The 60,948-nt window shown below is 40.4% G+C and overlaps 2 protein-coding genes and 7 non-coding genes across 10 annotated transcripts in view; all 9 read left to right on the top strand.

The window, feature by feature from the left end:
- Positions 1 to 7,452: 7,452 nt before the first annotated feature.
- On the top strand, positions 7,453 to 7,524 carry trnam-cau. Its single transcript has one exon. It is a non-coding gene; the product is annotated as a tRNA-Met (tRNA).
- A 2,684-nt stretch (positions 7,525 to 10,208) lies between these two features.
- Positions 10,209 to 10,280, top strand: trnam-cau. Its single transcript has one exon. It is a non-coding gene; the product is annotated as a tRNA-Met (tRNA).
- A 2,686-nt stretch (positions 10,281 to 12,966) lies between these two features.
- trnam-cau lies at positions 12,967 to 13,038 on the top strand. The gene has a single exon. It is a non-coding gene; the product is annotated as a tRNA-Met (tRNA).
- A 2,030-nt stretch (positions 13,039 to 15,068) lies between these two features.
- On the top strand, positions 15,069 to 15,140 carry trnam-cau. The gene has a single exon. It is a non-coding gene; the product is annotated as a tRNA-Met (tRNA).
- Positions 15,141 to 20,872: 5,732 nt separating this feature from the next.
- trnam-cau lies at positions 20,873 to 20,944 on the top strand. The gene has a single exon. It is a non-coding gene; the product is annotated as a tRNA-Met (tRNA).
- A 5,731-nt stretch (positions 20,945 to 26,675) lies between these two features.
- trnam-cau lies at positions 26,676 to 26,747 on the top strand. Its single transcript has one exon. It is a non-coding gene; the product is annotated as a tRNA-Met (tRNA).
- Positions 26,748 to 28,777: 2,030 nt separating this feature from the next.
- trnam-cau lies at positions 28,778 to 28,849 on the top strand. Its single transcript has one exon. It is a non-coding gene; the product is annotated as a tRNA-Met (tRNA).
- A 7,939-nt stretch (positions 28,850 to 36,788) lies between these two features.
- Positions 36,789 to 39,889, top strand: LOC120043341 (zinc finger protein 84-like). The gene is made up of 2 exons (XM_038987968.1): positions 36,789 to 37,039; positions 38,562 to 39,889. The coding sequence occupies exons 1-2, from the start codon at positions 36,874 to 36,876 to the stop codon at positions 39,461 to 39,463; spliced, it is 1,068 nt and encodes a 355-aa protein (XP_038843896.1). The 5' UTR covers positions 36,789 to 36,873; the 3' UTR covers positions 39,464 to 39,889.
- A 12,252-nt stretch (positions 39,890 to 52,141) lies between these two features.
- LOC120043339 (zinc finger protein 184-like) overlaps positions 52,142 to 60,948 on the top strand; it is a 49,472-nt gene continuing 40,665 nt past the window's right edge. For both annotated transcript variants that reach the window (XM_038987963.1, XM_038987965.1), the window contains exon 1: positions 52,142 to 52,412. In XM_038987963.1, the coding sequence (XP_038843891.1) occupies positions 52,241 to 52,412 (172 nt within the window). In that variant the 5' untranslated portion in view covers positions 52,142 to 52,240. The remainder of the gene's footprint in view (positions 52,413 to 60,948) is intronic.

Genomic DNA, 60,948 nt, shown 5'->3' with positions numbered 1-60,948 from the left:
ACACAGGAGAGAAACGGTTTAGCTGTGGTGACTGTGGGAAAAGCTTTAGTCAGAAGGGGAACCTAATTGAACATAAAAGGACTCACACAGGAGAGAAACCATTTAGTTGTGGAGACTGTGGGAAAAGATTCAGACACAAGAAGACCCTAAACAATCATATACTGACTCACACAGGAGAGAAACCATTTAGTTGTGGAGACTGTGGGAAAAGATTCAGACACAAGAAGACCCTAAACAATCATATACTGACTCACACAGGAGAGAAACCATTTAGTTGTGGTGACTGTGGGAAAAGATTCCGTGTGAAGAGTAATCTGTTTATGCATGTTAAAAACATCCACAAAGAAAGAAAGCTATTGGGGCATTGACGTGCACATCAGAAGTGGAAAAGTTCCCAATAAGGAAGTTGCAATTCAAATGCTTTATTATCTAAATGTTGAAAGTGTGTGTGGGCGACGGAGAGAAACAAAATGGTGCAGTTTGAGGCCATGTGGCGGAGAGTGATGCGGGCGCTGGAGATGGGAGTGTGGGCAGGTGGGTCTGGGCAGGGGTGATGCGGGTGCTGGAGATGGGAGTGTGGGCAGGTGGGTCTGGGCAGGGTGATGCGGGTGCTGGAGATGGAAGTGTGGGCAGGTGGGTCTGGGCAGGGGTGATGTTGTGGATGTTTGTGTGATGTTGTCGTTGGAATGTTTTGTATTGTGTTTGTAAATTATTATTTTTTTAAACAAGGAAGGAAGGAAGTCGCAAGTCTGACATGATTGTGTTCAAGGGCTTTTTGAAGTCGGAACAATTCTTCAACCATTAAGATTTTAGCAAGTTAGATAAGCAAGCTAATGTTGCTAACAATACATTTAGCTAGCTTGCTTGAAGGTGCAGTTTGGGATCTTAAAAGGATACTTCGGGATTTAGGCCTTTAGGCATTTAGGATTTAGGCCTTTTAGGATTTAGGCCTTTAGGATTTTATTTTACAAATTGTATGTCTCTGTATCCAGTATGAAGGAAGTTAGAGGTAATTTTGCGAGCCAATGCTAAATAGTGTTAGCACAATAACTGGAAGTCTATGGTATTTACATTTACATTTAAGTCATTTAGCAGACGCTCTTATCCAGAGCGACTTACAAATTGGTGCATTCACCTCATGATATCCAGTGGAACAGCCACTTTACAATAGTGCATCTAAATCTTTTAAGGGGGGGGGGGGGGGGGGGGGGGGGGTTAGAAGGATTACTTTATCCTATCCTAGGTATTCCTTAAAGAGGTGGGGTTTCAGGTGTCTCCGGAAGGTGGTGATTGACTCCGCTGTCCTGGCGTCGTGAGGGAGTTTGTTCCACCATTGGGGTGCCAGAGCAGCGAACAGTTTTGACTGGGCTGAGCGGGAACTGTACTTCCTCAGAGGTAGGGAGGCGAGCAGGCCAGAGGTGGATGAACGCAGTGCCCTTGTTTGGGTGTAGGGCCTGATCAGAGCCTGAAGGTACGGAGGTGCCGTTCCCCTCACAGCTCCGTAAGCAAGCACCATGGTCTTGTAGCGGATGCGAGCTTCAACTGGTATCTACTAGCATGCTAGCAGTTGCCATAGACTTCCAGTCATTGCGGTAACACTAGTTAGCAACTTCCTTCAAACTACATGCCGAGACATAAAAATGGCATCCATGAGTTCATCTGATTCAGGGGAAGTAGATAAAGGCCTTCATTGTCTAAATCCTTTAAGTATCCCTTTAAGCATTTCCAATGTTTTTAAATCATATTGTACAAATTCTTTGTAACATCCTAGAAATTGCAAACAATTTGTTTCATATCATACGAAATGGATGACGTAGTACACAATTGTGCACAATTTTCGTGGGACCCCTTTTTGGCTTGTGAGCACTACTTTCAAAACTACTGGCTGATACAATATAAAAGCTCTGGAGCATCACTTTGACATTGCGAATATGGTCAAGTTAGCTACATTATGTAGATACATTATCCACTTTGACAAGGGTTAAGACATCAAAGAGATTCTGCATCACAGAGGAACAGTTACCAAAGGCTAGGAAGTGGAATGGACAAAAGAACAGCAGCACGAGGATCTAAAGATAACCAAGTTGTCAAGAAACAGATTTGTCGTCATCTTTTGATTTGAAAAGTTGAGAAGTCAGTGGTGAAGCGTCACAAACTCGGCAACGGGTAACAACGTCTTCTCAGTTTCCCACGTGTAATTACGACTTGGAGGGTGGGTCGTTCAACTGAATCTTCCCAGTCCGGAACTCCCAACTCCAATAAAGCCAACAGCACATGAAGGCACAATTTTGATCTCGGAATGGATAAGAATTGGGCTGCCCATGTAAATAAACACTGCCAAAGTCTGTTGATGTGTTCAGGTTATTATATGTAACTCAGTTGGTAGAACATGGTGCTTGCAACGCCAGGGTTGTGGGTTCGAAGCCGACAGGGGACCAGTAGGAGACACTCTGCATAAGAGAGTCTGCTAAATGACTCAAATGTAAACAGGACTTTCTGGTTGTTTGTTTTGTAAAGTCTCTCAGGTGATGAGGATGGTCAGACAGGTGTCATTGATACATTAAAACATGTTTATACTTAACAGAAAATATATCCTTCAATTTGTCCATGAGTATATATCAACCATTTTTACCTAATGCTGCTCATTAACCTATATGGGATCGGTGTCCAGCTAATGATCCATCATTTATGACATTCCTGGGAGTGTGTAAACTTACATTTTTTATTATCATATAATTTTTGTATTATGTACTTGAAAATGTATCAAATTGACCAATTCGGCATATTTGGGCAGACTTTTGAATAGTAATGCAATGGTTCGTTGGATCAGTCTAAAACGTTGCACATACACTGCTGTCATCTAGTGGGCAAAATCTAAACTGTTCCTAGACTCCTAAGTGAGATAATGGCCTTTCTTTTGCATTTCAAAGATGATGGAGAAAGAAATTAAATAGAAAACGCATGTTTTTTACTTTGTATTATCTTTTACTAGATCTAATGTGTTATATTCTCCTACATTCATTTCACATTTCCTCAAACTTAAAAGTGTTTCCTTTCAAATGGTATCACGAATCAGCATATCCTTGCTTCAGGTCCTGAGCTACAGGCAGTTCTTTTCATTTTTGGATGAAAATGGGGGGAATAAGTGTCCAATCCTTGATGTTGATTTTATCTTCAATAGAGTAATGATATTCACTGAGTAAACAAAATATTAAGAACACCTGTTCTTTCCATGACATAGGATCCCTTTTTTTTAACATTAATTTAACTTGGCAAGTCAGTTAAGAACAAATTCTTATTTTCAATGACGGCCAAGGAACAGTGGGTGAATTGCCAGGGCTGGGGGATTCGATCTAACAAACTTTCTGTTACTGGCCCAACTCTCTAACCACTAGGCTACCTGCTGCCCCTTATTGATGTAACTTGGTAAATTAACTTTAATCAGCGTAGATGGAAGGGGAGGAGACAGGTTAAAGAAGGATTTTTAAGCCTTGAGACAATTGAGACATGGATTGCATTCAGAGGATGAATGGGCAAGACAAAATATGTAAGTGCCTTTGAATGGGTTATGGTAGTAGGTCAATCAATCCAATGTATTTATAAAGCCCTTTTTACATCAGCCGATGTCAAAAAGTGCTGTACAGAAACCCAGCCTAAACACCACACAGAAAGAACGTTAACGAAGAGCCAATTTATGCTCGATCTGGAAATGTGGTCTGAGGCGCCGCATTGCGTAATTGATCTCTGTACTGCATCGCTGTGCGCCTGGAGCGCTCCATAGAGCTCCGTGTTGACGTGATTGGTTGATGGTAGATGAGGGCGGGAGATCCTGTATAAAAACAAACAAATGCAAAAAATGACGCAAAAAATGATATATATATATATATTTTATTTTTATAGGTTTTTATCCAACCATAGGAGCCCACTCTCAATGTTCAAAATATACCAGAGAGCATCATTTAGCCACAGAGGATCAATAGTTTATAAAAAAAAAAAGCTGTGGATTAAGTTTTATCACAAGTACATACAGGTATTAGTACCAGTCAAAAGTTTGGACATACCTACTCATTCAAGGGTTTGTCTTTATATTTACTATTTTCTACATTGTAGAATAATAATGAAGACATCAAAACTATGAAATAACACATATGGAATCAAATGGTGGTCACAGAATGGGTTTCTGATCCACGCCCCTACCCGTTGGGGCTCCTGAGTGGCGCGGTGGTGTAACACTGCATCTCAGTGCAAGTACCAGGCTGCATCCAATAGGGCGGCGCACAATTGGCCCAACGTCATCCGGGTTTGGTTGGGGTAGGCCGTCATTGTAAATAAGAATTTGTTCTTAACTGACTTGCCTAGTTAAATAAAGGTTACATTTTATATTTATATTTGTTTTCTTTTTAAGATAGCAGTGATCAACAGATGCATATCTGTATTCCCAGTCATGTGAAATCCATAGATTAGGGCCTAATGAATGTATTTCAAATGACTGATTTCCTTATATGAACTGTATCTCAGTATAATCTTAGAAATTGTTGCATGTTGCGTTGATAATTTTGTTCTGTGCAGTGCTAATGACAGCCTGCAGTACCCCGGTCGGCCTTCAACTGGAGTTACTCAATGAAAAGGGGCAGCACTGAGCTAGCCTGCAACGACATTTTCTGGAGTAGTTCAACCGGCACATGTCGTGTTTGTCTGACTAGCAGAGTGGCGCAGCGGAAGCGTGCTAGGCCCATAACCCAGAGGTCGATGGATCGAAACCATCCTCTGCTATTTGTTTATCTTTAGAACAGCTTTACACAGACCTGGCAGAGGGTGCCTTTGTCAGATCAAGAGCAAAATGGATTGAAGAGGGGAAAGGAAACACTAGTTACATTTTTTGCACTTGAAAAGAGAAACTACAAAAGAAAATATATAACTGCACTTAAAATGAATGATGTGTTACACAAGGATCCCATTACAATATCAACATTTGTCAATTCCTTTTATGAAAACCTTTACAACTCACAATTTCAGGAAGATGGTTGTGACATTTGCCACATTCAGAATGATGTCCCTGTAATTGAGGATGATTTCCACTCAGTTTGCGATTCACCTCTGTCAATTGAAGAAATGAGAGCGGCTCTGAATTCAATGAAGAATGGGAAATCTCCTGCCACTGATGGCCTGTCAGTTGAATTCTATAGACAGTTTTGGAGGTTACTAGAACACACTATTTTTAATGTTTCAAGATTGCATTGAAAAAGGTGAAATGGTCTCCACTATGAAACAGGGCCTTATTTCACTGAAGCCCGATAAAGACCCTTCTCTTATTGACAATTGGAGACCAATTACTTGATTAAATATTGATTACAAATAGATTGCTCTGGTTTATGCCAAAAGATTAATGAAAGGAATAGATACCATTATAAATGAGACTCAAACAGGATTTATGAAGGGCCGTCACATAAGCTCTACCATTCGTTTAGTCTTGGACCTTCTAGATTATTCAGATGCAATTGACTCAGATGCGGTTGTCTTATTTTTGGACTTCTGTAAATCCTTTGACACAATGGAACATGAATTTCTCTTTAGGTCACTTAAACTTTTTGTTTTCGTTTGACATTTTATCAGTCATTCGCATGTTTTACAAAGATATAAATAGTTCTGTGTTACTAAAACTTAATACATCCAAAAGATTCAGTATCAACAGAAGTGTACGACAGGGATGCCACATTTGGCCATTGTTATTCATTTTGGTTGTGGAACTTCTACCTCTAGATATTCTGAATAATGCACATTTGTATGGCTTAACCATTTTTAACAAAGAAATCTAAATTTCCCAATTGGCTGATGATACTACTCTTTTGTTAAGAGACAAAGACCAGGTCGCCCATGCCCTTAATGCTATAACTGCATTTTCTATTGCATCAGGATTAAAACTGAACGTTTCTAAATGTGAAATATTATGTTTATATGACTCTGATGATAAAGAAATTAAAATCATTCCTCTAAAGTACTGTGTTAAATATTTAGGAATACATCTGTCAAAAAAACACTTAGTCAGACAACATATGAATTTCTCTCCTAAAATTAAGAAAACCAAAAATCTATTTAATAATTGGCTACAAAGAGACCTTTCTATACTTCTGTCCAAGGCAGAGAGACTGTCTCGCTTTGTGTACCCCTCATATTTGTAAATCCCTCTAATTGTAAAGAGATCAACAAGACCTTTCTTGACTTGATCTGGAAAAATAAGTCTCACAAACTAAAGAAGTCAGTCCCGTGTAATAAAAGACCTGAAGGAGGTCTGGAAGTGTTGGGTTTTGTTGACATAAATGACACTTTCCAGATCAACTGGTTGACAAGATGTTTGATCAGTACTGATTCAATATGGTTTTTCATTCCAAATAATGTGTTTAATAAGTTGGGAGGTCTTCAATTTTTACTGAAATGTAATTATATTCCTGAAAGATTACCTGCTAAATTGGCTAGGTTTCACCAGCAAGCTTTAATGGCCTGGAAAATATGTTTCCTGCACAATTTATCCCCACATAAAGCTCTTTTGTGGAATAATTCAGACATAACTGTAAAGAATAAGTCATTGTTCTACCCCAGCTGGCATGAGAGGAATATTGACTTTGTTGTTGATGTTTTTGACAACAAGGGTAATATTCTCACATATGAACAATTTATAATATTGAAAGAGTTTCCAATACCTTTCAGAGAGTTTATTTCTGTGATCAAAGTTGATAAAAAAAGACCTGTGGATTAAGTTTTATCACAAGTACATACAGGTATCACTACCAGTCAAAAGTTTGGACATACCTACTCATTCAAGAGTTTTTCATTATTTTACTATTTTCTACATTGTAGAATAATAGTGAAGACATCAAAACTATGAAATAACACATATGGAATCAAATGGTGGTCACACCAGGTAGTGAATGGGTTTCTGATCCACGCCCCTACCCTTTTGGGCTCCTGAGTGGGGCGTGGTGTAACACTGCATCTCAGTGCAAGTACCAGGCTGCATCCAATAGGGCGGCGCACAATTGGCCCAACGTCATCCGGGTTTGGTTGGGGTAGGCCGTCATTGTAAATAAGAATTTGTTCTTAACTGACTTGCCTAGTTAAATAAAGGTTACATTCTATATATATTTTTTTCCTTTTTAAGATAGCAGTGATCAACAGATGCATATCTGTATTCCCAGTCATGTGAAATCCATAGATTAGGGCCTAATGAATGTATTTCAATTGACTGATTTCCTTATATGAACTGTATCTCAGTATAATCTTAGAAATTGTTGCATGTTGCGTTGATATATTTGTTCTGTGTCGTGCTAATGACAGCCTGCAGTACCCCGGTCGGCCTTCAACTGGAGTTACTCAATGAAAAGGGGCAGCACTGAGCTAGCCTGCAACGACATTTCCTGGAGTAGTTCAAACTACACATTTCGTGTTTGTCTGACTAGCAGAGTGGCGCAGCGGAAGCGTGCTGGGCCCATAACCCAGAGGTCGATGGATCGAAACCATCCTCTGCTATTTGTTTATCTTTAGAACAGCTTTACACAGACCTGGCAGAGGGTGCCTTTGTCAGATCAAGAGCAAAATGGATTGAAGAGGGGGAAGGAAACAATAGTTACATTTTTTGCACTTGAAAAGAGAAACTACAAAAGAAAATCTATAACTGCACTTAAAATGTATGATGTGTTATGCAAAGATCCCATTACAATATCAACATTTGTCAATTCCTTTTATGAAAACCTTTACAACTCACAATTTCAGGAAGATGGTTGTGACATTTGCCACATTCAGAATGATGTCCCTGTAATTGAGGATGATTTCCACTCAGTTTGCGATTCACCTCTGTCAATTGAAGAAATTAGAGAGGCTCTGAATTCAATGAAGAATGGGAAATCTCCTGCCACTGATGGCCTGTCAGTTGAATTCTATAGACAGTTTTGGAGGTTACTAGAACACACTATTTTTAATGTTTCAAGATTGCATTGAAAAAGGTGAAATGGTCTCCACTATGAAACAGGGCCTTATTTCACTGAAGCCCGATAAAGACCCTTCTCTTATTGACAATTGGAGACCAATTACTTGATTAAATATTGATTACAAATTGATTGCTCTGGTTTATGCCAAAAGATTAATGAAAGGAATAGATACCATTATAAATGAGACTCAAACAGGTTTTATGAAGGGCCGTCACATAAGCTCTACCATTCGTTTAGTCTTGGACCTTCTAGATTATTCAGATGCAATTGACTCAGATGCGGTTGTCTTATTTTTGGACTTCTGTAAATCCTTTGACACAATGGAACATGAATTTCTCTTTAGGTCACTTAAACTTTTTGGTTTCGTTTGACCTTTTATCAGTCATTCGCATGTTTTACAAAGATATAAATAGTTCTGTGTTACTAAAACTTAATACATCCAAAAGATTCAGTATCAACAGAAGTGTACGACAGGGATGCCAAATTTGGCCATTGTTATTCATTTTGGTTGTGGAACTTCTACCTCTAGATATTCTGAATAATGCACATTTGTATGGCTTAACCATTTTTAACAAAGAAATCTCAATTTCCCAATTGGCTGATGATACTACTCTTTTGTTAAGAGACAAAGACCAGGTCGCCCATGCCCTTAATGCTATACCTGCATTTTCTATTGGATCAGGATTAAAACTGAACGTTTCTAAATGTGAAATATTATGTTTATATGACTCTGATGATAAAGAAATTAAAAACATTCCTCTAAAGTACTGTGTTAAATATTTAGGAATACATGTGTCAAAAAAACACTTAGTCAGACAACATATGAATTTTCTCTCCTAAAATTAAGAAAACCAAAAATCAATTTAATAATTGGCTACAAAGAGACCTTTCTATACTTCTGTCCAAGGCAGAGAGACTGTCTCGCTTTGTGTACCCCTCATATTTGTAAATCCCTCTAATTGTAAAGAGATCAACAAGACCTTTCTTGACTTGATCTGGAAAAATAAGTCTCACAAACTGAAGAAGTCAGTCCTGTGTAATAAAAGACCTGAAGGAGGTCTGGAAGTGTTGGGTTTTGTTGACATAAATGACACTTTCCAGATCAACTGGTTGACAAGATGTTTGATCAGTACTGATTCAATATGGTTTTTCATTCCAAATAATGTGTTTAATAAGTTGGGAGGTCTTCAATTTTTACTGAAATGTAATTATATTCCTGAAAGTTTACCTGCTAAATTGGCTAGGTTTCACCAATAAGCTTTAATGGCCTGGAAAATATGTTTCCTGCACAATTTTTCCCCACATAAAGCTCTTTTGTGGAATAATTCAGACATAACTGTAAGGAATAAGTCATTGTTCTACCCCAGCTGGCATGAGAGGAATATTGACTTTGTTCTTGATGTTTTTGACAACAAGGGTAATATTCTCACATATGAACAATTTATAATATTGAAAGAGTTTCCAATACCTTTCAGAGAGTTTATTTCTGTGATCAAAGTTTATAAAAAAAGACCTGTGGATTAAGTTTTATCACAAGTACATACAGGTATCACTACCAGTCAAAAGTTTGGACATACCTACTCATTCAAGGGTTTTTCATTATTTTTACTATTTTCTACATTGTAGAATAATAGTGAAGACATCAAAACTATGAAATAACACATATGGAATCAAATGGTGGTCACACCAGGTAGTGAATGGGTTTCTGATCCACGCCCCTACCCTTTGGGGCTCCTGAGTGGCGCGGTGGTGTAACACTGCATCTCAGTGCAAGTACCAGGCTGCATCCAATAGGGCGGCGCACAATTGGCCCAACGTCATCCGGGTTTGGTTGGGGTAGGCCGTCATTGTAAATAAGAATTTGTTCTTAACTGACTTGCCTAGTTAAATAAAGGTTACATTTTATATATATATTTTTTTCATTTTTAAGATAGCTGTGATCAACAGATGCATATCTGTATTCCCAGTCATGTGAAATCCATAGATTAGGGCCTAATGAATGTATTTCAATTGACTGATTTCCTTATATGAACTGTATCTCAGTATAATCTTAGAAATTGTTGCATGTTGCGTTAATATTTTGTTCTGTGTCGTGCTAATGGCAGCCTGCAGTACCCCGGACGGCCTTCCATTGGAGTTACTCAATGAAAGGGGGCAGCACTGAGCTAGCCTGCAACGTCATTTCCTGGAGTAGTTCAACCGGGACATGTCGTGTTTGTCTGTACTAGCAGAGTGGCGCAGCGGAAGCGTGCTGGGCCCATAACCCAGAGGTCGATGGATCGAAACCATCCTCTGCTATTTGTTTATCTTTAGAACAGCTTTACACAGACCTGGCAGAGGGTGCCTTTGTCAGATCAAGAGCAAAATGGATTGAAGAGGGGGAAGGAAACACTAGTTACATTTTTTGCACTTGAAAAGAGAAACTACAAAAGAAAATCTATAACTGCACTTAAAATGTATGATGTGTTATGCAAAGATCCCATTACAATATCAACATTTGTCAATTCCTTTTATGAAAACCTTTACAACTCACAATTTCAGGAAGATGGTTGTGACATTTGCCACATTCAGAATGATGTCCCTGTAATTGAGGATGATTTCCACTCAGTTTGCGATTCACCTCTGTCAATTGAAGAAATTAGAGAGGCTCTGAATTCAATGAAGAATGGGAAATCTCCTGCCACTGATGGCCTGTCAGTTGAATTCTATAGACAGTTTTGGAGGTTACTAGAACACACTATTTTTAATGTTTCAAGATTGCATTGAAAAAGGTGAAATGGTCTCCACTATGAAACAGGGCCTTATTTCACTGAAGCCCGATAAAGACCCTTCTCTTATTGACAATTGGAGACCAATTACTTGATTAAATATTGATTACAAATTGATTGCTCTGGTTTATGCCAAAAGATTAATGAAAGGAATAGATACCATTATAAATGAGACTCAAACAGGTTTTATGAAGGGCCGTCACATAAGCTCTACCATTCGTTTAGTCTTGGACCTTCTAGATTATTCAGATGCAATTGACTCAGATGCGGTTGTCTTATTTTTGGACTTCTGTAAATCCTTTGACACAATGGAACATGAATTTCTCTTTAGGTCACTTAAACTTTTTGGTTTCGTTTGACCTTTTATCAGTCATTCGCATGTTTTACAAAGATATAAATAGTTCTGTGTTACTAAAACTTAATACATCCAAAAGATTCAGTATCAACAGAAGTGTACGACAGGGATGCCAAATTTGGCCATTGTTATTCATTTTGGTTGTGGAACTTCTACCTCTAGATATTCTGAATAATGCACATTTGTATGGCTTAACCATTTTTAACAAAGAAATCTCAATTTCCCAATTGGCTGATGATACTACTCTTTTGTTAAGAGACAAAGACCAGGTCGCCCATGCCCTTAATGCTATACCTGCATTTTCTATTGGATCAGGATTAAAACTGAACGTTTCTAAATGTGAAATATTATGTTTATATGACTCTGATGATAAAGAAATTAAAAACATTCCTCTAAAGTACTGTGTTAAATATTTAGGAAAACATGTGTCAAAAAAACACTTAGTCAGACAACATATGATTTTCTCTCCTAAAATTAAGAAAACCAAAAATCAATTTAATAATTGGCTACAAAGAGACCTTTCTATACTTCTGTCCAAGGCAGAGAGACTGTCTCGCTTTGTGTACCCCTCATATTTGTAAATCCCTCTAATTGTAAAGAGATCAACAAGACCTTTCTTGACTTGATCTGGAAAAATAAGTCTCACAAACTGAAGAAGTCAGTCCTGTGTAATAAAAGACCTGAAGGAGGTCTGGAAGTGTTGGGTTTTGTTGACATAAATGACACTTTCCAGATCAACTGGTTGACAAGATGTTTGATCAGTACTGATTCAATATGGTTTTTCATTCCAAATAATGTGTTTAATAAGTTGGGAGGTCTTCAATTTTTACTGAAATGTAATTATATTCCTGAAAGATTACCTGCTAAATTGGCTAGGTTTCACCAGCAAGCTTTAATGGCCTGGAAAATATGTTTCCTGCACAATTTATCCCCACATAAAGCTCTTTTGTGGAATAATTCAGACATAACTGTAAGGAATAAGTCATTGTTCTACCCCAGCTGGCATGAGAGGAATATTGACTTTGTTCTTGATGTTTTTGACAACAAGGGTAATATTCTCACATATGAACAATTTATAATATTGAAAGAGTTTCCAATACCTTTCAGAGAGTTTATTTCTGTGATCAAAGTTGATAAAAAAAGACCTGTGGATTAAGTTTTATCACAAGTACATACAGGTATCACTACCAGTCAAAAGTTTGGACATACCTACTCATTCAAGGGTTTTTCATTATTTGTACTATTTTCTACATTGTAGAATAGTAGTGAAGACATCAAAACTATGAAATAACACATATGGAATCAAATGGTGGTCACACCAGGTACTGAATGGGTTTCTGATCCACGCCCCTACCCTTTGGGGCTCCTGAGTGGCGCGGTGGTGTAACACTGCATCTCAGTGCAAGTACCAGGCTGCATCCAATAGGGCGGCGCACAATTGGCCCAACGTCATCCGGGTTTGGTTGGGGTAGGCCGTCATTGTAAATAAGAATTTGTTCTTAACTGACTTGCCTAGTTAAATAAAGGTTACATTTTATATATATATATTTTTTTTCATTTTTAAGATAGCTGTGATCAACAGATGCATATCTGTATTCCCAGTCATGTGAAATCCATAGATTAGGGCCTAATGAATGTATTTCAATTGACTGATTTCCTAATATGAACTGTATCTCAGTATAATCTTAGAAATTGTTGCATGTTGCGTTAATATTTTTGTTCTGTGTCGTGCTAATGACAGCCTGCAGTACCCCGGTCGGCCTTCAACTGGAGTTACTCAATGAAAGGGGGCAGCACTGAGCTAGCCTGCAACGTCATTTCCTGGAGTAGTTCAACCGGGACATGTCGTGTTTGCCTGTCTAGCAGAGTGGCGCAGCGGAAGCGTGCTGGGCCCATAACCCAGAGGTCGATGGATCGAAACCATCCTCTGCTATTTGTTTATCTTTAGAACAGCTTTACACAGACCTGGCAGAGGGTGCCTTTGTCAGATCAAGAGCAAAATGGATTGAAGAGGGGGAAGGAAACACTAGTTACATTTTTTGCACTTGAAAAGAGAAACTACAAAAGAAAATCTATAACAGCACTTAAAATGTATGGTGTGTTATGCAAAGATCCCATTACAATATCAACATTTGTCAAATCCTTTTATGAAAACCTTTACAACTCACAATTTCAGGAAGATGGTTGTGACATTTGCCACATTCAGACTGATGCCAAATTTCGCCATTTTAATTCATTTTGGTTGTGGAACTTCTACCTCTAGATATTCTGAATAATGCACATTTGTATGGCTTAACCATTTTTAACAAAGAAATCTCAATTTCCCAATTGGCTGATGATACTACTCTTTTGTTAAGAGACAAAGACCAGGTCGCCCATGCCCTTAATGCTATAACTGCATTTTCTATTGCATCAGGATTAAAACTGAACGTTTCTAAATGTGAAATATTATGTTTATATGACTCTGATGATAAAGAAATTAAAAACATTCCTCTAAAGTACGGTGTTAAATATTTAGGAATACATCTGTCAAAAAAACACTTAGTCAGACAACATATGAATTTCTCTCCTAAAATTAAGAAAACCAAAAATCAATTTCATAATTGGCTACAAAGAGACCTTTCTATACTTCTGTCCAAGGCAGAGAGACTGTCTCGCTTTGTGTACCCCTCATATTTGTAAATCCCTCTAATTGTAAAGAGATCAACAAGACCTTTCTTGACTTGATCTGGAAAAATAAGTCTCACAAACTAAAGAAGTCAGTCCTGTGTAATAAAAGACCTGAAGGAGGTCTGGAAGTGTTGGGTTTTGTTGACATAAATGACACTTTCCAGATCAACTGGTTGACAAGATGTTTGATCAGTACTGATTCAATATGGTTTTTCATTCCAAATAATGTGTTTAATAAGTTGGGAGGTCTTCAATTTTTACTGAAATGTAATTATATTCCTGAAAGATTACCTGCTAAATTGGCTAGGTTTCACCAGCAAGCTTTAATGGCCTGGAAAATATGTTTCCTGCACAATTTATCCCCACATAAAGCTCTTTTGTGGAATAATTCAGACATTACTGTAAGGAATAAGTCATTGTTCTACCCCAGCTGGCATGAGAGGAATATTGACTTTGTTCTTGATGTTTTTGACAACAAGGGTAATATTCTCACATATGAACAATTTATAATATTGAAAGAGTTTCCAATACCTTTCAGAGAGTTTATTTCTGTGATCAAAGTTGATAAAAAAAAGACCTGTGGATTAAGTTTTATCACAAGTACATACAGGTATCACTACCAGTCAAAAGTTTGGACATACCTACTCATTCAAGGGTTTTTCATTATTTGTACTATTTTCTACATTGTAGAATAGTAGTGAAGACATCAAAACTATGAAATAACACATATGGAATCAAATGGTGGTCACACCAGGTACTGAATGGGTTTCTGATCCACGCCCCTACCCTTTGGGGGTCCTGAGTGGGGCGGTGGTGTAACACTGCATCTCAGTGCAAGTACCAGGCTGCATCCAATAGGGCGGCGCACAATTGGCCCAACGTCATCCGGGTTTGGTTGGGGTAGGCCGTCATTGTAAATAAGAATTTGTTCTTAACTGACTTGCCTAGTTAAATAAAGGTTACATTTTATATATATATATATTTTTTCATTTTTAAGATAGCTGTGATCAACAGATGCATATCTGTATTCCCAGTCATGTGAAATCCATAGATTAGGGCCTAATGAATGTATTTCAATTGACTGATTTCCTAATATGAACTGTATCTCAGTATAATCTTAGAAATTGTTGCATGTTGCGTTAATATTTTTGTTCTGTGTCGTGCTAATGACAGCCTGCAGTACCCCGGTCGGCCTTCAACTGGAGTTACTCAATGAAAGGGGGCAGCACTGAGCTAGCCTGCAACGTCATTTCCTGGAGTAGTTCAACCGGGACATGTCGTGTTTGCCTGTCTAGCAGAGTGGCGCAGCGGAAGCGTGCTGGGCCCATAACCCAGAGGTCGATGGATCGAAACCATCCTCTGCTATTTGTTTATCTTTAGAACAGCTTTACACAGACCTGGCAGAGGGTGCCTTTGTCAGATCAAGAGCAAAATGGATTGAAGAGGGGGAAGGAAACACTAGTTACATTTTTTGCACTTGAAAAGAGAAACTACAAAAGAAAATCTATAACAGCACTTAAAATGTATGGTGTGTTATGCAAAGATCCCATTACAATATCAACATTTGTCAAATCCTTTTATGAAAACCTTTACAACTCACAATTTCAGGAAGATGGTTGTGACATTTGCCACATTCAGACTGATGCCAAATTTCGCCATTTTAATTCATTTTGGTTGTGGAACTTCTACCTCTAGATATTCTGAATAATGCACATTTGTATGGCTTAACCATTTTTAACAAAGAAATCTCAATTTCCCAATTGGCTGATGATACTACTCTTTTGTTAAGAGACAAAGACCAGGTCGCCCATGCCCTTAATGCTATAACTGCATTTTCTATTGCATCAGGATTAAAACTGAACGTTTCTAAATGTGAAATATTATGTTTATATGACTCTGATGATAAAGAAATTAAAAACATTCCTCTAAAGTACGGTGTTAAATATTTAGGAATACATCTGTCAAAAAAGCACTTAGTCAGACAACATATGAATTTCTCTCCTAAAATTAAGAAAACCAAAAATCAATTTCATAATTGGCTACAAAGAGACCTTTCTATACTTCTGTCCAAGGCAGAGAGACTGTCTCGCTTTGTGTACCCCTCATATTTGTAAATCCCTCTAATTGTAAAGAGATCAACAAGACCTTTCTTGACTTGATCTGGAAAAATAAGTCTCACAAACTAAAGAAGTGGGAGTCCACGGGAGCGGACAGTACACAGCATACCATAATGTTCTGAATAATGGCCAAGTCTACCTCGCTCCTTATTCTACTGAACCGCTTAGGCGCAACAAACACAAGTCCAACATTTATCGGAAACTGTTAAACTACCTGTTCACTACCCTCCTGCTCTCCGGGGATGTGCAACTCAATCCTGGGCCCAACATCACCGAGCCAGCGATACGCACCGGAGTGGAAAGCGGTGGATGGCCTCGTCCACTGATCGTCGCCGCTGTGGAAGTGGGTGAGTGCTATGGTCCTATGGTTTCTCTCGACTCACCCGGCTCCAGGATAGATTTTGACTCTTCAAACATACCAAAGTCGCTATATGCGATCCCTGACTCTGCTTCTGGTACGCAAGCTGTTTTAATTAGTTCCCCGCATCCAGTGCAGGCGGGAGGGATTGTTAATTGCGCTACCGAACTGCCCCTAATCAAAACGAAACAAAACGGCCTAAACCCAGCCGTCAGAAAACACAGAAAATTTAACTTTTTTCAATGTGTCAATCACTCTCGAGTCATCTGGGACCCACGAGCTAAGCCCAAGGGACTACTAGGGGGGCACTTGAACATTCGTAGTGTCATTCCAAAAAGTGATCAAATTCAACATCTACTCACAGACTCCAACCTTGACTTTCTCTGCCTCTCAGAGACATGGCTCCATAAAAACTCTCCATCTGCTGCTTTGATTGTGCCTGGCTACAATGTTTTCAGGAGAGACAGGACTGAAGGAAGAGGAGGGGGTGTGATGATTTACATTAAAGAACATATCCGATGTAAACAAATTGAGTGGTCATGTGATAATGAACTAGAATGTATTGGCCTGAACATTACACTGTCTCCCCAAATGTCTTTTACCCTCATTGGAATGTATAGGCCACCTTCCACCAAAAGTGTGTTTTTTGATCAGTTTAATAACATGCTTAGGGAATGTGATTTTGGGAAAGAGGTCATCTTAATGGGAGATTTTAACATTAATTATGAAGACAAGTGTTGTAGGAAAACTCTCAAACGGATCACTAATACCTTTGACCTTACACAGCTAGTTAAAGGGCCAACCAGGGTGACTTGTTGCTCTAAAACACAGATTGATTTGGTGTTCAGTAATAAACCAGAGAGAGTGACTAAATCATTCAATATGGTTACTGGGCTATCTGATCATAATCTGACACTTATAGCCAGAAAGCTGTCTAAGAGCAGGTTTAACCTCTCTACTGTTAGAAAGCCTGATCAACTAAGAATACCTAAGAGTGAATTAAGCTATTTTGAAAACGCAATTAAGGGAATTAACTGGAATGATCTCTTGTCCTATGCAGACGTGGAAGCTGATAGTCAAGTTTTTCTATCCACAATCCAGACTACATTAAATGGTTTCCTAAAGAAAATCAAATCCAAACCTGGCCAAAAGAGCACTCTTCCTTGGCTAAATGGAGAAATCTGGAAATTGATGAAAGAACGAGATTATTATCTAAAAATAGCCCTAAGATCCAAATTAGAGCATGACAGACGTAGGTTTACCATGTTGAGAAATAAGGTGATGAAAGAAATCAGACAGGCCAAGGCAAACTTTTTTATTAACATAATTGGTGAAGCAAAGGGAAATTCTAAACTGATCTGGGAGAATCTAAAAAAGTTAACAGGGAAAGACCATAGTAACACTGCAAAAAGACTAGAAATCATGGTGAATAACAATCTAACACAGGATGCAGTCGAAATAGCAATAGCCTTCAATTCCTACTTTAGTGACTCTGTCAGGGTACTGACACAGAACCCCTCCACTGGTTTCTTGGGCTCAGTGCTAGTAAATGATGCTCAACCTGTCTTCATCATAAGGGAGGTTTCTGAGTCAAAGGTGGACAAGGTGATTAGCTCACTAAAGAACTCTAAAGCCAAAGATGTGTTTGGGATGGACTCTACCTTTCTTAAAAACTACAAAGAGTCACTCATTGGCCCCATTACTAAGGTCACCAACACATCTATTGGTCTCGGGGTGTTTCCAAGGGTATGGAAGTCGGCCATAATAACGGCCATCTTTAAATCAGGCGACCCTGCTGACGTGAGTAACTACAGGCCCATTAGTATACTACCTGTGGTGTCAAAGGTTGTTGAAAAGTGTGTAGCAGAACAACTGATTGCCCACCTCAACAACAGCCCTTTCACATTACATTCCATGCAGTTTGGCTTCAGAGCGAAACACTCCACAGAAACGGCCAACTGCTTTCTTCTGGAAAATGTGAAGTCCAAGATGGACAAAGGGGGCGTTGTTGGGGCTGTGTTTCTGGACCTAAGGAAGGCTTTTGATACTGTTAACCATGAGATTCTCATCACAAAATTGTCCAAGTTCAACTTTTCCCCCGATGCCTTGAGATGGATGAAATCATACCTTGAAGGCAGAACTCAGTGTGTCAGAGTGAGCAATGAGCTGTCGCCCACTCTTAGCTATGATGTGGGTGTGCCCCAAGGGTCAATACTGGGGCCCCTCCTGTTCAGCCTGTACATTAATGATCTGCCTTCTGTCTGTACTGGGTCTGAAGTTCAAATGTATGCAGATGATACAGTGATATATGTGCATGCAAAGAGCAAACAACAAGCTGCACAAGAACTCACTACTGTAATGGTCCAGGTTACAAAGTGGCTCAGTGACTCGTGTTTGCATCTCAATGTGAAAAAAACTGTTTGCATGTTCTTCACAAAGAGGGCAACAGATGCTACTGAGCCAGATGTCTATGTGTCAGGGGAGAAGCTCCAGGTGGTATCTGATTTTAAGTACCTTGGCATCATACTTGATTCCAACCTCTCTTTTAAAAAGCATGTGAAAAAGGTAATTCAAATAACCAAATTCAACCTAGCTAATTTCCGATTTATACGAAATTGTTTGACTACAGAGGTAGCAAAACTGTACTTCAAATCTATGATACTCCCTCACTTAACATACTGCTTGACTAGTTGGGCCCAAGCTTGCTGTACAACAGTAAGACCTATTCAGTCTGTCTACAAACAGGCTCTCAAAGTGCTTGATAGGAAGCCCAATAGCCATCATCACTGTCACATCCTCAGAAAGCATGAGCTCCTGAGTTGGGAAAATCTTGTGCAATACACCGACGCATGTCTTGTATTCAAGATCCTAAATGGCTTGGCTCCCCCTCCACTCAGTATTTTTGTTAAACAGAAAACCCAAACATATGGCAGCAGATCTACAAGGTCTGCCATGAGAGGTGACTGTATAGTTCCCCTAAGGAAAAGCACCTTTAGTAAATCCGCTTTCTCTGTGAGAGCTTCCCATGTCTGGAATACACTGCCATCAGACACACATAACTGCACCACATATCACACTTTCACAAAATGCTTGAAGACATGGCTAAAGGTCAATCAGATTTGTGAACATGGTCCCTAGCTGTGTGTTGCCGCTTTCCATGTCTGTTGTCTGTAACTTGTGAGGTGTGGAAACACTTTGTTGCTTTTATGAATTTTGTCTTGCTGCTTTTTGTTCTATGTTGCTCTGTCTGTATGCTACGTCTTGTTCCATGCTGCTATTGTCTATATTGTAATTGTTTTTAATAACCTGCCCAGGGACTGGGGTTGAAAATTAGCCGGCTGGCTAAAACCGGCACTTTTACTGAAACGTTGATTAATGTGCACTGTCCCTGTAAAAATAAAATAAACTGAAACTCAAGTCAGTCCTGTGTAATAAAAGACCTGAAGGAGGTCTGGAAGTGTTGGGTTTTGTTGACATAAATGACACTTTCCAGATCAACTGGTTGACAAGATGTTTGATCAGTACTGATTCAATATGGTTTTTCATTCCAAATAATGTGTTTAATAAGTTGGGAGGTCTTCAATTTTTACTGAAATGTAATTATATTCCTGAAAGATTACCTGCTAAATTGGCTAGGTTTCACCAGCAAGCTTTAATGGCCTGGAAAATATGTTTCCTGCACAATTTATCCCCACATAAAGCTCTTTTGTGGAATAATTCAGACATTACTGTAAGGAATAAGTCATTGTTCTACCCCAGCTGGCATGAGAGGAATATTGACTTTGTTCTTGATGTTTTTGACAACAAGGGTAATATTCTCACATATGAACAATTTATAATATTGAAAGAGTTTCCAATACCTTTCAGAGAGTTTATTTCTGTGATCAAAGTTGATAAAAAAAAGACCTGTGGATTAAGTTTTATCACAAGTACATACAGGTATCACTACCAGTCAAAAGTTTGGACATACCTACTCATTCAAGGGTTTTTCATTATTTGTACTATTTTCTACATTGTAGAATAGTAGTGAAGACATCAAAACTATGAAATAACACATATGGAATCAAATGGTGGTCACACCAGGTACTGAATGGGTTTCTGATCCACGCCCCTACCCTTTGGGGGTCCTGAGTGGGGCGGTGGTGTAACACTGCATCTCAGTGCAAGTACCAGGCTGCATCCAATAGGGCGGCGCACAATTGGCCCAACGTCATCCGGGTTTGGTTGGGGTAGGCCGTCATTGTAAATAAGAATTTGTTCTTAACTGACTTGCCTAGTTAAATAAAGGTTACATTTTATATATATATATATTTTTTCATTTTTAAGATAGCTGTGATCAACAGATGCATATCTGTATTCCCAGTCATGTGAAATCCATAGATTAGGGCCTAATGAATGTATTTCAATTGACTGATTTCCTAATATGAACTGTATCTCAGTATAATCTTAGAAATTGTTGCATGTTGCGTTAATATTTTTGTTCTGTGTCGTGCTAATGACAGCCTGCAGTACCCCGGTTGGCCTTCAACTGGAGTTACTCAATGAAAGGGGGCAGCACTGAGCTAGCCTGCAACGTCATTTCCTGGAGTAGTTCAACCGGGACATGTCGTGCTTGCCTGTCTAGCAGAGTGGCGCAGCGGAAGCGTGCTGGGCCCATAACCCAGAGGTCGATGGATCGAAACCATCCTCTGCTATTTGTTTATCTTTAGAACAGCTTTACACAGACCTGGCAGAGGGTGCCTTTGTCAGATCAAGAGCAAAATGGATTGAAGAGGGGGAAGGAAACACTAGTTACATTTTTTGCACTTGAAAAGAGAAACTACAAAAGAAAATCTATAACAGCACTTAAAATGTATGGTGTGTTATGCAAAGATCCCATTACAATATCAACATTTGTCAAATCCTTTTATGAAAACCTTTACAACTCACAATTTCAGGAAGATGGTTGTGACATTTGCCACATTCAGACTGATGCCAAATTTCGCCATTTTAATTCATTTTGGTTGTGGAACTTCTACCTCTAGATATTCTGAATAATGCACATTTGTACGGCTTAACCATTTTTAACAAAGAAATCTAAATTTCCCAATTGGCTGATGATACTACTCTTTTGTTAAGAGACAAAGACCAGGTCGCCCATGCCCTTAATGCTATAACTGCATTTTCTATTGCATCAGGATTAAAACTGAACGTTTCTAAATGTGAAATATTATGTTTATATGACTCTGATGATAAAGAAATTAAAAACATTCCTCTAAAGTACGGTGTTAAATATTTAGGAATACATCTGTCAAAAAAGCACTTAGTCAGACAACATATGAATTTCTCTCCTAAAATTAAGAAAACCAAAAATCAATTTCATAATTGGCTACAAAGAGACCTTTCTATACTTCTGTCCAAGGCAGAGAGACTGTCTCGCTTTGTGTACCCCTCATATTTGTAAATCCCTCTAATTGTAAAGAGATCAACAAGACCTTTCTTGACTTGATCTGGAAAAATAAGTCTCACAAACTAAAGAAGTGGGAGTCCACGGGAGCGGACAGTACACAGCATACCATAATGTTCTGAATAATGGCCAAGTCTACCTCGCTCCTTATTCTACTGAACCGCTTAGGCGCAACAAACACAAGTCCAACATTTATCGGAAACTGTTAAACTACCTGTTCACTACCCTCCTGCTCTCCGGGGATGTGCAACTCAATCCTGGGCCCAACATCACCGAGCCAGCGATACGCACCGGAGTGGAAAGCGGTGGATGGCCTCGTCCACTGATCGTCGCCGCTGTGGAAGTGGGTGAGTGCTATGGTCCTATGGTTTCTCTCGACTCACCCGGCTCCAGGATAGATTTTGACTCTTCAAACATACCAAAGTCGCTATATGCGATCCCTGACTCTGCTTCTGGTACGCAAGCTGTTTTAATTAGTTCCCCGCATCCAGTGCAGGCGGGAGGGATTGTTAATTGCGCTACCGAACTGCCCCTAATCAAAACGAAACAAAACGGCCTAAACCCAGCCGTCAGAAAACACAGAAAATTTAACTTTTTTCAATGTGTCAATCACTCTCGAGTCATCTGGGACCCACGAGCTAAGCCCAAGGGACTACTAGGGGGGCACTTGAACATTCGTAGTGTCATTCCAAAAAGTGATCAAATTCAACATCTACTCACAGACTCCAACCTTGACTTTCTCTGCCTCTCAGAGACATGGCTCCATAAAAACTCTCCATCTGCTGCTTTGATTGTGCCTGGCTACAATGTTTTCAGGAGAGACAGGACTGAAGGAAGAGGAGGGGGTGTGATGATTTACATTAAAGAACATATCCGATGTAAACAAATTGAGTGGTCATGTGATAATGAACTAGAATGTATTGGCCTGAACATTACACTGTCTCCCCAAATGTCTTTTACCCTCATTGGAATGTATAGGCCACCTTCCACCAAAAGTGTGTTTTTTGATCAGTTTAATAACATGCTTAGGGAATGTGATTTTGGGAAAGAGGTCATCTTAATGGGAGATTTTAACATTAATTATGAAGACAAGTGTTGTAGGAAAACTCTCAAACGGATCACTAATACCTTTGACCTTACACAGCTAGTTAAAGGGCCAACCAGGGTGACTTGTTGCTCTAAAACACAGATTGATTTGGTGTTCAGTAATAAACCAGAGAGAGTGACTAAATCATTCAATATGGTTACTGGGCTATCTGATCATAATCTGACACTTATAGCCAGAAAGCTGTCTAAGAGCAGGTTTAACCTCTCTACTGTTAGAAAGCCTGATCAACTAAGAATACCTAAGAGTGAATTAAGCTATTTTGAAAACGCAATTAAGGGAATTAACTGGAATGATCTCTTGTCCTATGCAGACGTGGAAGCTGATAGTCAAGTTTTTCTATCCACAATCCAGACTACATTAAATGGTTTCCTAAAGAAAATCAAATCCAAACCTGGCCAAAAGAGCACTCTTCCTTGGCTAAATGGAGAAATCTGGAAATTGATGAAAGAACGAGATTATTATCTAAAAATAGCCCTAAGATCCAAATTAGAGCATGACAGACGTAGGTTTACCATGTTGAGAAATAAGGTGATGAAAGAAATCAGACAGGCCAAGGCAAACTTTTTTATTAACATAATTGGTGAAGCAAAGGGAAATTCTAAACTGATCTGGGAGAATCTAAAAAAGTTAACAGGGAAAGACCATAGTAACACTGCAAAAAGACTAGAAATCATGGTGAATAACAATCTAACACAGGATGCAGTCGAAATAGCAATAGCCTTCAATTCCTACTTTAGTGACTCTGTCAGGGTACTGACACAGAACCCCTCCACTGGTTTCTTGGGCTCAGTGCTAGTAAATGATGCTCAACCTGTCTTCATCATAAGGGAGGTTTCTGAGTCAAAGGTGGACAAGGTGATTAGCTCACTAAAGAACTCTAAAGCCAAAGATGTGTTTGGGATGGACTCTACCTTTCTTAAAAACTACAAAGAGTCACTCATTGGCCCCATTACTAAGGTCACCAACACATCTATTGGTCTCGGGGTGTTTCCAAGGGTATGGAAGTCGGCCATAATAACGGCCATCTTTAAATCAGGCGACCCTGCTGACGTGAGTAACTACAGGCCCATTAGTATACTACCTGTGGTGTCAAAGGTTGTTGAAAAGTGTGTAGCAGAACAACTGATTGCCCACCTCAACAACAGCCCTTTCACATTACATTCCATGCAGTTTGGCTTCAGAGCGAAACACTCCACAGAAACGGCCAACTGCTTTCTTCTGGAAAATGTGAAGTCCAAGATGGACAAAGGGGGCGTTGTTGGGGCTGTGTTTCTGGACCTAAGGAAGGCTTTTGATACTGTTAACCATGAGATTCTCATCACAAAATTGTCCAAGTTCAACTTTTCCCCCGATGCCTTGAGATGGATGAAATCATACCTTGAAGGCAGAACTCAGTGTGTCAGAGTGAGCAATGAGCTGTCGCCCACTCTTAGCTATGATGTGGGTGTGCCCCAAGGGTCAATACTGGGGCCCCTCCTGTTCAGCCTGTACATTAATGATCTGCCTTCTGTCTGTACTGGGTCTGAAGTTCAAATGTATGCAGATGATACAGTGATATATGTGCATGCAAAGAGCAAACAACAAGCTGCACAAGAACTCACTACTGTAATGGTCCAGGTTACAAAGTGGCTCAGTGACTCGTGTTTGCATCTCAATGTGAAAAAAACTGTTTGCATGTTCTTCACAAAGAGGGCAACAGATGCTACTGAGCCAGATGTCTATGTGTCAGGGGAGAAGCTCCAGGTGGTATCTGATTTTAAGTACCTTGGCATCATACTTGATTCCAACCTCTCTTTTAAAAAGCATGTGAAAAAGGTAATTCAAATAACCAAATTCAACCTAGCTAATTTCCGATTTATACGAAATTGTTTGACTACAGAGGTAGCAAAACTGTACTTCAAATCTATGATACTCCCTCACTTAACATACTGCTTGACTAGTTGGGCCCAAGCTTGCTGTACAACAGTAAGACCTATTCAGTCTGTCTACAAACAGGCTCTCAAAGTGCTTGATAGGAAGCCCAATAGCCATCATCACTGTCACATCCTCAGAAAGCATGAGCTCCTGAGTTGGGAAAATCTTGTGCAATACACCGACGCATGTCTTGTATTCAAGATCCTAAATGGCTTGGCTCCCCCTCCACTCAGTATTTTTGTTAAACAGAAAACCCAAACATATGGCAGCAGATCTACAAGGTCTGCCATGAGAGGTGACTGTATAGTTCCCCTAAGGAAAAGCACCTTTAGTAAATCCGCTTTCTCTGTGAGAGCTTCCCATGTCTGGAATACACTGCCATCAGACACACATAACTGCACCACATATCACACTTTCACAAAATGCTTGAAGACATGGCTAAAGGTCAATCAGATTTGTGAACATGGTCCCTAGCTGTGTGTTGCCGCTTTCCATGTCTGTTGTCTGTAACTTGTGAGGTGTGGAAACACTTTGTTGCTTTTATGAATTTTGTCTTGCTGCTTTTTGTTCTATGTTGCTCTGTCTGTATGCTACGTCTTGTTCCATGCTGCTATTGTCTATATTGTAATTGTTTTTAATAACCTGCCCAGGGACTGCGGTTGAAAATTAGCCGGCTGGCTAAAACCGGCACTTTTACTGAAACGTTGATTAATGTGCACTGTCCCTGTAAAAATAAAATAAACTCAAACTCAAGTCAGTCCTGTGTAATAAAAGACCTGAAGGAGGTCTGGAAGTGTTGGGTTTTGTTGACATAAATGACACTTTCCAGATCAACTGGTTGACAAGATGTTTGATCAGTACTGATTCAATATGGTTTTTCATTCCAAATAATGTGTTTAATAAGTTGGGAGGTCTTCAATTTTTACTGAAATGTAATTATATTCCTGAAAGATTACCTGCTAAATTGGCTAGGTTTCACCAGCAAGCTTTAATGGCCTGGAAAATATGTTTCCTGCACAATTTATCCCCACATAAAGCTCTTTTGTGGAATAATTCAGACATTACTGTAAGGAATAAGTCATTGTTCTACCCCAGCTGGCATGAGAGGAATATTGACTTTGTTCTTGATGTTTTTGACAACAAGGGTAATATTCTCACATATGAACAATTTATAATATTGAAAGAGTTTCCAATACCTTTCAGAGAGTTTATTTCTGTGATCAAAGTTGATAAAAAAAGACCTGTGGATTAAGTTTTATCACAAGTACATACAGGTATCACTACCAGTCAAAAGTTTGGACATACCTACTCATTCAAGGGTTTTTCATTATTTGTACTATTTTCTACATTGTAGAATAGTAGTGAAGACATCAAAACTATGAAATAACACATATGGAATCAAATGGTGGTCACACCAGGTACTGAATGGGTTTCTGATCCACGCCCCTACCCTTTGGGGGTCCTGAGTGGGGCGGTGGTGTAACACTGCATCTCAGTGCAAGTACCAGGCTGCATCCAATAGGGCGGCGCACAATTGGCCCAACGTCATCCGGGTTTGGTTGGGGTAGGCCGTCATTGTAAATAAGAATTTGTTCTTAACTGACTTGCCTAGTTAAATAAAGGTTACATTTTATATATATATATTTTTTTTCATTTTTAAGATAGCTGTGATCAACAGATGCATATCTGTATTCCCAGTCATGTGAAATCCATAGATTAGGGCCTAATGAATGTATTTCAATTGACTGATTTCCTAATATGAACTGTATCTCAGTATAATCTTAGAAATTGTTGCATGTTGCGTTAATATTTTTGTTCTGTGTCGTGCTAATGACAGCCTGCAGTACCCCGGTTGGCCTTCAACTGGAGTTACTCAATGAAAGGGGGCAGCACTGAGCTAGCCTGCAACGTCATTTCCTGGAGTAGTTCAACCGGGACATGTCGTGTTTGCCTGTCTAGCAGAGTGGCGCAGCGGAAGCGTGCTGGGCCCATAACCCAGAGGTCGATGGATCGAAACCATCCTCTGCTATTTGTTTATCTTTAGAACAGCTTTACACAGACCTGGCAGAGGGTGCCTTTGTCAGATCAAGAGCAAAATGGATTGAAGAGGGGGAAGGAAACACTAGTTACATTTTTTGCACTTGAAAAGAGAAACTACAAAAGAAAATCTATAACAGCACTTAAAATGTATGGTGTGTTATGCAAAGATCCCATTACAATATCAACATTTGTCAAATCCTTTTATGAAAACCTTTACAACTCACAATTTCAGGAAGATGGTTGTGACATTTGCCACATTCAGACTGATGCCAAATTTCGCCATTTTAATTCATTTTGGTTGTGGAACTTCTACCTCTAGATATTCTGAATAATGCACATTTGTACGGCTTAACCATTTTTAACAAAGAAATCTAAATTTCCCAATTGGCTGATGATACTACTCTTTTGTTAAGAGACAAAGACCAGGTCGCCCATGCCCTTAATGCTATAACTGCATTTTCTATTGCATCAGGATTAAAACTGAACGTTTCTAAATGTGAAATATTATGTTTATATGACTCTGATGATAAAGAAATTAAAAACATTCCTCTAAAGTACGGTGTTAAATATTTAGGAATACATCTGTCAAAAAAACACTTAGTCAGACAACATATGAATTTCTCTCCTAAAATGAAGAAAACCAAAAATCAATTTCATAATTGGCTACAAAGAGACCTTTCTATACTTCTGTCCAAGGCAGAGAGACTGTCTCGCTTTGTGTACCCCTCATATTTGTAAATCCCTCTAATTGTAAAGAGATCAACAAGACCTTTCTTGACTTGATCTGGAAAAATAAGTCTCACAAACTAAAGAAGTCAGTCCTGTGTAATAAAAGACCTGAAGGAGGTCTGGAAGTGTTGGGTTTTGTTGACATAAATGACACTTTCCAGATCAACTGGTTGACAAGATGTTTGATCAGTACTGATTCAATATGGTTTTTCATTCCAAATAATGTGTTTAATAAGTTGGGAGGTCTTCAATTTTTACTGAAATGTAATTATATTCCTGAAAGATTACCTGCTAAATTGGCTAGGTTTCACCAGCAAGCTTTAATGGCCTGGAAAATATGTTTCCTGCACAATTTATCCCCACATAAAGCTCTTTTGTGGAATAATTCAGACATAACTGTAAGGAATAAGTCATTGTTCTACCCCAGCTGGCATGAGAGGAATATTGACTTTGTTCTTGATGTTTTTGACAACAAGGGTAATATTCTCACATATGAACAATTTATAATATTGAAAGAGTTTCCAATACCTTTCAGATAGTTTATTTCTGTGATCAAAGTTGATAAAAAAAGACCTGTGGATTAAGTTTTATCACAAGTACATACAGGTATCACTACCAGTCAAAAGTTTGGACATACCTAGTCATTCAAGGGTTTTTCATTATTTGTACTATTTTCTACATTGTAGAATAGTAGTGAAGACATCAAAACTATGAAATAACACATATGGAATCAAATGGTGGTCACACCAGGTACTGAATGGGTTTCTGATCCACGCCCCTACCCTTTGGGGGTCCTGAGTGGGGCGGTGGTGTAACACTGCATCTCAGTGCAAGTACCAGGCTGCATCCAATAGGGCGGCGCACAATTGGCCCAACGTCATCCGGGTTTGGTTGGGGTAGGCCGTCATTGTAAATAAGAATTTGTTCTTAACTGACTTGCCTAGTTAAATAAAGGTTACATTTTATATATATATTTTTTTTTTTCATTTTTAAGATAGCTGTGATCAACAGATGCATATCTGTATTCCCAGTCATGTGAAATCCATAGATTAGGGCCTAATGAATGTATTTCAATTGACTGATTTCCTAATATGAACTGTATCTCAGTATAATCTTAGAAATTGTTGCATGTTGCGTTAATATTTTTGTTCTGTGTCGTGCTAATGACAGCCTGCAGTACCCCGGTCGGCCTTCAACTGGAGTTACTCAATGAAAGGGGGCAGCACTGAGCTAGCCTGCAACGTCATTTCCTGGAGTAGTTCAACCGACACATGTCGTGTTTGTCTGACTAGCAGAGTGGCGCAGCGGAAGCGTGCTGGGCCCATAACCCAGAGGTCGATGGATCGAAACCATCCTCTGCTATTTGTTTATCTTTAGAACAGCTTTACAGAGACCTTGTCAGATCAAGAGCAAAATGGATTGAAGAGGGGAAAGGAAACACTAGTTACATTTTTTGCACTTGAAAAGAGAAACTACAAAAGAAAATCTATAACTGCACTTAAAATGTATGATGTGTTATGCAAAGATCCCATTACAATATCAACATTTGTCAAATCCTTTTATGAAAACCTTTACAACTCACAATTTCAGGAAGATGGTTGTGACATTTGCCACATTCAGAATGATGTCCCTGTAATTGAGGATGATTTCCACTCAGTTTGCGATTCACCTCTGTCAATTGAAGAAATTAGAGAGGCTCTGAATTCAATGAAGAATGGGAAATCTCCTGGCCCTGATGGCCTGTCAGTTGAATTCTATAGACAGTTTTGGAGGTTACTAGAACACACTATTTTTAATGTTTCAAGATTGCATTGAAAAAGGTGAAACGGTTTCCACTATGAAACAGGGCTTTATTTCACTGAAGCCCGATAAAGACCCTTCTCTTATTGACAATTGGAGACCAATTACTTGATTAAATATTGATTACAAATTGATTGCTCTGGTTTATGCCAAAAGATGAATGAAAGGAATAGATACCATTATAAATGAGACTCAAACAGGATTTATGAAGGGCCGTCACATAAGCTCTAACATTCGTTTAGTCTTGGACCTTCTAGATTATTCAGATGCAATTGACTCAGATGCAATTGACTCAAAAACTACAAAAGAAAATCTATAAGTGCACTTAAAATTAATGATGTGTTATGCAAAGATCCCATTACAATATCAACATTTGTCAATTCCTTTTATGAAAACCTTTACAACTCACAATTTCAGGAAGATGGTTGTGACATTTGCCACATTCAGAATGATGTCCCTGTAAAATAACATTTTTTGCACTTGAAAAGAGAAACTACAAAAGAAAACGGAACCATGGATTACAGTTTCTCTTGGCCAATAAACTACTTTCAGGGCGAGGAACGATACTCCACTAGGCTACCTGCCGCCCAGAGTACAGTTGTCACTAGTTACCACAGCCACACAAAAAAGGCTTTTATTTAAAAAATTAATGAAAACACAAATGTACTTTTTGTTCTTTATTTAAGGTTAGCAACGTGGTTATGGTTAAAAGCAGATGTTAAGAACATTATAAATTGTAAAAATACGTGGCTGTGGTAAATAGTGACGACCATAGAGTACCACAGTGTGAGTCATAACACCCATAAGGAAAGTAGTGAGTAACTTACCAACAGCGAGGGAAGCTAAGCTAGCTTTGCTATGGAGAGAAGTTTTTAAGTTAAAGACTTCTCTCTTCCTGACTGACTCGACATCTCAATATGATCTGCTAGGCTAAAGCCTGCACTGACCTCTTGTTTAAAACATAGGAGAAATTTATGTCCCCCCCCCCAATATTCAGGACAGCTCGATTTTCCCCCACCTCTGCTTTAACGGTCAACTTTGGGCACGAAAAACGGTCCAACTCATCCTCTTTCTCAATTTAAAAAAATATAAATGTGGTGTGCCTTTGGTGACTCATCTATGTGTCCTTCTGGTCATGCGTGTCGTGACCGACGTAGCTAGTTCGTTAGCTAAGCTAACCACTGTAGCTAGCCAGTAACTCCTCCAGTATGTGTTGACATCGTTCCACAGGATTTGTTTTTGAACGGAAGCTGAAGAGATCAGTAAGAAAGGGCATTTCTGTAGCCAAATATCGTATTCATAATGTTGTTTTTAAGCATTAAATGACCTGGTATGATGGGGCATTGATCAGTTATACATTTTAAAGCCGTTATTTTTGTGGATTTTTTCAACCTTTAAAGTAACTGTGCAGTGTTTCCAAATTTCTATGAATTATGACCTATAATTAATAGTTTAATATGCCCCTCCATAGCCCCTCTATATACCCCTCTATATATACCCCTCTATATGTCCCGTCTATATCCCCCTCTATATATACCCCTCCACATACCCCTCTATATATCCCCTCCATAGCCCCTCCATAGCCCCTCTATATATACCCCTCCATAGCCCCTCTATATACCCCTCCACATATCCCTCTATATATCCCCTCCATAGCCCCTCTATATACCCCTCCACATATCCCTCTATATATCCCCTCCATAGCCCCTCTATATACCCCTCCACATATCCCTCTATATATCCCCTCCATAGCCCCTCTACATACCCCTCTATATATACCCCTCCACATACCCCTCTATATATCCCCTCCATAGCCCCTCTATATATCCCCTCTATATATACCCCTCCACATACCCCTCTATATATCCCCTCCATAGCCCCTCTATATACCCCTCTATATATACCCCTCCACATACCCCTCTATATATCCCCTCCATAGCCCCTCTATATATCCCCTCTATATATACCCCTCCATAGCCCCTTTACATACCCCTCCACATACCCCTCCACATACCCCTCTACATACCCCTCCACATACCCCTCTATATATCCCCTCCATAGCCCCTCTATATACCCCTCCACATATCCCTCTATATATCCCCTCCATATATACCCCTCCACATACCCCTCTATATATCCCCTCCATAGCCCCTCTATATATCCCCTCTATATATACCCCTCCATAGCCCCTCTACATACCCCTCCACATACCCCTCCATATATGCCCCTCTACATACCTCTCCATATATACCCCTCTATATACCCCTCCACATACCCCTCCATATATACCCCTCTATATACCTCTCCACATACCCCTCCATAGCCCCTCCACATACCCCTCCATATATACCCCTCTATATACCCCTCCACATACCCCTCCATATATACCCCTCTATATACCCCTCCACATACCCCTCCATAGCCCCTCCACATATACCCCTCCACATACCCCTCCACATACCCCTCCATATATACCCCCCTACATACCCCTCTATATACCCCTCCACATACCCCTTCATATATACCCCTCCACATACCCCTCCATAGCCCCTCTACATACCCCTCCACATACCCCTTCATATATACCCCTCCACATTCCCCTCCATAGCCCCTCTATATACCCCTCCACATACCCCTCTATATATACCCCTCTACATACCCCTATATATACCCCTCTACATACCCCTCTACATACCCCTATATATACCCCTCTACATACCCCTATATATACTCCTCCACATACCCCTCTATATATCCCCTCCATATATACCCCTCTACATACCCCTATATATACCCCTCTATATACCCCTCTACATACCCCTCTATATACCCCTCCATAGCCCCTCTATATACCCCTCTACATACCCCTCCACATACCCCTCTACATACCCCTCTACATACCCCTCTATATACCCCTCCATAGCCCCTCTATATACCCCTCTATATACCCCTCCATAGCCCCTCTATATACCCCTCTATATACCCCTCCATAGCCCCTCTATATACCCCTCCATAGCCCCTCTATATAGCCCTCTATATACCCCTCCACATACCCCTCTATATACCCCTCCATAGCCCCTCTATATACCCCTCCATAGCCCCTCTATATAGCCCTCTATATACCCCTCCACATACCCCTCTATATACCCCTCCATAGCCCCTCTATATACCCCTCTATATACCCCTCCATAGCCCCTCTATATACCCCTCTACATACCCCTCCACATACCCCTCTACATACCCCTCTACATACCCCTCTATATACCCCTCCATAGCCCCTCTATATACCCCTCTATATACCCCTCCATAGCCCCTCTATATACCCCTCTATATACCCCTCCATAGCCCCTCTATATACCCCTCCATAGCCCCTCTATATAGCCCTCTATATACCCCTCCACATACTCCTCTATATACCCCTCCATAGCCCCTCTATATACCCCTACACATACCCCTCTATATATCCCCTCCATATATACCCCTCCATAGCCCCTCTATATACCCCTCCACATACCCCTCTATATATCCCCTCCATATATACCCCTCCACATACCCCTCTATATACCCCTCCACATACCCCTCTATATATACCCCTCCATATACCCCTCTATATACCCTCTATATACCCCTCTATATACCCCTCTATATATCCCTCTATATACCCCTCTATATACCCCTCTATATACCCCTCTATATACCCCTCTATATACCCCTCTATATACCCCTCCATATACCCTCTATATACCCCTCTATATACCCCTCTATATACCCTCTATATACCCCTCTATATACCCCTCTATACCCCTCTATATACCCCTCTACCCCTCTCCATACCCCTCTACATACCCCTCCACATACCCCTCCATATATACCCTCCATATCCCCTCTATATACCCCTCTATATACCCCTCCATAGCCCCTCTATATACCCCTCTATATACCCCTCCATACCCCTCTACATACCCCTCTACCCCTCTCCATACCCCTCTACATACCCCTCCATATATACCCCTTTATATACCCCTCTATATACCCCTCTATAGCCCCTCTATATACCCCTCTATATACCCCTCCATAGCCCCTCTATATACCCCTCTATATACCCCTCCATAGCCCCTCTATATAGCCCTCTATATACCCCTCTATATACCCCTCCATAGCCCCTCTATATACCCCTACACATACCCCTCTATATATCCCCTCCATATATACCCCTCCACATACCCCTCTATATATCCCCTCCATATATACCCCTCCACATACCCCTCTATATACCCCTCCACATACCCCTCTATATATCCCCTCCACATACCCCTCTATATATCCCCTCTATATACCCCTCTATATACCCCTCCATAGCCCCTCCATATATACCCCTCCATAGCCCCTCTATATAGCCCTCCATATATACCCCTCCATAGCCCCTCTATATAGGGTAGAGTCAGTGTGGGTAGAGTCAGTGTGGGTAGAGTCCAGTGTGGGGGTAGAGTCAGTGTGTGGGTATAGTCCAGTGTGTGGGTAGAGTCCAGTGTGTGGGTAGAGTCCAGTGTGTGGGTAGAGTCCAGTGTGTGGGTAGAGTCCAGTGTGTGGGTAGAGTCCAGTGTGTGGGTAGGGTCCAGTGTGTGGGTAGAGTCAGTGTGGGGGTAGAGTCGGTGTTGGGGTAGAGTCCAGTGTGTGGGTAGAGTCAGTGTGTGGGTAGAGTCCAGTGTGGGGGTAGAGTCCAGTGTGGGGGTAGAGTCCAGTGTGTGGGTAGAGTCCAGTGTGTGGGTAGAGTCCAGTGTGTTGGTAGAGTCCAGTGTAGGGGTAGAGTCCAGTGTGTGGGTAGAGTCAGTGTGGGGGTAGAGTCGGTGTGTGGGTAGAGTCAGTGTGGGGGTAGAGTCAGTGTGGGGGTAGAGTCAAGTGTGTGGGTAGAGTCAGTGTGTGGGTAGAGTCAGTGTGGGTAGAGTCCAGTGTGGGGGTAGAGTCCAGTGTGTGGGTAGAGTCCAGTGTGGGGGTAGAGTCAGTGTGGGGGTAGAGTCCAGTGTGGGGGTAGAGTCAGTGTGGGGGTAGAGTCAGTGTGGGGGTAGAGTCCAGTGTGTGGGTAGAGTCAGTGTGTGGGTAGAGTCAGTGTGGGTAGAGTCCAGTGTGGGGGTAGAGTCCAGTGTGTGGGTAGAGTCCAGTGTGGGGGTAGAGTCCAGTGTGTGGGTAGAGTCCAGTGTGTGGGTAGAGTTCAGTGTGGGGGTAGAGTCAGTGTGGGGGTAGAGTCCAGTGTGTGGCTACACCATGGTGTTACCCTACAGAGTGCTGCTGAGGCCACTGTAGACCTTCATTGCAAAACAGTGTGTTTTAATCAATTATTTGGTGACGTTAATATTTTTAGTATAGTTTTATCTAAAAAGGATAACTTTTTTTATATTTCACAATTTTCATTTTTCTGAAATTCACCAAGGAGGATGGTTCTCCCCTTTCTCCTCTGAGAAGCCTCTGCTGATGTTAATCATATGCCATGGCCGTCTCAGTCACCAGATCTCAAACCTATTGAACACTTATGAGAGATTCTGGAGCAGCGCTTTCCACCACCATCAATGAAACACAAAATAATGGAATTTCTTGTGGAATAATTCTTTAATTTATTTTAAATATAACTAGGCAAGTCAGTTAAGAACAAATTCTTATTTACAATGACGGCCTACCGGGGCAGGGGCAGAAGGACAGATTATTACCTTGTCAGCTTGGGGATTTGATACACCAATCTTACAGTTACTGGCCTAACGCTCTAACGCTCTAACCTCTAGCCTGCCTGCTGCCCCAAAATCCCTCCAAGAGAGTTCCAAACACTTGTAGAATCTCTGCACGGCGCGTTGAAGCTGTTCTTGCTCGTGGTGCCCAACGCCCTATTAAGACATTTTATGTTGGTGTTTCCTTTATTTTAGCAGTTACCTGTAATTTCTATAATGAAAAAAAAGAAGAATCTTTGTGTTCTTAGATAGTAATTATAGTTGATATGGTGCTCTTCCATGTCCAAGGTTTGTGGCATTGATGAATAAATAATATGATTTTTACTTTAAGTCAGATGTTTATATGTCATGTTATGTATAACCTCGTCCCCAGCCTTGAATTGGTGGCGTATAGAGAGCCTTGTGACACTGTGGGACAGTTTGTAATTTAGGGGGTGTGGATTTACTGAGTGACATCGCTAATCAATTCAAATTCTGAGCGAATCACACGACTATGAGGTGCGGCTCTAAATCGAGGCGGTAGAGGGACGGAGCCTGCGACAGTTGTATTAAATGGGACTTTATATGTGAAAACTATTTCTAAGATGCGCACTTCCGGATTTTCCGAACTCACTTCATGTTTAAATCACTTGAAACTCCCCAATTGGAAAAATAAATGGTGAACAAACGATTGGAACCATTTCCGTGTTTGACCACTTTCAATCAATAGAATAAATTACGAAGAGTAAAAAGAAATGATGGGTATCAGAATACAAATGTCAATAACGTCAACAACATTCAACAATAACAAAAAGTTAATTTTGAGTATGATTTGACCGCTTATGACAACATCACTGTGGCACGATATTGTAGGAAGCTCACATGTCTGTTGTTCAAAGTCTATGGATGTTTTCACGTCATTAGGAACAGGAATTTGTTGTTTGTTTTTGAAGTCTCTCAGGGTGACGACAGAATGTTCTGACTGATGTTGCATACATTTTTTATTTTTTTTAAATAAAATCTCTCTTTCCACCTGTCTTCTCATCCATTTCACCTAATGCTGCTCATTCATAATATTGTTTGAATATTTTGGGAAATAATGATAAACATTTGAATCCTGATGAGTGCATTTCAAAAAAATTATAAATGCAAACTCTGTTTTAAGTGAACTACAGTGTTTTTCCAGTCCCAATTCAATAACATTCTTTGTAATATCCTCTTGATAACTGCATTCTGTGGTTTTGTGCACGTTGTCACATCAGTCCCAAGCAAGTGCTGTTGTCAGGAGTGTTACAATGTGTTGTCTTTCAATTCAGTTCATACAAGAAATTATCATCTTAGATCACCCTATTACGTCTTGTAACTATTTCCCCCCCGTGTAGTTATCTATTCCCATTATCACTTGTCTGTACCTCGAAGTAAAACCTGTGGTTTTATACATAAATAATATTGATACATTTCAAATATACTTTCAAGAAAACATCTCCTTGCATTTTTGTCCAAGATTATTTCTCGTAAATTCTGACCTATAATGTTGCTCATTCATGATTATTGATGTAATGCTGTATAGAGTAATGATATACAGACGACTCCTCATGATGAATTGAGATCATCCTATACTTATGAACAACACTCTCCGCATGTAATGATCGTTTCTCTTTACTACTGGGCTGTAGGCTGCCTTGCACAGTAGTAAACTCCCATTCAGCTGGCGGCGCTGTTGTGCGTTTCCAAGTTTGCCACACACTAGAGTGAAGGAGTTTTTAAAAATTCCTTGACTTAAACACGGAAGTAGTTGGAAACGAGTTTACATTTCGCATTGCTTGTTTGCAGTATAGAAAGACATACTGACTGAACTGAATTGGCTACACAAAGCTCATTTGACTGAAAATGTCTGAACTACAATTGTTGCGTGTGTTTTTGAATGATCGTTTAACGGCGGCTGCTGTGGAGATTTTCGGGGCAGTTGAGAAAACGATAGTGGAGTACCAGGAGGAGAATGATCGGCTACGGAGCATGCTGCGGATCACACCGGAGAATCAACTATGTAAAATAGGTAAGACTCAGTTGCTGTCGGTGCCATTTAAGATGAGGGAGGACGATTAGTTGATTTATGCGCATTGGCTTATTTCTGTTACAGCATATTGGATGACTCATTCATATTCCATTCACCCAGCTCAATGTAACATCGATATGTTTAGGCTACTACATAATACTCAAATGTCACCTATACCCATCATGAGGTTGCTACAACCTAGCCTATGAATGAATGAAAGTTGACAAAATAGGGTCACACAGATCTAGAGAAAAAAATTGAGGCGACACATGGACAGACAGTGACACATAAAATACCACCTTGCCTGCATCTACCTTATCTAGGGTGTAATCATTAGTCCAACAGTTGAAAACAAGAGTTTCTATTGGACAAATTCAGTTAAGTTTATCCTTGTTCCGTTTGTTTCCATTTAAGAAACGTTTTTCAACGGAGTCGGTGGAATGAATACACTCTTGATCACACACAAACACTGTTTACTTTCATAACAGCCACATACAAACAGCTCGTTGTATTCCTTCTCGCAACTATGAGCTCTCCTCCTCTCACCTTTTCCCTTCACTTGTGGACTTCAATGCGCAACACCACCTGTCTGTGACCAGGTGAAAAAACCTTTCCAAGCCAAACCATCATATCATAACCGCTACACACAGCCTTCATCATTGTCACCTTATTATAACATCATAGTCAACAGTACTAATAGAACTAACACGTTAGTAAACCTGCTACCATCATGCAATACAGTGTACAGTCAGTAAGCAGTTTAGTAGTTACTCCGGCGGGCCTCTGTAGCAATAAATTCGTAAAACCAAAAGCTTACCTTGACTTGGAAGAGTTCAAGTGTTGGATAGCCAGCTAGCTAACATAGCATCCCTCTGTTTGAGCCAGGTGTTTGAGTAGGCTAAACTAGCTAGCAGCATTAGCAAGCCAAGTAACTGAAAGTGAAAAAAATAAATAATGAAATACAGCTAGCTCTGAGTCAACTATTCACCACATTTTATGCACTGCAATGCTAGCTAGCTGTAGCTTATGCTTTCAGTACTAGATTCATTCTCTTGTCCTTTGATTGGGTGGACAACATGTCAGTTCATGCTGCAGAACTCTAATAGATCGGAGGACGTCCTCCGGAAGTTGTCATAATTACTGTGTAAGTCTATGGAAGGGGGTGAGAACCATGAGCCTCCTAGGTTTTGTATTGAAGTCAATGTACCCAGAGGAGGACGGAAGCTAGCTGTCCTCCGGCTACTAATCCGTAGTTCAAACGTTAATAAATGTCTAATAAATATAGTTAAAACTTATAAAAGGGCCATTATGTGGTTTAAAAAATCTTGGAATGTATCATTTCAAAGAAGAAACATTTTTATATTTGACATTCAATTAAATGCAAGAAGTCCCACCAAAATGTCTGGATTCCATGGATTTTCTTATTATACAATTGTTTACGTGAAAAATTTGACCTTTTATCAATTTTAACTACCGTTGCTACTGTATAGATGACCTCTGCTCCTCCTCTCCTTCCCTCTAGACTCACTGCAGCTGTCTGTCTCTGAAGAGGACGTTCCCCCTGAGCAGCAGCATTGTGAGCAGGAGTGGAGCCCCAGTCTGGGACAGGAGGACCCAGAGACCACACTGATTAAAGAGGAACAGGAGGAACTCAGGACCAGTGAGGAGGAAGAGCAGCTTCAAGGGCTCTTTGATACGAAATACTCCATATTCACTCCTTCCTGTTTGAAAAATGAATATGATCAGGAGGACCTACTTCCGTCCTTGACTCTTCCCCAAAACCAGACTGTGGATAACAGAGAGCGTGAATCTGAACCAGTGGATCCTAAACCTTTTGGCACTGTGACCCACCTAAGGGGTCTGGACATTCCCTGTGACCCTCCAGATAATCAGAACAATGCCTCAGCCATAAGCAGCAACCCAGTAGGACTTGACCGCAGTCTACCATTTGATCTCAACCCACCATTCGGGGAAAACTCTTCCAAACTCAGCACCACATCTAGAATAACTCACCACTGCCGTGACTGTGGTGAAACATTTGCACTGAAAGCTGACCTGCAGAGGCATGTGACTCTCCCCAGGAAGAGACCTTGCGAATGCAGCTTCTGCAAAAAACGCTACAACTCCACCTGTAAACTGAAGGCCCATGTCCGACTCTGTCACGGTGAGAAACCCTGCACCTGCCCCTTTTGTGGCAAGACCTTCAAACAAAAAGGACATCTGTCCACTCACATGAGAATCCACACAGGAGAGAAACCATTTACCTGTGGTTACTGTGGGAAGAGCTTTATTCAGAAGGGGGACCTAAGGAGGCATATCCTGACTCACACAGGAAAGAAACCATTTAGCTGTGGTTACTGTGGTAAAGGCTTCATTCGCAAAGAGCACCTAACTGCACATATACGGACTCACACTGGAGAGTAATCACATGGTCTGTGGTAAAAATGTTCATTCAGAAGGTAAACCTGCTGACGCATGTGAAAAACATCCACAAAGAAACAACAGAATGAAAACGCAAAGGAGAAAGAAAATTAGGACAAAGATCTGCTGTCAGAAGATGGGAATAAAAAGGCAGGATGTGAACAACACTCTTAGAAAAGCCAAGAAAGACAGGACAAAGATTTCCTGTCAGGAGATGGGAATAAAAAGGAAGGAAGTGGACAACACTCTTAGGAAAGCAAAGAAAGACAGTTAGGACAAAGATCTCCTGTCAGAAGATGGGAATAAAAAGGCAGGATGTGGACAACACTCTTAGGAAAGCAAAGCTACTCTGGATCATTCCTGCTGTGGGTTTCAGATAAATAGATACACGATGGATTTACTTTAGTAAAATGTTTTGTGTAAATAAAGTTTGATGTCAATTAAAACATTTGATAATGAACAAACAGTAGTGCCTGTATTATGGGAATCTCACAGATCTGCTGTTCAAAGTCTTGATGTTTTCACGTCATTAGAAACAGGAATGTCTGGTTATGTGTAGTAGGGTTGTTATGGTGACCATATTACAGCCACACCAGCAGTCACGAGTCACGAAGGCAGTCAAATTCCACCTGACCGTTTAGTCACGGTAATTAGGCTTCTCCAAGCTCTGATGCTGCTGATGGTCATTAGTAGCCTACCAGCTAACTGCCTGGTACTCAGCACTCTATTGTCCCTCTAAATCACTCTGACATCAATGCAAATGTATTCTAAAATCGAATCAAACACTTCATGAGAGCCCATGTTGCGCAATATGTCAATAAGCTAAGCAATTCCGGGAGAAAACGGAGTGATTGCCTCTACTAAAAAGAGGAGGATCCCATCAGCTTTCCATAGGCTAGGCCTACTATATTTATTTTTAAGCTTTCCTAATATTAACCACATTGCTTATATTTATAACAGGAGCATAACCTACCTGGCTGGCATGAAAATAAACCCCTCGCTATTTAAAGGCATAGATGACATGTCATTTTTCCATCTGCCCCTGTTTCGATACAGGTGCATGTTAATGGTCCATTCTAAATCAAAACAAATGTCACACATATTACTTAGTATATGCAAAGACAAGATTAAATCAAGAATAGTCTGATGGGTGACAAAATTAGCCTATCACTTGTGAATTATATTTCACTTGTGAATGATGCCCAGCATAAGAAACAATGCCTTTCTTTTACGACTTGTTCAATCATAGTCACACAACCTCATGTAGCCTAGCCCATAGGCCTATATGTTTTAATTAGGTTTGTATCACAACTAAAGTGGCCAAATAACAAATTAAAATTTAGCACAATCTACTTTACAAGTGGTGTAAAGCCTAACTGGCATACATAAGCAGCGCGTGAGTTTCAAGTTTGCGGAAGATCATTTTCACCATTAAAAATGCACCTTTATAATAAAAATATTACATGCATAATTGCATTTGCGGTCACTTTTGGTAATGGTGTTTTCCACTAATGGAACATTCACGCTTATAGCCTACTACCATGTGCGCATTGCAGCACTTATAATGTGAAGAAATAGCCTAATAGTTTATTAAACATTTTAAGCTTAACGTTCTGATCTGTTGTGTCAGCCACATTGCATAAAAAAAGGTTTTTTGATGCTTGCATTAATTTGCAATCTATCGCATCCCACAACTGTCCCAGACTATGTTTGGAATATTTATGTCTCGCACAGAATAGAATAGGTCGACTTTTGTACTATAGGGGATAGTAGATTGACATAGGCTAGTGATGTTGCTGTTCTTTAGGCCGACTCATCTTGTTGACTGACGAAAAGTAAATTGTGGACAGTTCTTCCATTATTTTCAATATGCACCTCGGAATTGGAAAAGGACTCGCGCAGTTGCGTCCCCGATGTGTCTGTCTTCACTTGTAGCCTGTGAGAAAGACCCGATCACGTGACTGAGAGCCATGTGAGCTGTGATTCAGAGCGCGTAGCACTCAGGGAGAAGGGCACAACGGCCACTAGCCGCAAAAGGGCATGGATTTTTTAGGGTGCGTTACGGCCACACAAAGGGGATGCCGCTATGGAAGTTGAGGCATTATCAAACGCTTGTCCAATTGTGAATGAGAGACTGATGTAGTGTTTGCAGTCCGTGCAAAAAAACAAAGCAGAGCTCATGCCTTTTCAAGCTAATTTTTTCAAATCATCATTAGTCTCATCATGCAGCCTTAAAATGTATTAAACATAGCCCAATGTTTGTAGAACAACTAAAGTTACATAAATAACTCTAAAGTAAGCATATACAGTTGAAGTCGGAAGTTTACATACACTTAGGTTGGAGTCATTAACTAGTTTTTCAACCCCTCCACAAATTTCTTGTTAACGAACTATAGTTATGGCAAGTCGGTTAGGACATCTACTTTGTGCATGACACAAGTCATTTTGCCAACAATTGTTTACAGACAGATTTTTTTCACTTATAACTCACTGTATCACAATTTCAGTGGGTCAGAAGTTTACATACACAAAGTTGACTGTGCCTTTAAACAGCTTGGAAAATTTCAGAAAATTATGTCTTGGCTTTAGAAGCTTCTGATAGGCTAATTGACATAATTTGAGTCAATTGGAGGTGTACCTATGGATGTATTTCAAGGCCTACCTTCAAACTCAGTGCCTCTGGTTGACATCATGGGATAATCAAAAGAAATCAGCCAAGACCTCAGAAAAGAATTGTAGATCTCCACAAGTTGGGTTCATCCTTGGGAGAAATTTCCAAACGCCTGCAGGTACCACGTTCATCTGTACAAACAATAGTACGCAACTATAAACACCATGGGACCACGCAGCCGTCATACCGCTCAGGAAGGAGACGCGTTCTGTCTCCTAGAGTTGAATGTACTTTGGTGCTAAAAGTGCATATCAATCCCAGAACAGCAAAGGACCTTGTGAAGATGCTGGAGGAAACAGGTACAACAGTATCTATATCCACAGTAAAACGTGTCCTATGTCGACATAACCTGAAAGGCCGCTCAGCAAGGAAGAAGCTACTGCTCCAAAACCGCCATAAAAAATGCCAGACTACGGTTTGCAACTGCACAAAGATCGTACTTTTTGGAGAAATGTCCTCTGGTCTGATGAAACAAAAATAGAACTGTTTGGCCATAATGACCATCGTTATGTTTGGAGGAAAAAGGGCCGAAGCCGAAGAACACCATCCCAACTGTGCAGCACGGGGGTGGCAGCATCATGTTGTGGGGATGCTTTGCTGCAGGAGGGACTGGTGCACTTCACAAAATAGATGACATCATGAGGCAGGAGAATTACATGGATATAATGAAGCAACATCAGTCAGGAAGTTAGAGCTTGGTCACAAATGGGTCTTCCAAATGGACAATTGATTTATTTTACCTTTATTTAACTCGGTAAGTCAGTTAAGAACAAATTCTTATTTTCAATGACACCTAGGAACAGTGGGTTAACTGCCTTGTTCAGGGACAGAACAACAGATTTGTACCTTGTCAGCTCAGGGATTTGATCTTGCAATCTTGCAGTTACTAGCCAAACACTCTAACCACTATGCTATGCTGCCACCCCAAGCATACTTCCAAAGTTGTGGCAAAATGGCTTAAGGACAAAAAAGTCAAGGTATTGGAGTGGCCATCATAAAGCCCTGACATCAATCCTATAGAAAGTTTGTGAGAACTTTGTGGGGAGAACTGAAAAAGCGTTTGCGAGCAAGGAGCCCTACAAACCTGACTTAGTTACACCAGCTCTGTCAGGAGGAATGGGCCAAAATTCACCCAACTTGTTGTGGAAGGCTACCCGAAATGTTTGACCCATGTTAAACAATTTAAAGGCAATGCTACCAAATACTAATTGAGTGTATGTAAACTTCTGACCCACTGGGAATGTGATGAAATAAATCATTCTCTCTACTATTATTCTGACATTTCACATTCTTAAAATAAAGTGGTGATCCTAATTGACCTAAGACAGGGAATTTTTACTAGGAATAAATGTCAGGAATTGTGAAAAACTGAGTTTAAATGTATTTGGCTAAGGTGTATGTAAACTTCTGACTTCAATTGTAGGTGTACCTATTTCATTGTTAACCACTCAACACAGAATAGCCACATGTGCGCACTCCCCCAAATCATTTGGAGACAATATCCTTTCTATTTTATTCAGCTTTGTTCAATTGTATTCTTCATACTATAAGGAAATCTTGTTTGCTCAATGAACTAGTGTAGCCCACAGCCATTTGGCATCGCCAGATCAGGATCTAACATAAGGACAACTCAGACATTTTCTTCATATCATGCCTCTTTAGACCTGTCTAAAATAAATAATGGATTTATTGTGAAGGTGTAGGCTATATTACATGGATTTATTAAAATGGTTTATAGGCTTTGATTTGTGCTTTTATGTTAGTTAACCGTCAATTACCCTGAGACCAACAGTTATTTGCTTGACTGTCACCGGCTGACAAAATTTCGTGACTGCCTCAGCCCTAGTTATGTGCTTTGAAATATGCAGCAAACATTTCCAACCAAGTTTTGAAACCTACTGGAGTGATGAGGGTCTTAGCTTTCTGTAGGTATTACATTTATTTCCCAACTCTAATTAGCACCGTTTGAACCGGAGTAGTCCTAGTACGTAGTTTATACATTTTTCACTAGTTCTCTGAGATAGACCCATAGCCTAGTCCACGGAGCACGGGACACACCAATAGGTCTATATAGAGGCTACATCATTGGCTATATAGAGGCAACGTCATTGGCTATATAGAGGCAACGTCATTGACTATATAGAGGCAACGTCATTGGCTATATAGAGGCAACGTCATTGGCTATATAGAGGCAACGTCATTGGCTATATAGAGGCAACGTCATTGGCTATAATGAGGCAACGTCATTGGGTATATAGAGGCAACGTCATTGGCTATATAGAGGCAACGTCATTGGCTATATAGAGGCAACGTCATTGGGTATAATGAGGCAACATCATTGCGTATAATGAGGCAACATCATTGGATATAATGAGGCAACATCATTGGGTATATAGAGGCAACGTCATTGGCTATATAGAGGCAACATCATTGGGTATAATGAGGCAACATCATTGGGTATAATGAGGCAACATCATTGGATATAATGAGGCAACATCATTGGGTATATAGAGGCAACATCATTGGGTATATAGAGGCAACATCATTGGGTATATAGAGGCAACATCATTGGGTATATCGAGGCAACATCATTGGGTATATAGAGGCAACATCATTGGGTATATAGAGGCAACATCCTTGGGTATATAGAGGCAACATCATTGGGTATATAGAGGCAACATCATTGGGTATAATGAGGCAACATCATTGGGTATAATGAGGCAACATCATTGGATATAATGAGGCAACATCATTGGGTATATAGAGGCAACGTCATTGGGTATATAGAGGCAACGTCATTGGCTATATAGAGGCAACGTCATTGGGTATATAGAGGCAACATCCTTGGGTATATAGAGGCAACATCATTGGGTATAATGAGGCAACATCATTGGGTATAATGAGGCAACGTCATTGGATATAATGAGGCAACATCATTGGGTATATAGAGGCAACATCATTGGCTATATAGAGGCAACATCATTGGCTATATAGAGGCAACGTCATTGGCTATATAGAGGCAACGTCATTGGCTATATAGAGGCAACGTCATTGGCTATATAGAGGCAACGTCATTGGGTATATAGAGGCAACATCCTTGGGTATATAGAGGCAACGTCATTGGATATAATGAGGCAACATCATTGGGTATATAGAGGCAACATCATTGGCTATATAGAGGCAACATCATTGGCTATATAGAGGCAACGTCATTGGCTATATAGAGGCAACGTCATTGGCTATATAGAGGCAACGTCATTGGCTATATAGAGGCAACGTCATTGGCTACATAGAGGCAACGTCATTGGTGACATAGAGGCAACGTCATTGGCTACATAGAGGCAACGTCATTGGCTATATAGAGGCAACGTCATTGGCTATATAGAGGCAACGTCAGTGGGTATAATGAGGCAACGTCATTGGCTACATAGAGGCAACGTCATTGGCTACATAGAGGCAACGTCATTGGCTATATAGAGGCAACGTCATTGGGTATATAGAGGCAACATCATTGGGTATATAGAGGCAACGTCATTGGGTATAATGAGGCAACATCATTGGGTAGTATGCTGCAAAGTTTTTAAAGACATTACATTTACTGTTAGATTAATTCATTACACTGCTAACTAGCAGTACAAAGCAATCTAGCTCATGGATTTTGAGTTTCCACTTGGTGATTAGCCTCAAGTGGTTGAGCCTATGTAATATGTGTACACAAAAATAGGTACGCAAATTCCTCTCTATTGAACTAAATAAATATGCAAATCTGGAGCCCTATTTTGACAATAGCCTAATTGCACCAAACATTCATTCCTAACACTGGATTATGTTACACATCAAAATATCTTTACCTTCCATTCCTGTTTGGACATGTTAAATGAAACAACATATTTCTTGAATCCTACCGTCTCAATAACTGTTTATAATTTTTTTTTATATTGCCTACCATTCTACAACAGTTGGCGCAGAACTGCTGAAAATTCATTTTAAATGACTGATTCTAGCTGTGAAAGATTCCAAAAAGAGGCCAATTATTTCCGGTCCGGTACCGTCGCTCTGAGAGATTCAGCGGGCTACTGGCATTACACACCTGGCTAAAAGACTACTGTAGCTCTGTTGGTATTACTTTTATATTATATATTTTTGGAAACAGAAGATGATCTATGGGAATGACGGAGTCCATCCAAATCTTGGCTCCTGGACTGTGTACCCGCATTTCAAGGCTGCGTTGAGACAATGACTTATCAGTGACCCAAGTCCTGCTCAGATAATCCCTACCATTGTGTTGTTGAGCTGTCGTAGTGCTGCTGCAAATGTACATTGTTCCAGGGGCATTGGCAGTCATAACGTAAGTAACCTAATTTATGTCCCTCTAACTCCCCTAAATGCATATGTCAATCCTATAGCTATTGTATGCAGTAATCATGAACCTGAGTTATACTGTTAGCACTGATGTGGTTTGCCCTAATAGGAATTCCACTGTGTGCAGCTCACCTGCACTATCAGCTCAAACATAAATAACATTGTCATGTCTACCTCTGATAAGCGTCCCAGTAGAGCAATAAAAACAATAAAGAAACCCAGAAAAGTGCTAAAAATAGCCCACATTAACATATGTAGACTAAGAAACAAGGTTCATGAAATTGATAACTTGCTAGTAACAGATATGTACTGACTATCTCTGAAACTCACTTAGATAATATCTTTGATGATACAGTGGTAGCAATACATGGTTTCAACATCTTCAGAAGAGACAGGAATGCCAATGGTGGAGGTGTTGCTGTTTATGTTCAGAGTCATATTCCTGTAAAGCTTAGCTGTTGAAGTAATATGGCTACAGTTTCACCTGCCCCACCTAAAGCCCATTTTTGTGGGAAGCTGCTATAGACCACCAAGTGCTAACAGTCAGTATCTGGATAATATGTGTGACATGCTTGATAATGTATGTGATATCAATAGAGAGGTATATTTTGCTCTAAATCTGCTCTAAAGCAGCATCCAAATCCATAGGATGTAGTGATCACAATATAGTTGCCATATCTAGGAAAACCAAAGTTCAAAAGGCTGGGCCTAATGTAGTGTATAAGAGGTCATATAATACGTTTTGTCGGGATTCCTATGTAGGAAATGTAAAGAATATTTGCTGGTCTGTGGTGTGTAATAAGGAGCAACCTGCACTTGACAGATTTATTAAATGTTTTATTCCAGTTACTAATAAGCTATTACAAAATTAAGATAATTACTGTTAAAACGATGAAATCCCTGTGTTTTCGATGATGAATTGAACATTTTTATGGTTGAGAGGGATGAGGCAAAAGGAATGGCAAATAAGTCTGGCTTCACAGCCGATTGGCAAACATACTGTAAATTGAGAAATCATGTCACTAAACTGAACAAAAAGAAGAAGAAACTTGACTATGAAACAAAGATAAATGAAGAATGAGAGTAAAAAGCTTTGCGGCACCTTAAATTAAATTTTGGTCAAAAAGGCAAACTCAGCTCTATCATTTATTGAATCAGATGGCTCATTCATCCCAAAACCCACTGATATTGCCAACTACTTTAATGTTTTCATTGGCAAGATTAGCAAATTTAGGCATGACATGCCAACAACAAATTCTGAACCTATACATCCATGCATAACTGACCAAATTATGAAAGACAAGCATTGCAATTTAGAATTTTGTAAAGTGAGTGTGGAACAGGTGAAAAAATGATTGTTGTCTATCAACAATGACAAGCCACCTGGATTTGACAACTTAGATGAATGATAGTGAACTATATTGCCACTCCTATTGGCCATCTCTTCTATCTAAGCCTACAGGAACGTGTGTTCCCCCAGGCCCGGAGGGAAGAAAACGTTATTCCGCTACCCAAGAATAGCACGTACCCTTTACTGGCTCAAACAGCCAAGCAATCAGCCAATCAGCTTGTTACCAACCCTTAGTAAACTGTTGGGGAAAGTTTGACCAGATACAATGTTATTTCACAGTAAGCAAATTAACCACAGATTCTCAGCAGGCTCATAAGGAAGGGCATTCAACATGTACAGTGCCTTTGGAAATTATTCAGACCCCTTGACTTTTTCCACATTTTGTTACATTACAGCCTTATTCTAAAATTTATTAAATTGTGGGTTTTTTTCATCATCAATCTACACACAATACCCCATAATGACAAGATGTTCGATCGGGTTCAAGTCTGGGCTCTGGCTGGGCCACTCAAGGACATTGAGTCTTGTCCTGAAGCCAGTCGTGCGTTGTCTTGGCTGTGTGCTTAGGGTTGTTGTCCTGTTGGAAGGTGAACCTTCGCCCCAGTCTGAGGTCCTGAGCGCTCTGGAGCAGGTTTTCATGAAGGATCTCTCTGTACTTTGCTCTGTTCATTTTTGCCTCGATCCTGACTAGTCTCCCAGTCTCTTCCGCTGAAAAACATCCCCACAACATGATGCTGCCACCACTAGGGCTGTGGCGGTCACGAAATTTCGTCAGTCGGTAATTGACCGTTAATTAACATAAAAGTACAAATCAAAGCCTACAAACCATTTTAAAAAGTCTAATAAATCCATGTAATATAGCAGGATTTGGACAATACTTGTAGGAAAGCAAAGCAATTCTGGATCATTCATGTTCTGGGTTTCAGATAAATAGATGTGTGATTAATTTTTTTCTCCCCCTTTTCCGTCACAAAGTATAATGGATTTATACTATATTCCAGTTGGGGACGGTATTGCAACATATTAGATGCCAACCGCCGTTAAACCCCACCGAAGAAGAAAAATAATAATGCAGAAGTGAAACTCCTTGCGGGTTTCTTTTGTTTGTGACCGGCATTCTGTCTTCGTGGACGAAGGCAGTGCCTAAAGGAATATCCAACGCTCATTCGACTGAAATATGCCTAAACTGCAGTCATTGCGTGATATTTTAAATTAGCATTTAAGGGTGGCTGCTGTGGAGAATTTAGGAGCCGTTGAGAAAATGGTAGCAGAGTACAAGGTCGGAGGAGAATGTTCTCGACTTTCTACAGCTGCCGCAGCATATTGTCTGGCTATGGTTAAAGTCGAACTAACAGCGTTTTAAGTGCTTTGCAGATATGAAACAGACAATCATATCAGTCAATATCAAATCTCCAGTTTATGCTCTAAATCCAACTTCATAGAAGGTTTTAAAAATAGGTTATATTTGACTCAATATTCTATTCTGTTGTCAGAATAGATGGATTCAGTTCAATGCATGATTCATATAATTCACCACTATAATTCACCAATTTCTTGGTAGTCCCAAAAATATTGGGACCTTTGAATGTTAAAGATGCAATATACATATTCTATTTTATTTGTCACATCCCTGGTCTGAACCTCTTGACTAGGTTAAGGTCGCTACATTACCCCCTTCCATCTATAACAAGCTCCTCTTGTGTACACGCGTCTCTGATGGCCTCACGGGCACCATCACTCTTCTGAGGCAATGTAGCGAATTCAGAGAGTAGCCTCGACCTGGTCTCGAACCAAGGTCCAGTCCTACTGTCAAGCTAATACCTTAACCGTTACACCAAGAGGTGTTGCTAGGTGTTGGGTTAAGGTTGCTAGGTGTTGGGTTAACTTCTCTGGGATAGGTGGGACGGTAGCGTCCCACTTGGCCAAAATCCAGAAAAAATGTAGCGCACCAAATTCAAATATATTATTATAAAAATCAATCTTTCATGAAATCACACATGAAAGACACCAAATTAAAGCTACACATGTTGTGAATCCATGTTGTGAGTCTGATTTCAAAAAGGATTTACGGGGAAAGCACACCAAACAATTATGTTAGCTCAGTACATAGCCACAGAAAAACACAGCCATTTTCCCAGCAAAAGATAGTACTCACAAAAAGCAGAAATAAAGATAAAATTAATCACTAACCTTTGATGATCTTCATCAGATGACACTCATAGGACATCATGTTACACAATACATTTATGTTTTGTTCGATAATGTGCATATTTATATCCACAAATCTCGGTTTACATTGCCGCCATGTTCAGAAATGCCTCCAAAATATCCGTAGTAATTGCATAGAGCCACGTCAAATAACAGAAATACTCATCATAAACTTTGATGAAAGATACATGTTTTACACAGAATTAAAGATACACTTGTTCTTAATGCAATCGCATTAACCAGTTAGGCCAGTTGAGATCAAGTTCTCATTTACAACTGCGACCTGGCCAAGATAAAGCAAAGCAGTGCGACAAAAACAACAACACAGAGTTACACATAAACAAACGTACAGTCAATAACACAACAAGCATTTCTCCAAGAGTGTTTGCCATCAATTCTGACCCAATTCTACTCATTCATGAAATCTTACATTTGATCTTGTATAGAGCAATGCTGTACAGTTGACCCCTGATGAAGAATTGATTATCTCAGATCATTCTATGCTTATGATAACCAGTGTTTGTGTACATGTAGTTACAGTGGCATGTATTCATGGGTGCCAAGGGCAGCCAGGCTTCCCCCCAAAATTGACAGAGAAAAAAATACATACAATACATACAAAATATTGTTTTTCTTTCGTCTCTCTGTGTTTAATACATTTCCTTCGATTTGCAAGCGGCTTAATGTGTCTCACCGGAGAAATCATCCTAGTAAACAAAACAGCGTCCCTCTGTCTCAGTACGTGAAGCGTATCTATCTGATGCTGTCTGGTCAGAAAGAGTATGACATTGTTGCCTCCCGTAGCAATGAATGCAAGGGAAGCCAGCAAGCATTTGGCCTCCCTTCTTAAAAATAACAGCTAATCGGCTATGAGATAAACTGAGTGAGCTCAGCTCTGAATGGTCCTGGCGCACCAAAAAGAGTGTTTAGGCAAGCCAGTTTGGATTTGGCTTCAGACCAATCACATCACAAGCCAAACGTCATTATTGACAGAAAAAAAATTAAATTGTTGCATCTCCTTGTGTTGTCATCCTCTATTGGCTAGCTAAATTTGTTTCTTTCCGAAATTAGCCATTGATGGAGGTAGGGATTTGGACTTGTTGTTTAACTCTCATTATTTGTTCTGGCCAATGATTATAACGGCGATTCTGATCCAACCATAAATGTTTACATTGTGCCCCTGGGCTGAGAGGATGGAAGTTCAACATATAGCTAGATGTAGTGTGCTAATGTTAACTAGCTGGCCTGGTGCATTGTTGCCCTTGAAAGGAAGTTAGGCTAGCATTTTAGTAAGGTAGCCTAAGACAACAAAACCTAAAAGTGTGTACTGCATGACAGAGTGTTAAGAGCATTAGTCAACATGAAAGAGGAGGATGGTATTGGCTTTTCTCTGCAAGTAGGGTGAGTCAACATGTTTTTTCTACTTGCACGCACACACACAGAAATCAATATCATGGACAGCCACATCACATTTAGCTTACGTTGATTGGACTAAATCGTTTTTGTTTTCTTTTAGTTGTCACTGTAAGTGTAGTTGAAATGGTGCTGGAATAGTGCTGTTTTCTTTGCAACTTGCAGTAACACTGTGGTTCTAAATCAATAGTTGTTTAGTGGCCCGAAAATGTCTGAAACATTAACTTGCTTGACCATGCTGAAGGTCAGGTAACTGTTTGTAACATGCAATATTCTTTGAGGACTTCACCAAACAGAGGTTGCTCTTCGTTTTTTTATGAAGCATAGGTGTGGTTGAATTTATTCTGCCACTGTGTCTTCTTATTGTCTTGGCCTTTATTTAGACCTATATATCACGGTCGCAACGCGTATGAACTAAAAGGTTATAGAGCAAACAACTCAATTATCACCACACATAGATTGTAATATGGCTTCTTTTTTTTCCTGGATTGGCTTCCCATGTGATTTTACCTACGCACCGCTACTGTGTAGTTATCGTTTTCCTTTACTACTGGTCTGTAAACTGCTTTGCACAGTATTCAACTCCCATCTAGCTGGCGGCGCTGTTGTGTTTTTCTGGGCTCGCCAGCCACTAGAACAAACGATTTTGTAAGATTCCTTGACTAGAACACGGAAGTAAGATTAGAAACGAGTTTGTTTTGGCAATAATTTAGTGGAGTAAAAATAAGACATACTGACTGAACTGAATAGACGACCCAACTCTCATTCGACTGAAATGTCTAAACTACAGTTGTTGCGTTTGTTTTTAAATGAGCGCTTAACGGCGGCTGCTGTGGAGATTTTCGGGGCAGTTGAGAAAACGGTAGAGGAATACCAGGAGGAGAACGATCGGCTACGGAGACTGCTGCGGAATCGAATCACACCGGAGATAAAACTATGTAGAATAGGTTAGTATGTAGATCTACTGATAGCTAGCTGTAGTTGAAGGCCTGGTTTTGCAATAGCGATGGAATTTAAGCTTACGAGTGTTTTTAAGATGCATCGTTCCTATAAGGTTTCTACTAGTTACCACAGCCACAAAGTCAAAATTGGCTATATCGTAAAAATTCATGAAAACCAACATTTAATTTTTGGTCTTCATTTAAGGTTAGGCATAAGGTTAGCACTGTGGTTAAGGTTAGGTTTAAATTAACGTTTTAAGAAGAGAAATTGAAGAAATGGGCGGGGTTTATGACTTTGTGGATGTGGTAACTTGTGACAACCTTCCTAAAACGGCCGAAGATGTCACATACGTTTCCAAAAACACCAAGCAGAGAGAACATTCACTAGTGCGTCGTTGGAGTGCGTGTCGATAGAACTACATATAGGATCGAAAGAAAGTCAGCCCTGCTCTCAGATCAGCTTTCTCTATTCAAATCTTACTTTAATATTGAATTGTTTCACAATACTGACGACGGATCAGATCAGCTCCTAGAGAGATATTACCGCCTAGGGCAGAGTGGGGTAAATGGAGCCGCCCTTGTTTACAGGTTTCATGAAGCTTGTCTCTAAACCGAAGTTGATAAATGGAAGATTATATATTACATCAGTTAGGGTCTCTATGGGTTTCAATATGAGGTCTTAAACCTGGCATGAAAGTGGACCTTTGTAGCTGTGTGGGCTAATATAAAGGGGGTTCGATTAATCTGGCCCGGGGTATCCCCGGGCTATGGCCTGTCACGTCATCGTGCGAAAGCGGGGAGGGAAGAGTGACCTCAAATTCGAACAGTAATCTGCACCATTGTGACATCTTGTCAACGAGGCAGCATGGTAGGGTACTAGGGTGTAACTAGACCCCCTAAGAACAATGTCTAATTGCTGACAATTAGACATTGGGGGGGGGGGGGGGGAATAGTATGTGGATGAAGGTCACGCTTAGGTGAATAAACTATTAAGGGAAATAAATGGCTACGGTTACAGTTGACACTTTTTTTAGTTACACCCCCCCTCAAATGAGTGGTGCTTTACAAAAAATAAGAAATATCACATTTACATGGTCACAAATAAAGCTATCCCCAGTCAAATTGGAGCACAACTCATGAGCCCACCTCCTGCACTGCTCACACCTAATCCAGTCCCCACCTGTGACTGAAAACGGGGAGAGGTGCCAATTGAAAAGCTCTCTCTTAAAAACATAGCTAGCTAGTGGAAACATTTCAACTGCAATTAAGTTACATTATCTTTTTACTGTATTTTACCTCAGACGATCTGGTAGTAAGGTTGCTAGCTAACTATCTGGCTAGCATTTATTGCTAGTGAAGTTGCTAGCTAGCAAGTTAGCATACACTGGTCATTGTCTAGATGACAGGTAGAAACATATTCATAACCATAAAGAGGTAACTAGTCCCTGGGGGGGGGGGGGGGGGGTTGCCAGGGGGGGGGGTTGCCCCAAACACACTCATCCAACATATTACTACTTTACTCAAAAATGATCTAACATTTTCTCTCTAAACAAGTGGATTATTTATCTTAAGGGTTTCCTACTTGTATATTTAAAAAAACAATTATAGATCAAACTTCATTGGAATATGTCTACAACTTTTTCAAAATGTCAAAAAAACTAGGTCAATTTACCACAAAATTGTTTTGTTAAAGTATCTCCAAATGCTGTGATTACACAGAGGAATTTTTTGGAACTAGGCCTAATCAATCAACAACAGAAATCTGGAAGAAGCCTTAGACTCTATTCCAGACCTTCCACTGTAGGCTTACACAGCACAGCCATTGGTTAAGCAGCACACAGTAAAACTGTTTTTATCAGCAAGATCAGAGCAGGCCGGGGCTCAGGGTGGGAATATCCATTGCCGTGTGTAATGCAGCCTCGTTTTTTATTTACAACCTGGTTGTCTGCTTTCCTACAGACACTGGGATACAAATTTACCTTTCAGCAGGACAATAACCTAAAACACCAGGCCAAATATACACTGGAGTTGCTTACCAAGACTGTATTGAATGTACCTGAGTGGCATAAGTTACTGTTTTTACTTAGATCAGCTTGAAAATCTATGTCAAGACTTGAAAATGGCTGTCTAGCAATGAGCAACAACCAACTTGACAGAACTTAATTTTTTTGAAATATTGTAATATTTTGAACTATTGTTCAATCCATGTGTGCAAAGCTCTTAGACTTACCCAGAAAGACTCACAGCTGTAATCGACTCCAAAGGTGATTCTAACAGGTATTGACTCATGTACATTAGATACATTTCTGTATATATTAACAAACATTTCGAGAAAAAAAAAAATCACATTGTCATTATGGCATATTGTGTGCATGTGTGTGATGGCGTATGGTGTGTGATGGCGTATTGTGTGTAGATGACACTATTCAAATCAAATTTATTCATAAAGCCCTTCTTACATCAGCTGATATCTTAAAGTGCTGTACAGACAGCCAGCCTAAAACCCCAAACAGCAAGCAATGCAGGTGTAGAAGCACGGTGTCTAGGAAAAACTCCCTAGAAAGGCGAAGAAACCTAGAGAGGAACCAGGCTATGAAGGGTGGCCAGTCCTCTTCTGGCTGTGCCTGGTGGAGATTATAACAGAACATGGCCAAGATGTTCATAGATGACCAGCAGGGTCAAATAATAATAATCACAGTGGTTGTCGAGGGTGTAACAGGTCAGCACCTCAGGAGTAAATGTCAGTTGGCTTTTCATAGCCAATCATTCAGAGTATCTCTACCACTCCTGCTGTCTCTAGAGAGTTGAAAACAGCAGGTCTGGGACAGGTAGCATGTCCGGTGAACAGGTCAGGGTTCCATAGCCGCAGGCAGGACAGTTGAAACTGGAGCAGCAGCACAGCCAGGTGGACTGGGGACAGCAAGGAGTCATCAGGCCAGGTAGTCCTGAGGCATGGTCCTAGGGCTCAGGTCCTCCGAGAGAAAGAAAGAAAGAGAATTAGAGAGGGTATACTTAAATTCACACAGGACACCGGATAAGACAGGAGAAATACTCCAGATATAACAGACTGACCCTAGCCCCCCGACACATTAAATACTGGAGGCTGAGACAGGAGGGGTCGGGAGACACTGTGGCCCCGTCCGACGATACCCCCGGACAGGGCCAAACAGGCAGGATATAACACCACCCACTTTGCCAAAGCACAGCCCCCACACCACTAGAGGGATATCTTCAACCACCAACTTACCATCCTGAGACAAGGCCGAGTATAGCCCACAAAGATCTACGCCACGGCACAAAGGGGGGCGCCAACCCAGACAGGAAGATCACGTCAGTGATTCAACCCACTCAAGTCACGCACCCCTCCTAGGGACGGCATGGAAGAGCACCAGTAAGCCAGTGACTCAGCCCCTGTAATAGGGTTAGAGGCAGAGAGTCCCAGTGGAGAGAGGGGAACCGGCCAGGCAGAGACAGCAAGGGCGGTTCGTTGCTCCAGTGCCTTTCCGTTCACCTTCACACTCCTGGGCCAGACTACATTCAATTATAGGACCTACTGAAGAGAAGAGTCTTCAACACTTAAAGGTTGAGACCGAGTCTGCGTCTCTCACATGGGTAGGCAGACCATTCCATAAAAATGGAGCTCTATAGGAAAAAGCCCTGCCTCCAGCTGTTTGCTTAGAAATTCTAGGGACAATTAGGAGGCCTGCGTCTTGTGACCGTAGCGTACGTGTAGGTATGTACGGCAGGACCAAATCGGAAAGATAGGTAGGAGCAAGCCCATGTAATGCTTTGTAGGTTAGCAGTAAAACCTTGAAATCAGCCCTTGCCTTAACAGGAAGCCAGTGTAGAGAGGCTAGCACTGGAGTAATATGATCAAATTTTTTGGTTCTAGTCAAGATTCTAGCAGCCGTGTTTAGCACTAAATGAAGTTTATTTAGTGCTTTATCCGGGTAGCCGTAAAGTAGAGCATCGCAGTAGTCTAACCTAGAAGTGACAAAAGCATGGATAAATGTTTCTGCGTCATTTTTGGACAGAAAGTTGGTGATTTTTGCAATGTTACGTAGATGGAAAAAAGCTGTCCTTGAAACAGTCTTGATATGTTCGTCAAAAGAGAGATCAGGGTCCAGAGTAACGCCGAGGTCCTTCACAGTTTTATTTGAGACGACTGTACAACCATCAAGTTTAATTGTCAGATTCAACAGAAGATCTCTTTGTTTCTTGGGACTTAGAACAAGCATCTCTGTTTTGTCCGAGTTTAAAAGTAGAACATTTGCAGCCATCCACTTCCTTATGTCTGAAAAACAGGCTTCCAGCGGCGGCAATTCTGGGGCTTCACCATGTTTCATCGAAATGTACAGCTGTGTGCCATCCGCATAGCAGTGAAAGTTAACATTATGTTTCTGAATGACATCACCAAGAGGTAAAATATATAGAGAAAACAATAGTGGTCCTAAAACGGAACCTTGAGGAACACCGAAATTTACAGTTGATTTGTCAGAGGACAAACCATCCACAGAGACAAACTGATATCTTTCCGACAGATAAGATCTAAACCAGGCCAGAACTTGTCTGTGTAGACCAATTTGGGTTTCCAATCTCTCCAAAATAATGTCCATACTGTCTCTACACACCACCATATGCATACTGTATATAGTTTCACTGAGTGTACAAAACATTAGGAACACCTTGCAATATTGAGTTGTACCCCCCCCTTTTGCCTTCAGAACAGTCTCAATTCGTCGGGACATGGGCTCTACAAAGTGTCTAAAGAGTTCCACAGGGATGCTGGCCCATGTTGACTCCAATGCTTCCCACAGTTGTGTCAAATTGGCTTTGTCCTTTGGGTGGTGGACTATTCTTCATACACACAGGAAACTGTTGAGTGTGAAAAAACCCAGCAGTGTTGCAGTTCTTGACACACTCAAACCGTTGCGCCTGGCACCTACTACCACCTACTACCATACCCTGTTCAAAGGCACTTCAATATTTTGTCTTGCCCATTCACCCTCTGAATGGCACACATACACAATCCATGTCTCAATTGCCTCAAGGCTTAAACATCCTTATTTAACCTGGCTCCTCTCCTCAATATTAGGAAAGTGTTCTTAATGTTTTGAATACTCTGTTTATTTATCTGCTGATGATTTGTCTATCTGGTAAAAAATCACTAATACCTCCCTCTGGTGGTATGGATAACCTTGTAATTATGTCTCCAGAGAAACCTGGAGTCAAATGAAGGTCCTATTTCTCAAATTACTATAGGCGGAATTAGATGTTTTGGCTGGGGTCAAAATGACTCCAATGGACTTTTTTTTTTACAAAGTCCATATTGATACAGAAACATTAAACAATAATTAAGATTCATGAAGAACAAGTTGATTGACAAAGTCATGAAACATTTGAAGAATTGAATAAACCATTGGACTATGATAAAAAATATTCCTCAAGGTTAAAAGAATAGCCACTATTACCACATTAACTGGGCATGATTAAATAGTTGTCTTTGTCATAAAAAACGGATTGAAATGGGATATAGGCAGGGGCATAACTTAGCCCAGCTTCTAGACAGACATTGTATTTGCTTCAGACAGGAAGTAGAACGAAGAGAGTGGGCGCAAACTAGGATTGCACATTTTGGGGAATATACAGAGAAAACTTTCCATGTGAATTAACGGGAAATAGATTTCCAAATAATATTATTACCATTTAAATGTAGATGTTTTTTGCATTGGATATATTTATCATATCATATGGAGACAGAAAAATAAACCTTTTACCTTATCATAAATAGACATAATTGCAAATGATTAAATCCTTCCAATAGCAATAAATAAAAACTTTATTTTTTATTTTTTAGAATTTAACTTTAATTAAATGAGTTGACTCTTCACATGGGATGATTTCACTGAACAACACAAGAAAGGGAATATTGAATGATCCCGAATGATACATCACGTCTCCCAAAAACGTTTTCAACATACATCTGTAAAATGATAGTCTAGAAACTAAAGCTTTGATTGTCTTCCTCTCAGGCTTCCATGTCTTCTCCCTGGACTTCCTCAATGTCCACCTCTTGAACATCAGACTCTGAGGCCCCATCTTCACTGTCACTTTCCAACCTAGTTGAGGATGGCTCGTTGTCAGGCTCAAAAAGCCTCAAATTTGCCCGGATGGCCACCAATTTTTCAACCCTTGTATTGGTCAGCCTATTGCGTGCTTTGGTGTGTGTGTCCGCACACAAGGACCAATTGCGCTCTGATGTTGGTGGGATTTGGAGGATGATGTTGGCAACAGGGGAAAGAGCCTCAGATCCACAAAGTCCCTTCCACCAGGTGGCTGATGAGATATGTTGGCACGACTGCCATATTGCATCTCCATCCCAAAGCCCTTGCTTGAAAGTGTACTTCGCCAGACTGCCAAGAACCGTGGCCTCATCCAGGCCAAGGTGGCGAGACACGGTAGTGATGACACCATAGGCCTTGTTGATTTCAGCACCAGACAGGATGCTCTTGCCAGCATACTTGGGGTCCAACAACTTCAGGCAGAAGTCTTCACGCCTTTTCATGTATTTCAGAACTGCAGTTTCCTCTGCTTAGAGCAACAGTGCAGTGGGCAGGGCAGTACGGATTTCTTCTCTTACATCTGCAAGCAGAGTCTGAACATCAGACAGGATGGCATTGTCTCCCTCAATCCATGCAATGGCTACTGCTATAGGTTTCAGGAGTTTCAGGCTGCTTACCACTCTCTCCCAAAATTCATCATCCAGGAGGATCCTCTTGATGGAGCGGCCCATATCGGCAGACTGTGATATGGGCATTTCTTGGAGAGACTCCTTCCCCTCCAGGAGACTGTCAAACATGATGACAACACCACCCCAACGGGTGTTGCTGGGCAGCATCAATGTGGTGCTCTTATTCTTCTCACTTTGCTTGGTGAGGTAGATTGCTGCTATAACCTGATGACCCTTCACATACCAGACCATTTCCTTGGCTCTCTTCAATGCTTGAGCAGCACAGCCAATGATTTGATGTGAGGGTAGGACTCCTCCACTTTAGACCAAGCAGCCTTCATGTTCGCAGCATTGTCTGTCACCAGTGCAAATACCTTCTGTGGTCCAAGGTCATTGACGGCCTTCAGCTCATCTGCAATGTAGAGACCGGTGTGTCTGTTGTTCCTTGTGTCTGTGCTCTTGTAGAATACTGGTTTAGGGGTGGAGATGATGTAGTTAATTATTCCTTGCCCACGAACATTCAACCACCCATCAGAGATTATTGCAATACAGTCTGCTTTCCCTATGATTTGTTTGACCTTCACTTGAACTCTGAACTCTGCATCCAGCAAATTAGTAGATAAAGCATGTCTGGTTGGAGGGGTGTATGCTGGGTGAAGAAGATTCAGAAATCTCTTCCAATACACATTGCCTGTGAGCATCAGAGGTGAACCAGTTGCATACACAGCTCAAGCAAGACATTCATCAGCATTTCTCTGACTACGTTCCTCCATTGAGTCAAAAAAACTTCTGATTCCAGGAGGACCATGAGCTGTTGCTGTCGATAAGGTGTCTGATTCATCATTTTCACCTCGAATAGAAGTAGAGGGACTTTTGTCAGAAGTTGCTTGTTGTGAGTGCTGGGGAACTTTATGCACTTGGCCAGATGATTCTACATCTTTATTGCATTCTTCACATATGATTTGGCACAGTATTTGCAAATGTACACAGCTTTTCCATCTACATTAGCTGCAGTGAAATGTCTCCACACATTAGATAGTGCCTGTGCCATTTTCCTGTAAAGATGAGGAAAAAATGAGTAAATTTTTTTCCATGTATAGGTAAATACAGATAAATGTTTTAAAATGAAACATGTATGGCTCAAGCAAGCTAAAACCCACATGGTAGCAAAAGCTAACTAGCAGAAATTGTTAAAAAGTTAGAAATGACTTAAACACACTTTGCTGTAGGCTACTATTTACTAGTTAACAAAAAATAATGTATGTCATATAAAATATATTCACCCCATCCAGTATTGTAATCAAAACTTACCAGAAAGCATGTAGTCCTTGGCTCAGACAGCGTAGTAGTGTGGGCTCAATAGCATCTCATTAGTGTGCAAGATCTTGAGAATCAGCTGTACATGTGATGGAAGAATACAATGTGCATGCAGAGGGTTGCAATTCCATTGAATTGGGGATTGTTTAACCAAAATATGCCACAAGATCTAGAATTGCCTTGTGTATCCCACAAAAAAAAGGTTCACTGTTATAAGCTAACTTTTTTGATGAAATTAAGCAAAATTCCCGGGCTTAACTCCCCATGGAAAATTTCCCGGAAAGTTTCTGACCCTTTGCAACCCTAGTGTAAACATTAACATCCATGTCTGGTTTTGGTTTGGAGGAGGGGAGAGGGGTGTGTTAGCATCTAATAATGAATTATTTCCTGGGCACCACTCGGCAATAAAAACTACACTTTCCTTATCAGAAACGTCCATCAACCACAGATATACCCTCCAACGGGGGGAAAAGCGTTGCCAAACAGGCACAGACA

This window comes from Salvelinus namaycush, unplaced genomic scaffold (genome assembly GCF_016432855.1).
Source record: "Salvelinus namaycush isolate Seneca unplaced genomic scaffold, SaNama_1.0 Scaffold9, whole genome shotgun sequence".
Classification (NCBI taxonomy): Eukaryota; Metazoa; Chordata; class Actinopteri; order Salmoniformes; family Salmonidae; genus Salvelinus; species Salvelinus namaycush.
This window is presented reverse-complemented; position numbering and strand designations above follow the sequence as displayed.

Coding starts and splice junctions, on each gene's coding strand:
- LOC120043341 (XM_038987968.1), top strand. CDS start 36,874: ATGTCTGAACTACAATTGTTGCGTGTGTTTTTGAATGATCGTTTAACG. Junction 37,040..38,561: donor GAATCAACTATGTAAAATAG/GTAAGACTCAGT, acceptor CCTTCCCTCTAG/ACTCACTGCAGCTGTCTGTC.